Consider the following 72089-nt stretch of genomic DNA (forward strand, 5'->3'; position numbering starts at 1 on the left):
TAGAAAACTTTGGCTCACGTTAGCCGCTTTTGGATATACTCAGAGGACAAAACCTCAACCCCCAGTCAAAGTCCGGCTACTTACAAAAAGTTTAAAATTTAGAAAACTTTGGCTCACGTTAGCCGATGTGGAACATACCCAAAGGAAAAAGGCTCAAGCCCTGGCCGAAGGCCGGCTACTTACAAGAAGTCTAAAGTTTAGAAAACTTTGGTTAGCGACAGCAATGTGCAAAACTTTTCATCTTACATCAGAAAATATCAAGAAGATCTTTTATCTGTGGAAAACCTGAAGAAAGTCTTCCATCCATAGAAAAGCTGAGAAAGTCTTCTATACGTTGAAGAGCTGAAGAAGGTCTTCTATCCGTAGAAGAGCTGAAGAAGGTCCTCTATCCGTAGGAGAGATAAGAAGACTTTCTATCCGCAAAAGAGCTGCAGAAGGTCTCCTATCAGTAGAAGAGCTGCAGAAGGTCTTCTATCCGTAGGAGAGCTGAAGAAGGTCCTCTATCCGTTGAAGAGCTGCATAAGGTCTTCTATCAGTGAAAGAGATGTAGAATCTTACATCAGATAGTATGGTTACGGCAAAATGGTTCACTTAATATGCAGGGCAATGATGTTTTCCTTTCATTGGAAAATAAATGTGAAAAGGCAGTAGTCGGTTATACCAAGACCGTGGGCATTATTGGGTTGTTATTGCGAAGGGTGTACCAAAATGTGTACTGTTAACAAAATGTTATTAAAACATGCCAAATACCACAACTCTGAACTTATTTTTCTATGGATGCTGTACCATATCGTTAACATATGGGGCCCCTTCCAATAAATATAATTCTAACAAGTAAAAAAGCTGTAAGTTCGACCGGGCGGAACTTTGAATACCATGCACCATTTGAAACAAATTTGCCAATTTTCAAAAAAATTAAATCCGTTAAAAATTCTGTTAAAATCTTAAAAATACCGAATGTACACGATGACGTGCACCTGCATAGGTAATTTTTGTCACAAGCCTTTACAATATTCAAATGCGAAATTCGAAACAAATCGGTAAATAATGTAGCTAAATTCATCAAAATATCGAATATCGGGAGATACCTTTATATTGGTGCTATACGAAGGCGTGGACCTGCATCATTAAAATGTATGGAAGATACTAATGTAGGGATATACTATTATATGGGGGCTATACCAAAACGTGGACCTGCATAGACAATTTTCTGTCATAGTCTGTAGTATACATTACGAACTTCAAATACCGAATTTGAAGCAATTCCGGTGAATAATGTCGCTAAAATCATCAAAATACCAAATATCGGGAGGTACCGTTATATGGGGCTATACAATGACCTGGACCTGCATAGACAATTTTCTGCCTTAGGCTGTAGTATCAATTACGAACTTCGAATACCAAATTTAAAACAATTCGGGTGAATAATGTCGTTAAAATCATCAAAATACCGAATGTGGGGAGGTACCGTTATATACTAAACGTGGGCTATACCAAAACGTGGACATGGCTCATTTTTAATACCAAAAGTCCTGCAGACATAATATGCATTTGGGTAAAATTTTATCAACCTACTTCATTTCGTTCAGAAGTTGGAGTAAGTCCACAGACGGATATCGCTAAATCGACATAGAATTTTATGCTGATCAAGAATATATATACTTTGTGGGGTCTAAAATGTATATTTCGAGGTGTTACAAACGGAATGACAAACTTAATATAACCTCCATACTTCAGTGGAGGGTATAAAAACTTCAAATACATTTGAGTTAAATTTTGTTAACCTGCTTCAATTAGAACGAATAAATTTCGATTCACCTCGGAATTACGGTAAGGTATGATAACAAATAAACCAGCCTTATAACATGTCCTTAGTGGAACGAAATAACAATCTAATATAAAGTATTATTAAGGAAGAAAATAGATAATTCCTGGCACCCTGTTGTTAAGCCATTTGCTGGAAACTCCAAACCACACACCATTATTTATAATATTTCTCCTCTCTCCTTTCACCTTTTATTAATTAGCTAATAAAATGTTCAAAAGAATTCTTGCACCTCCGTTTGTCTCACTTCCTGGAAATTCGAAATAAAAAGCAAATTGCCCGATCTTTTATTTTCTTTTAATGTTATCGATATTTTAGCACCTTTATTTTCTTCTCAATCCATCTGTTTTATATTCCAACGCTCAACATGTTCCAGCTTACTTTTTTTTCTCTCCTTTCAACAATCACAATGGAAGGCAAATCAAAGGAAAGAAAGTGAAAATTATGCCATAATACTTTATGAAATTTTCATAATTTTCCTTTTCCCCCACATTTGAAGGCATTTTTTTCCTTGAAATGCCACGTTTTGAATATTTTCATCAGGCTGTAAGGCCGTCGTTAAGGGAAAGACAAAAAAGATATAAACAACAACAAAAAAAGTGGGAGTGTTGAGTTGTGACTTTCCTTTGATTTTCTGCAAATATTTCTTCCTTTTGTGTCTCTCGCCCGGACTTCTGCTGCTGCTGCCTCGGTTGTTGTTGTTGAATTTCATTTTGTGTTTGTTTCCAGAACATAAATCATATTTTTTTCTTTGGTTCTTGGATTTTGTAAATATTGGTGTGCTTCGCACATTGTCTATCCCCTCGCTACTGTGGTTTAATGGAAGAGTTTGCTTGCCGCTTGTTATTGTTGTCGGTTTCTTGGTTGTTTTACGTTCATGGCACATACACGAAGAAAGCCATTAGAAGAAGTTCAATTGTCCGCATTTCTTGCTGAAGTAGTGCCAACAGAGTCCGTCCGTCCATCCGTCCGTCCGTTAGTCGGTGGCTATGGCATTGGCATTTGTAGTGCCATCAACAACACAAACAATGCCAGTTTCATTACTCCACTGTTGTTTGTAATCATAATCCTTGGGGGTATTGTTTTTCGCCATAACCACTGCCCGTGGCAATTGCAGTAGGAGCAGCCAGAGCCGGGTGTTGAACCAACAGTCTTTAGTGTTTGGAGTTGTTTTTTTTTTCTTGTTTTTCTGTTGGGATGGTTAAGTGTCATATTTCATGCAATACATTTGGAAAATGTTTAACAATTCACAGCAATGAAGCAGAAGATCAGCCGAAATATACAGCCCAGCGAATGTTTGGAGAAACACTCTATGTTTTTTCCTGGAAGGTGAGTGGAGATGGTCTTCTATCCATACAGAAAAACAGAAGAAAAGCTGAAGCACGTCTTCCATCCATAGATGATGAAGGTTTTTTCCCGAAGAAGAGCTGAAGAAGGTCTTCTATCCTCAGAAAAGCTGCATAAGGTCTTCTATCCATAGAATATCTGAAGAAGGTCTTCTATACGTAGAAGAGCGGAAGAATGTTTTCTATCCATAGAAGAGATAAAGTAGGCCTTATACCTAGAGAAAATATGAAGAAGGTCTTCTATCTACAGAAGACCTGATGAAGGTCTTCTATCCGTAGAATAGCTGAAGAAGGTCTTTTATACGTAGAAGAGCTGAAAAAGGTCTTCTATCTATAAAAAACCTGAAGAAGGTCTTATATTCATGGAAGATCTGAAGAAGCTCTTCCATCCACAAAAGACCTGAAGAAGGGTTTTTTCCACAGAAGAGCTGAAGAAGGTCTTCCATCCGTAGAAGACCTGAAGAAGGTCTTATATCCATGGAAAACTTGAGGAAGGTGTTCTATCTACGGAAGGCCTGAATAATCTCTTCTAGTCCTTCTATCTACGGAAGACCTGAAGAATCACTTCTAGCCATAGAAGAGAGCTGAAGAAGCTCTTCTAGCCATAGAAGAGAGCTGAAGAAGCTCTTCTAGCTATAGAAGAGCTGAAGAAGCTCTTCTAGCTATAGAAGAGAGCTGCAGAAGCTCTTCTGGCCATAGAAGAGAGCTGAAGAAGCTCTTCTAGCCATAGAAGATAGCTGAAGAAGCTCTTCTAGCCATAGAAGAGCTGAAGAAGCTCTTCTAGCCATAGAAGAGCTGAAGAAGGTGTTCTATCCGTAGAAAAGCTGAAGGAGGTCTTCTATCCATGGAAGGCCTAAAGAAGGGCTTCTATCCATAGAAGGCCTAAAGAAGGTCTTCTATCCATAGAAGACCAGAAGAAGGTCTTCCATCCATAGAAGACATAAAGAAGGGTTTTCAATAGAAGAGCTGAAGAAGCTCTTCTAGCCATAGAAGAGCCGAAGAAGCTCTTTTAGTCATAAAAGAGCTGAAGAAGCTCTTCTAGCCATAGATGAGCTGAAGAAGGTCTTCTAACCATAGAAGAGAGCTGAAGAAGCTCTTCTAGCCATAGAAGAGAGCTGAAGAAGCTCTTCTAGCCATAGAAGAGAGCTGAAGAAGCTCTTCTAGCCATAGATGAGCTGAAGAAGGTCTTCTAACCATAGAAGAGAGCTGAAGAAGCTCTTCTAGCCATAGAAGAGAGCTGCAGAAGCTCTTCTAGCCATAGAAGAGAGCTGAAGAAGCTCTTCTAGCCATAGAAGAGAGATGAATAAGCTCTTCTAGCCATAGAAGACCTAAAGAAGGGCTTCTTTCCATAGAAGACCAGAAGAAGTCTTCTTTCCATAGAAGACCAGAGGAAGGTCTTCTAGCCATAGAAGAGCTGAAGAAGCTATTCTAGCCATAAAAGAGCTGAAGAAGCTCTTCTAGCCATAGAACAGTTAAAGTCCCTCGTCTATCCATAGAAGACCTGAAGAAGGTCTTCTACCCATAGAAGACCAAAATTAGGTCTTCTATCCATGGAAGACCTAAATAAGTTATTTTATCCATAGAAGAACTTATGTAGGTTTTCCATCCATAGAAAACATGAAGAAGGTCTGCTCCCATTCAAATTTCAAAGATTCACTGGGTTATATGTGCAAATTAAATGCTCCCTCCTCCCCCCTTCACCCGACTCCTCCTCCTGCCGCAAAAGCTTGTAAAAACTGTGTGATTGCAACAAAGCTTATCTCATCGACATGCTTTCTTGACTAGCAAAAATAATTGCAAGAATTATGTTGTTCACAATGTTTTTATTACCCCCCTTCGAAAAATATTCATGCCGGGCTCATAATCTTGTTTTCGGTGGGTTTAATGGCATTTTCTGCTGTTTCTGTTCGTTTTTATTTCGAGACTGGCTAAGAAGTGTTGAAATGATTTATATCTTAAGGAACATTATAATGGCGGAAAAATATATTTTTAATAAATACTAAATGGTCTCAACCATTTGCTGGTTATTAACGTTTGTTGTCTGTTCGTTTGGGTCTTTAACATTTCCTCAGATTTAATAGGCTCCGGGAAGGGGCTAAACCTTTTCAAGTCTCCGGAGAGTGATTAATATTTGGTGTGCTAATGTCTTTTAAGTAATGGCCATCATGGACTGTGGGGACCATAAAAATCAAAAAATATTTTCACAAAACTTAATGATTTTTTTGGTAATTTTTGTTATGTTTGTTGTTGTTGCTCTAGGACTACGTAGGTGGCAAAACTTTGAGAGAAGGAAATTTATGAGATTTTAATAGACTTATGTCTTTGCTTTTTTTGCTGGTTTTTGGAAACAAAAGTTTTTAAATTAATGCCGAGCACATCAAAAGATTTCGAAATATCGGAAAGAAATGAATTATCTCTTTACCTTTGGTATGGAAATGTTACCTAGGCAGGCCATTTCGTTAATCAAAACTTGCTAATTAGCATAAAAAGAAAAGAAATTGAAGAAATATTTCACATTAAAAGTTTGTTATTATTTTGTTAATTTCTGAACGTTGATGACCTTTCTATATTTATTGCATATATTGTATAATAATATTATAATTATCTTAACGTCGAAACATGAGTAACAATATTTTCCGGGGTTAAGAGTCAGTGGTAAGGGTTTTTATTAAAAGTTAAAAAAAAGACCAGTAAAAAAGTCTTAAAGTCGGGCGGGGCTGACTTTATAATACTCTACACCACTTTGCTAATTTAGTAGAGCTGCGCATAATAATTAATAGTTTTTATTGGAGAATACAATCATACACGCTATGATTATAATTATAATTTAAAGTTCAAAGGACTAAATATGCCGAAGCATTTGCATTTTTTTAATTCGGACTTGTATTGCCCATTTGATACACAATTAATTTGAAATCGGATTAAAATATATATGGGAGCTATATCCAAATCGGAACTGATTTCGATAAAATTGGGCAAAGATATTTCTGAGCTGTATTTCATATATTTCCCTGAATATCGTTGTTACGGAGTGCATATTAAGGCTGTGGGTAACAAATATGACAAATTGGATGAAGAGTATATATGGGAGCTATAGCTATATCTGAACCGATCTTCACCAAATTTGACATACTAGCTTCTAGACTCAATTCGGACGTAAGTGCCAAATTTCATCCAATTTGGGCAAGTATTAGACGTTTGGTACACAATAAAAGGTAAATCGGACGAAGTTATATATGGGAGCTATATCCAAATCTGAGCCGATCTCGATAAAATTTAGCAAATGTATTTCTGAGCTGAATTTGATATATTTCCCCAAATATTGTTGTTACAGAGTGCATATTACGGCTACGGAGGACAAAAATAACAAATCGGATGAACAATATATATGGGAGCTATAGCTATATCTGAACCGATTTATATCAAATTTGGCATACTTATTTTCAGATCCAATCTAATCGTACGCTAAAACTCCATACAATTCGGGCTGATATTACACGTTTGGCGCACAATAAAAGCCAAATCGGACGAAGATATATATGGGAGTTATATCTAATTTTTTACCGACTATCTCCAATTTCAATAGGGATCGTCCTTGGGCCAAACAAATGTTGTTTGGAAAATTTCATCTCAATCGGATAATAAATGCGACCTGCATTTTGTTCACAAGAATACATGGACAGACGGACGGACTTACATGCATAAATCTACTCAGAATGTGATTCTATGCAGTTCATCAAAAGGAACTATGGGTCTATCTCGTTTCCTTTTGCCTGTTAGAAACAAATGCACAAAGACGTAATACCCTGACCACCTTGTGGTGTAGGGTATAGTAAATAGCAGCAATCTATATACCCTAGCTCGAATGCCACATTCCCTAGATATGTAGTCTTTGTCCAACATTTTTGGAGGAGGTAAAGTGTCTATTTTATTTTTACCCTCAGCGTGGTCAAAACGTGCTCAGTCGAATAACGATTTTAGACCCTAGGTCTCTTTGGCCCAAATACGTTTCTGGACATTTGGAGTTGATCCAGCGACGTCAATTCATCCGTCCGTCTGTCAGTCTGGTTGGTTGGTGCCCACGATAACTCTCGAAAGTAGTATCCGATTTGGTCCAAACTTGGTACGTCGTAATATTTTTGTCAAACTTATATCGAGTTCGGAGATGGGCAATATCGGTCCACTCCTTCTAATACCTCTCCCACAAAATATCGAAATTTTCAAAAAATTAAGGTTCAAAATTTTAAATAATTACAACTCTCATAAAATGTGATGTTAGAGTCCGATTGTCTTCAAATTTCACACATCCCAATATTTATATTAACCCAAGGTCTGGTGTTAAGATGGAATATATGGGTCCAATCCTTCTGTACCTCCCACACAAATGATCGAAATTTTCAAGAAAATATATATTTTCTGCACGGAAAGAGAATCGATAATCCGATTTTGTTCTAACTTTGCAAATCCTGATATTTACGTCAGTTCTAGGTCAGGTGCAAAAATGAATAATATCAGTCCACTCCATCAAGTACCTTACCCACAAAGGTCGAAATTTTGAATAACCATCAAGCTCTTAAAACACTAAATTAACATCCGATTCCATTCAGACTTGGCACATCTCAATATCTTCATTAACGCAAGATCTTTTATGTAGATGGTAGAGAACGGACCAATCGTTCCACACAAAGGACCTAAGTTTTGAATAATCAAAACGAGCAAAGAATCCGAAACAAACATCCGGTTCTCTTCATATTACACACGTCCCATTATTTCTACTAACTCAAGATTTGGTGAGAAGATCTGATATATCTGTCAACTCTTTCTGGTACCTCCCCCACAAAAGGTCAACATTTTGAGTATCCATGAAGCTCATAAAACGCAAAATTAACATCCGACATAATAACCAAAATGATCATAAAATCTGAAATAAGCATCCTGTTGTCTTCATATTTCACACATCCCATTATTTAAACTGTAAAGATGGTATATATCGGTCCACTATTTTTGGTACAGCCCCTACAAGGGATCAAAAATGTGAATAACGAGAAATTAACAATTGATTCCACACAGGCTTGGTACATCTCAATACTTTCATCAACACAAGATCTGTTATAAAGATGGCAGAGATCGGACCATTTCCTATTCCACATAGGATTCAAGATTTTGAAAAAGAAAACGCCCAAAGAAAGCGAAATAAGCATGCAACTTTCTTCAAACTTCACACATACAAACATTTTTGCTAACACAAGATCTGTTGTGATGATGATATATATCCGCGAATCAAGTTTGGTATCTTGGTACCCCCAAAGGGCCACAATTTTCAATATTTTTATCAGCCATAGTTTGCGAAACCAGTCAGCGATTCTTTACAACTTGCTGTATCTAAATATTGCTCTTGACCAGAAACTTGAGTTAAATACGGAATTTTTGATTTTGCATAAAATTGGATATAAATGTTCGATTTTCTTGTAATTTTGCCCATACCTATATATATACCCTACAACACTATGTGTTGGGGGTATTATAAGTTTGCTTGGGCCAAAAATTATGTAACACCACGAAATATTGGTTTCCCACATAGGAAAGTATATATGGATCTTCCTATCTCGCCGAGCTGAGTCGATCTAGCTATGTATGTCCGTCCGTCCATCTGTCCATGTTAATTTGTAATCACTCTACAGGTCGCAATTATGGCCCGATCTTCACGAAATTTAGAATGAGGTGGGGCTAGGGTCAGAATAGAACCCTATTTCTTTTGGAGATGATCGCATAATATTTAGGGATTGAAATGGACCAAAAACTGAAAAAAATTCCTGATTTTGCAGTTGCTCTACAGCTCGCAATTATAGGCCAATCAAAGCGGAAGTTATCATGGGACTAGTGCTTAGGGTTGGGCAGAAGCCTTCCAATTTTGAATGTCATCGGTTAATATTTAGTGGATGAAATAGGCCACAGCATTTGTGTTAAATAAAAGTCAAATTTTCCATTAAACCGCGAATAGTCTTAATCACGGCGAAATCACAAATGAACGAAGAGGTCAATTCGGACCGTAACGTCGATGCCGATAGTAAATATATCGGATATGTATAACGAAATATATACAATGTGTGTATAAAAGGAAGGGGATGTTAGTTAGAATGCTTATATCTCAAGAATGGTTTTGATTTTGACAAATTTTGCCAATTCAGAATGCCCTCTTGACATAAAGCATAAAAAGATGTCAATAATGATGTTAATATAGATTTTGTAGTATTTTGTTAATTTTTTTTTATTTTTTCATATATTTTATCGCATGCGATTTTTTGAATTTGACTTATAATATTTTTTAATATTTTTTACCTTACAACACAGGTTGGGGATATTATATAAATATTGCAAATATCGTCCGATCCTCACGAAAATTTTCACAAGGGTAGGGTTGGGCTCAGAAGGGCTAGGCCTAATGTTTTCAAAGATGTCCGGGTTGAAATGGACCAACAACTAAAAATTTTCCTGATTTGACCGTTATAAAAGTCACAAAAGAAACCAAAGGACACGAAATCTCACATAAAGTTAGAGTTAGGACAGCGGGTACAATGGACCACTAATTTTGTGTGAAAAATACCATCTACAGGCGATATCTGAAATACACAAAGGCGAATTTCTGGCCTTTTATGCTGATTTCGTTGACGAATATAGCCAAATATCGTAAATAAAAGTAAATCATATAGATGAGTAAATTTGGAGATACAGAGGGGCTTCTTGCTTTTGGAGATGATTGCGAAATACTTAGGGGTTCAAATTAACCAAAAACAGAAATGTTTTTCCGATTACACAATTGAAGCCAATCGACACGCCTGTGAAGAAAGTTAAGGACAAGGACGAATTCTGGCATTTTGGATGACCATTGGATTATATTTAGCTGTAAAATGGACAACAACAACTAACAGCCCGACGGAGAGCATAAATATTGGCAAATGTTCCTAATCCTAATTTCAAAAGCAAAATCTTCCAATATGGATTTGGGCATAAGGGGGCTTCTAACATATTATAGTGTTGTAGGGTATAAAATAGTCGGCCCCGCACGACTGCTTACTTGTTTTATCTGAAAATGGAATACTTTGGTCGAACATATCAGGTAGCTCACACGTATTTCAAAATTTTCTAAGAATTATCACATACTCGTACCCCATATAAAGTGAAGTGAAGGAAGCATAAATATTATATCGTACATTCTTAGATCTGATACGAAGTGGTCCATTCCTTTGGAACCTACTCCAAAGAGGGTCAATAATTTGAATTATCATAACAGAGGTTAAAATATTTTTAAATAATCCAACATTTGCAGAGGGTATACATCTGTCGGCTGAAACCGACTGATACTTTCTCAGTTATTAAGATTGAGACCATCTGCTAACTCCCACAACGCCAAAGGCCAATATTAATATTAATTGTTACAATTCTGCAATTAATAATTTTCCAAAAACAAAAGCGACGAAAAGATAATTTGAATCAGATAGCATAATTGAATCTGAACAAATATAATTGCTTAAATATTAATTTCCTTTTAATAACTTTGCACCAAATATTGTCAAACAATAGAACAATTGTATTATCGCAACGCATTACAATTGAATGAGGTATTAATATTAATAATATTTACATATATATAGGTGTGTGTGTATGTGTTTGTGTGAAAATCAAAGCGTGGAAAAAATATGTTCGGCATGATATTAAAATTAAATTAAACACTGCGGTGTCGGTCGCACAGTCGGTTTGCCGCCGCTGAATTTAGTTCTGTGGTCTCACACAAAACGATTATGTATTAATTATTCGTTTTAATCACAAAGTAATCGAAAATGCACACAAGCAAATAATAATTAAACAATTGCTTCAGAATACTGCACGAGCACACGCTCACAATTGTGTGCAAGAGTGTATGCTATGAAATGAATTCTCATTGTTTAAACAAATAACGCTTAAGCAAACGAAATAATTAACTAATGAAATTCCATTGTGTAGAGTCGGAACCAACTAATGCCCGAGCAAATAAAATGGTCTTTGTTAAGGCTCCATGACTGCGGGGGACAGCGCAACGGAAGTCTGTGTAATCCAAACAATTTGCTTCAATAAATTGCCAAAAGGACCTTTTTAAACTAAGACCCAAGTTGCACAAGGATTTGCACAACAAATCCCAGAGAATAAACGAGGCGAACTTGTATCATGTTTACTCACACTTCTACTGGTCTCTTTCAACCTTCCCTCTCTCGCCCCCCTCTCTCTCTCTCTCTTCCATTGCTTAATACTTTTAACAACCCACAGCTGTATTTATTTGTAATTTAAAAAAATTGAAATCTTTCCGCAATCACTTAATGTATTATCCTTGCCATCGGTATGTATTTGGGTGTTGAGCGTCTATGTGTGTGAGAGAGAGAGAGAGGGGGGGGGGGGATTAGTGGTGTGTCGCATTTTAGTGCAATGACGAAATTGAATTTACAGCTTAACTATGACAAAGTGTGTAGCCACAAGAATGTCATTTGGTGGCACTGACAACACCACCACAGGATGTACAGACAGCCACAATGTATCAAAGGACGAAGAAATTATTGAGGTTGAAAATGAATTTCGGAAAGAATATCAAAATGGTTTATGGGATCAAATCTCTAGAGGGTACTAATAAAACAATAATCTTGATCTTATTATGGACAACATATGAAACAACAGTCAATTCGAACATTGGTTACTATCTTCGAAAGTTATCGTGCGCACAAGCTAGACAGACAGATGGACATCCTTAGATCGACTCCAAACATCCTCAAACCTATTAAAGAATTAAAAGTCCACGACCAAAGCTGCGATTCCTGGCCAAAAATATTTAAAACAAGTAAAAAAGCTATAAGTTCGGCCGGGCCGAACTTTGAATACCCTCCACCATTTGGAACGAATTTGGCAATTCTCAAAAACAATAAAATCCGTTAAAAATTCTGTTAAAATCTTATAAATACCGAATGTAGCCATTATATTAGGGTCTACGTTGTGTAGTCGTATGAACCTGCGTAGGTAACTTTTGTCATAAGGAATTACAATATTCAAATGCGAAGCTTAAAAAAATCGTTTATAATGTCGATAAAATCAAAATATCGAATATCGGAAGGTAACGTTATATGGGGGCTATACGAAGACGTGGACCTGCACAGACAATTTTTATCTTAGGCTGTAGTATAGATTATGAACTTCAAGTACCGAATTTGACAAAAATCGTCAAAATACCAAATATAGGGAGGTACCGTTATATGGGGGCTATACCAAAACGTGGACCTACATGGCCCATTTTCAATACCAAAAGTCCTGAAAACATAACATACATTTGAGTAAAATTTTTTCAATCTACTTCAATTCGTTCGGAAGCTAGAGTGATTTCCACAGACGGACGGACATCGCTAAATCGACATAGAATTTTATGCTGATCGAGAATATATATACTTTGTGGGGTCTAAAATTTGTATTTAGAGGTTTTACAAACGGAATGACAAACTTAATATACCCTCCATACTATGGTGGAGGGTATAAAAATAGTTTTGAAAAGTCTCAGATTTATGGCCAGGTAATATTGAAAAATAGTCTTAGAAACCCGACTGACTCACGATGTATGGAGGGTATATTAAGTTTGTCATTCCGTTTGTAACACCTCGAAATATACATTGTGGAATTCACTGTAGGTTCCGAAAGAAATTAAGAATTTGATAAAAGTTTACACAAAAATATATATTATGTCTGCAGGACTTTTGGTATTGAAAACGGGAAATGTATGTCCACGCCTTCGTATAGGCCCCATGTAGCTCCCTATATTCGATATTTTGATGATATTAGCTACATTATTCACCATTTTTTTTAGTTTCGCGTTTGAATATTGTAATGGCTTATGACAAAAGTTGCCTATGCATGTCCACATCGTCGTATAGACCCTAATATAACGACTACATTCGGAATTTTTAAGATTTTAACAGAATTTTTAACGTTTTTTTTTTTTTTTTTTTTTTTTTTTTTTTTTGGGGGTGGTATTCATAGTTTGGCCCGGCCTAACTTACAGCTTTTTTACTTGTGTTTTTTTTTAGTTAAAGTTCGATGATAGATATGACAGGAATCTATGATTCTATGACCGGAAGTTTTAATATTCCTTTTTAAAATAAAAAACTCTTGCAAGTAAGCAAAGGCCATAGTCTTGCGGGGCCGACCATGTGACACCCTACAACACTAAAACTATTGGAAGCCCCCTTACGTCCAAACCAATTTGAAAGATTTCATCTAATACACAATAGGCTTTTATTCTGACCCTAACCCTACCCGATGCAAAATTTAGTGAGCATCCCGCGATAATTACGACCTGTATATAATATCGTCAACACATGGTGTTCAATTCAAAATTGTAAGCAAATATAAAAAAATTCCATAAAAAATGTGAATAAAATAAAAAAAAAGTAACAAAAAATATTCACTTTTTTATTGTCATATTTTTAAGCGATTTTCTTAGATTTTATCCTTTTCTGGCAAAAGATCATTCAGAAAGCCTTAAACTCGAATTGTGTGCAAAATTCCGCAATAGCAAAATAATTTAATTTTTCTGTTTTAGATCCATTTCAACCCTAAAATATTTTGCAATCATCTAAAAAACAATAGGCTTCTATTCTGGCCCTAACGCAAGATCTATTTTCAATTTCGTGAAGATCGGGTCTTAATTGCGACCTGTAGAGTAATTACGAAAACACATGGACAGACGGACGGACATACATAGCTAGATCGACTATGCTCTGCGAGATAGGAAGATCCAAATATAGTATCCTATGTCGGGGACCAATATTTCGGGGTGTTATTTAATGTTTGGCACAATTAATCTTATAATACCCCCAACATATACTGTTGTACGGTATAAAAAGTCGTCCGTTCTACGACAGGGAAAGTATTTTTAAAAAGACTACGATTCTTTGCCAAGAAAAAATATTTTAAAAAGTCAAAATGTTTATTGTGCCAATGAGGTAAATAAATGTATAAATCGGTTCAAATATAGTTATAGTTTCCATATATATTGTTCATCCGATTTGTTATTTTGGTCCTCCACAGCCATAATATGCACTGTGTAACAACGACATTTGGGGAAATATATCAAATACAGCTCAGAAATACCTTCACTAAATTTTATCGAAATCGGTTCAGATTTGGATATAGCTCTCATATATACCTTCGTCCGATTTGCCTTTTATTGTGCTCCAAACGTGTAATATTAGCCCAAATGGATTGGTATGTCAAATTTGGTGAAAATCGGTTCAGATATAGCTATAGCTTCCATATGTATTGTTCATCCGATTTGTTGAATTCGTTCTGCACAGCCGTAATATGCAGTCGGTAGTAACGATATTCGGGTAAATATAGCAAGTACAGCTCCGAAATACCTTTGCCAAATTTTATCGAGATCGGTTCAAATTTGAATATAGCTCCTATATATATCTTTATCCGATTTCAAGTTAATTGTGCACCAAATGATTAATATAAGCCCGAATTGAAAAATCACAAATGCTTCGGCAAATTTAGGAGAAATCGATTTAGAGAAAGATATTCCTCTCATATAGTTGGTATGATGTAATTCTCACAAATTCCCCATAAAAACTTTTATTTGTTATGTAAAGCTTTACTTAATATGCAAGGGCTTTCTGAGCTATTGACATAGCTTTTTTATAAATATTTCTTAAAGAACTACCCATCTACAACTTGTTTATAAGAATAGTTTTCCATATACTTTTTTTAATAATTTTTAAAGGACATTCAAGCCATTGCTTGAAGTATTAACTGGTGGATTTTTTTTCAATTTTCTCAAAGTCCTTTAGGAAGGCAAATAAATAAAAGTATGTTTCGGAAATACTGTTGTGGATTTTTTATTGAATATTTATTCAAGGACCTTTCTAGCAACTTGCTTGAATTTTTATATTTTTTTTCAATGATTTTCTGAGCTACACCCCTGGATATTTAGAAATATTTTTTCAAGGACTTTTTGAACGATTGGATTTATAGAAATATTTGTTAAATCTTTGCTGAGACAATGTCGTAGACTTTGAGAAATATTTTTCCAGGGACTCCCTGAGCTACTGCCGTGGATTTTTAGAAATGTTTTTTCCAAGGACTTTCAGAGCTACAGGCGTAACTCTTTTTTTCCTAGGACTCATTTACAAATTAATTTTATGAGAATATTTGTCCATATACTTTGAATTGTATTTACATACTTTGAAATCCATAGTTTTCCATATACTTTTTTTAATAATTTTTAAAGGACATTCAAGCCATTGCTTGAAGTATTAACTGGTGGATTTTTTTTTCAATTTTCTCAAAGTCCTTTAGGAAGGCAAATAAATAAAAGTATGTTTCGGAAATACTGTTGTGGATTTTTATTGAATATTTATTCAAGGACCTTTCTAGCAACTTGCTTGAATTTTTATATTTTTTTTCAATGATTTTCTGAGCTACAGACCTGGATATTTAGAAATATTTTTTCAAGGACTTTTTGAACGATTGGATTTATAGAAATATTTGTTAAATCTTTGCTGAGACAATGTCGTAGACTTTGAGAAATATTTTTCCAGGGACTCCCTGAGCTACTGCCGTGGATTTTTAGAAATGTTTTTTCCAAGGACTTTCAGAGCTACAGGCGTAACTCTTTTTTTCCTAGGACTCATTTACAAATTAATTTTATGAGAATATTTGTCCATATACTTTGAATTGTATTTACATACTTTGAAATCCACTTTACATTGTATTTTGAATATTTTTTTTCCAGTACCTTCCTATTAACTATTGGGATTTTTTCTATTTTCCCAAGGACCTTCATAACAGCAAGGGCATAAAAATATTTTTTGAGAAGCTTTTGAAATACAGGAGTTGATTTTTTATTGAATATTTATTCAAGGACCTTTCTATTAAGTGGCTTTAGTTTTTATATTTTGTTCAATGATTTTCTGAGCTACGAACCTAGATTTTTAGAAATATTTTTCCAAGAACTTTCTGAGAGGCAGGTTTTTTAGAAATATTTGTTAAATTTTTGCTGAGACACTGATGTAAATTTTTGGAAATATTTTTCCAAGGACTTCCTGAGCTACTGCCGTGGATTTTTAGAAATATTTTTCCAAGGACTTTTTGAGCTATAGACATAGCTTTTTTAGAAATATTTCTTAAGGAACTACCCATCTACAATTTTTTATAAGAATCGTTTTCTATATACTTTTTTTAAATATTTTTCCAGGACCTTCCTATTGGTATCATTAAAATCGTACCTTAGATCTAGTCTTCTTTCTTTTGTGTACCCATATTATTTCCCCCCACTGTAAACGGCTAACGAACTAACAGCTTATTACACTCCTGCAAAGTGTATCTATCTGGCTAAAGAAAACAAATCCTTGACTGCACAGCTAACTACGTTCACTTCGAATCGAAATCACTTTGAGGCAAATAAAGTTCAGATTGTTTATGACGGCAACTTAGAGCAGAAGTTGAAAGCAAATACACTTTGCAGTTGAATTAGTCGCAAATGGATTGCGCGTAGAGGATTTGATGTCAACGAAGGTTCACATCGCGTCTTGAGTTAAGTGTTTAAATAAATAATTCGATTTTAACACAATTTCGTTGTAAATAAAAACGTATCACAAAACACCCACAAATTTGAGATTGGAATCTTTCAGACATTTGTCTCGTTGCGGGGTTGGCGTTATTGTCACATCTTTACATCATTTATTCGGTAATTGTTAAAATGCCATTAAGTAGATTAAATTTCAAATAAAATGTGGCTTTGGCAGTGGGGATGATGTTAATTTAAAGGCGTGCAATTGTATTTGTTTCTTTTTTTATCTCACTGGCAATTTTTTATTGGTTGTGTATGAGTGTGGGATTTTATAAATATGTGATTTTATGCTGCGATTAATTGAAATGTTGCGATTTTCCATTGAATGTATTGTGCTGAATTGTGTGCGATTTTTTTTTCATTAAGGCAAATTGTTTAATTGTGAAGTTATGTTTGTTCATTATGGAGACATTGTGTATTCGTTTCGTATTATAAGTTTGTTTGGGCCAACAATTGTGTAACACCTCGAAATATTGGTTTCCCACATAGGAAAGTATGTATGGATCTTTCTATCTCGCCGAACTGAGTCGATCTAACTATGTATGTCCGTCTGTCAAAGTTAATTTGTAATCACGCTACAGGTCGAAATTATTGCCCGATCGAAATTGAAAATGGCGGTGGGGATAGGCTCAGAATAGAAGCTTGGCGAGAATCGCATAATATTTAGGGGTTCAAATGGACCAAAAAATTAAAAAATCCTGATTTTGCATTTGCTCAATTATAGACTAATCGACGCGGAAGTTAGCATGGGGCTAGAGCTTAGGGCTGGGCAGAACTCTTCCAATTTTGATGGTCATCGGGCAATATTTAGTGGGTCAAATAGACCATAACATTTATGTCAAATAAAAGTTTTTCCATTAAACTGCGAAGATTTTTAGTCCCGGCGAAATCACAAATAGACGAACAGGCCAATTCTGACCGTTACCTAGACGCCGATTGTAAATATATCGGATGCATATAGCGAAATATATACAATGTGTAATATAAAAAGGAAGGGGATGTTGGCTAGAATGCTTATATCTCAAGAATGGCTGGACCGATTTTGTTAAATTTTGTCAATGCCCTCTTGGCATAAAAAAATAAAATCTAAAGAAAATAGCATAAAAAGCTGCCAATATTGTTGTTAATATAGATTTTGTAGTAGTTTGTGAATTTTTTTTTATTTTTTTCATATTTTTTATCGCATGCGATTTTTTTAATTTGACTTATAATATTGAAGGGTATATTTTTTAATATTTTTTCCAGTTGAAACGCAGGCTGGGGTTATTATATACAGCTTGTAATTATCGTCCGATCCCCACCAAAATTCTCACACGGGTAGGGTTAGGTTCAGAAAGGATAGGTTTTGTTTTCTAGGGGTTCAAATGAACTAAAAACAGAAAATGTTCCTGATTACACAATGGAAACCAATCGACGCGGAATTTTGCCTGGGAAGGACAGGGGAGAAGTCTTGCATTTTGGATGACCATTGGATTTTACCGTCGTGCAGTAAAATCCACTGATGTAAATATTGAGCAATTTAGATTATATTTAGCTCAACGGAGTACGTAAAAATTGGGCAAATGCCCCCCGACAACAAGCTAAGGGTAACATCTGAGAAGGGCTCTATGACATCATTTCAATCACGAAATCTTCCAAAACGGATTGGACATAAGGGGGCTTCTAATATATTGTAGTGTTGTAGGATTTTCTATAATGAGATATTGGGGTTATTAAAATCTTGATAATTAGAGCAGGAAACTTTGGGACTGAATTCGGTAGACAGTCAAGCTCTAAAAACAATGCAAAGAAAATTTGGAAAAAATGACTGGAACAAAAGGCAAAATCGTACTAGGGGGACCACTACTCTTAGAACAGAAAAGCTAAAGTTTGACCTTATCTTAACAAGAAAATAGATTCAGATAAGATCCAAATAAATACAGACCCGTCTGTAAAAACCAAGAGCATCGGATTTAGTCCGGTATTCAATCAATAATTGAAAATATAACTGAAGACAAAAAGAATTAAAAAAGAAGTTGAGGATACCTCATCATGAAATACTAGCAAGTCTACGCAAGGTAGACCAGACCAGATTGTATCCGTTCTGAAGACAAACAGATCTTCGTATAGAAGACATGAAGAACTTCGTTTAGGAGACCAGAAATTCCAGTTTGTATTCGTACAGAAGACAAAAAGATCTTCGTATAGAAGACGAGAAAATCTTCGTTTAGGAGACAATAACATTTTCGTTTAGAAGACCAGAATATATTTGTTTGGATGACCAGATGGTCTTCGTTTAAAAGACCAAAAAGTCTTTGTTTATATGACCATAAGGTATTTATAAGGTATTCGAACGTCTTCTGATAGAAGACCAGAAGGTCTTCTCATAGAGGAACGGAAGACCTTAGCTTAAAAATAAAAACAAGATGTACTTCTCCTAGAAGAGCTGAATGTCTTCTCCTAGAAGAGCTGAAGGTCTTCTCCTAGAAGAGCTGAAGGTCTTCTCCTAGAAGAGCTGAAGGTCTTCTCCTAGAAGAGCTGAAGGTCTTCTCCTAGAAGAGCTGAAGATCTTCTCCTAGGAGAGCTGAAGGTCTTCTCCTAGAAGAGCTGAAGGTCTTCTCCTAGAAGAGCTGAAGGTCTTCTCCTAGAAGAGCTGAAGGTCTTCTCCTAGAAGAGCTGAAGGTCTTCTCCTAGAAGAGCTGAAGGTCTTTTCCTAGAAGAGCTGAAGGTCTTCTCCTAGAAGAGCTGAAGGTCTTCTCCTAGAAGAGCTGAAGGTCTTCTCCTAGAAGAGCTGAAGGTCTTCTCCTAGAAGAGCTGAAGGTCTTCTCCTAGAAGAGCTGAAGGTCTTCTCCTAGAAGAGCTGAAGGTCTTCTCATAGAAGAGCTGAAGGTAGAGAAGAAAGAGCAGAAATTTTGTATTAGAAGAACATTAGAAGAGTAGGAGGTCTTCTCTTAAAAGACCAGAAGGTATTTCATAGAATAGCAGAAGGTCTTCTCATAGACGACTAAGACGTCTTCTCATAAAAGGCCAAAAGGCTTTCTCAAAAGCCGAAAAGTCTTCTCATAGAAGACCAAATCGTCTTCTCATAGAAGGCCAACAGGTCTTCTAATAAGGCCAAAAGGTCTTCTCATAGAAGACCAAAAGGTCTTCTCATAAAAGACCAAGAAGTCTTCTCATAGAGATATTCTGCAATTGTACTCACCCGAAATGGCTGTTGTTTGTCTTAGCTCTTGCTTTCTCATTTCTTTGTGGAGAGTATTCAAGGTAAAGGGGAGCGTATACGTTACAATAATGCCTTACTAAAATATATCATACGACATCGAGTCCAATTACAATTAATCCTTAAATATATCAAACAAAAAACTTAAACATGGCATTCAATGATAATTCCTTGTCAATCAAAAAATATATTAATAATAAATGGATTAAAGGAAAACAAAACTTAACGACATGATATCTAAACATCCGAGATAAAAAACATATCTCCTTAAAACAACAACAACATGTATGCTTATTAAACCTGTAAAGACTAATGATATGCCATGTATCTTATAAAACAAATATGTATGTTATCTCCTCCCATTGATGCATGTGCATGTGTAGGTATGTATATTGGTAGCCTGCGGTTATTCTTTTTTGGTCGCATACATACATATATTTGTCTCATAACATGAGGGGATTATATTATTCGGTTATGATGACACAAAACTCATTACAATAACGCATATATCAGCCTACAGGTATATCATGTCGTACAAGGGTGACATTGTATTTGGAAATAAAAAAGAGAGGATGTAGGTAGGGGGTTTAGCTTAGGTTTGGTTAAAGATGGAGGGAAGTTAAAGAGTGGAAATGGTGTCTTGTAGTTTGTTTTTTTAGATTTGGGTCATTATCATAAGATTTGTTGAATAAGGATGTTTATAGTGATTAGCAGTCAGAGATGTAATAGATATTCGAAAGAGCGACACCTAGATGACTTAGGTGTTCTTCTTGAAAATTTAGCGATGAATAGTAGAATGAGTGATAGCGCTTTAGCGATATATTAAGTGAAGAAATATTTTTTATACTCTCAGCTATATGGCTAGAGATACAGTCAAAACGTGCCTAGTCGAAATAACGTTATTAGACGCTAGGTTTCTTTGGACCAAATCCGTTTCAGAATATTTGGAGTCGATTTAGCGATGTCCGTCCGTCCGTCCGTCAGGCTGGTGCGCACGATAACTCTCTAAGGGAGTATCCGATTTGATCTAAACTTATTACGTCGTAATATTTTTTTCAAGGTTAGGTCGAGTTCGTAGATGGGCAATATCGGTCCACACCCCACGAAATTTTACAAAAAAAAAAAAAAAGAAATCAGCACAGAAAGAACAGGAATGATGCGATTTTGCGCCAACTTTGAAAATCTTAATATTTGCATCAGTGCTGGGTCAGGTGCGAAAATAAACAATATCGTTCCACTCCATCAAGTATCTCCCCCACAAAGTTCCAGCATTTTAAAATGTGATTTAAGAGTATGATTGCCTTCAAATTTCACACATCCCAATAGTTTTATTAACCCAAGGTCTGGTGTGAAGATTGAATATTTCGGTGCACTCCTTTTGGTAACTCCCAAAGTCGAAATATTCAAAAAAAAAAAAAATTCCTGCACAAAACGAGAAAGGATAATCCGATTTTGCTCCAACTTTGCAAATTCTAATATTTGCATCAGTGCTAGGTCAGGTGCGAAAATAGAGAATATCGGTCCACTCCATCAAGTACCTTTCCCACAACGAGTCAAAATATTAAATAATTCTAACTCTTATAAAATGTGATGTAAGAGTTCGATTGCCTTCAAATTACAACCCATGGTCTGCTGTGAAGATGTAATATGTCGTCCACCCTTCTGGTACTTTCCCCCACAAAGGTTAAAATTTTGCAAAACCAAAACGATTACAAAATCCGATATATATTTTACACATTTTTATACCCTCCACCATACTATGGAGGGTATATTAACTTTGTCATTACGTTTGTATCTCCTCAAAATACTCACGTCAGACCCAACAAAGTATATATATTCCTGATCAGCGTAAAATTCTAAGTCGATTTAGCCTTGTCCGCCTGTCTTTCTGTTCTTCTGTTGTAATCACGCTATCTTTCGAACGAATTGAGATAGACGGCTAAAATTTTGCACACATGTTTATTTTTCCAGTGGGCAGGTTAAGTTCGTAAATGGGCCATGTAGGTCCACGTTTTCATATAGCCCCCATATATAAGTACCTCCCGATATTCGGTATTTTGATGATTTCAGCGATATTATTCAAAGGAAGGGTCCCCGTCTAGGTATATCCCCCATACGACGGTACCTCCCGATATTCGGTATTTCGATGATTTTAGCGACAATATTCATCGGAATTGTTTCAAATTTGATATTTGAAGTTCGAAATAGATACTACAGCCTATGACAAAAAATTGTCTGTGCAGGTTCACGTCTTCGTATAGCCCCCATATAACGGTACCTGCCAAAATTCGGTATTTTGATGATTTTAGCGTCATTATTTAACGGAATTGTTTCAAATTACGTATTTAGAGTTCGTAATGGAAACTACAGTCTGTGACAGAAAATTGTATATGCAAGTACAGGCCCTTGTATAGGCTCCATATATCAGTTCCTCCCTGTATTCGGTAGGTACAATACCCACCGAAATTTTTTGCGATGTCGTATTTGACGTTCGTAATGGATGCCATAGCCTGTGACAACAAATTGTCTATGCTGGTCCAGGTCTTCGCACAGCTCCGATATAACCGTACCTCCCTATATACGATATTTTGATGATTTTAGCTACATTATTCACCATTTATTTCAAGTTTCGAATTTCAATATTGTAATGGCTTATGACAAACAATGCCTATGTAGGTCCATGTCGTATAGACCCCAATATAACGGCTATATTTGGTATTTTTAAAATATTAACCGAATTTTTTAAGGACTTTATTTTTTGAAAATTTCCAAATTCGTTCCAAATGGTGGAGGGTATTCAAAGTTCGGCCCGGCCGAACTTACTGCTTGTTACCTTCTTTCTACTAACACTAGATCTGATGCGAAGGTGGAATGTATCGGTCTACTCCTTCTGGTACCTCCCCCACAAAGGGTTAGAATTTTAAATATCCATGAGCTTCATGAAAGCTCTCATTATTTCCAGTAAAGCAAGACTTGTTATAAAGATTGTAGAGACCGGACCATTTCTTCTGGCACGTCCCGCACAAAAATTTCAAGATTTTAAAAAGCAAAACGCTCAAAGAACGCGAAATAAACATCCAACATTTTTGCTAACACATATTATGTTCCTCACCCATAAAGGGTCAACATTTCCAATACTTTTGTCAGTCATAACTTGGGAAATATGTCAGCGAATTATTACAACTTGATATACCTAAATATTTCTCTCAACCAGAAACCTGAGATGAATATGGCTGGTAGTCCCAAACTCGACACACCGCAATATTTATATCAAATTTATTTAGATCCGATGCGAAATAGACAATTTTGGCCCATTCTGTCGGAGCCTACTTCATTTGAATGAACATAGCAAGAGTCAACTAATGTTTAAATAATCGAACATTGGCTGATGTTATACATCTGTCGGCAAAACCGACTGATACTTTTTAACTTGTTTTTCCTCTATTTCTGTATCAGTCATATACCACTCATCAAACATCCTTTCTGAACTTTTCTCAAAATCACGAAAAAAATATCCATTAATCTTATTACTATTCCACTTTTTACTCTTTTGTTGCAAAATTTCAATATTTATACCATTAAACATTCGCCTAGATAATACCTAGCTACGTAAAATAACAACACCATCCGCAAAAACACAGCTCATCAATTTTCGATATGTATATATCCCCATTCCCATCATTAAAAAAACTTTTGTTCGCCGTGCTGAGAATTTTGAAAGAATCCTCCAAATAGATTCAATGATGCATTACAAAAAGTTTTATTTTGTTATTCTTCTCTTCTTTTTTGCAAAGACTGAAAAAAAAAAACAGAAATATGTCGTAAAGGATAGAAAGAAAAAAAAAACAGAAAATTCTTCATTAGTTTAATCTAAGGACATTAATGATGATTGAGCATTGGCGCAAAAGAAATTCGAAAGATAGAAAAAGTTGTCAAATTTGTGTTACCATGTCTGATGGCATTAAGAGATTTTCTCATCGTCGCAAAGATAATTGCATTTAACACCCTTGGCAACAGTTTAATTTAACGAAAAGTAATTTGGCGTTTTTTTATATAATTTCATAGATCAATCTTGTTAAAAGTTTTTTGTTTTTAAATTTTCGATTACAGTTGGCGCATTACAATGTTATGGATTACAATTATTTTGAAATGCTTGGTTTATATAACTTATATCGCTGTCTCAAGTTTAACCAATGAATAATTAAAGTAAAATTTAATTTTTCGCAGCTCCTATTAAATTAGGAATGAGATATGTAGAAGCCATTTTACAAAAAAAAAAAAAATAAATAAATAAATAAAAGTGCGAAAATCCCTTAACTTATGACTGTTGTATACTCTGCAAAATACGTGGATAAGGAAAATATCGAAAGACTTAACATACAGATTCTGGGACTAACATTTACGATTGCAGGGCTTTACTTGTCCACTACAAATTTCAAATGCCAAATTGGCTAAAATCGGAAGGTAAATTTGTTTGGCGGCTATATGATACGTCCCATCTTTGGCTTTGATTTACCTGCAAACAAATGAGACACACAAAATTCCAGCTCTTGCACAATTTGTTCTAAAGATAGAGGGAAGGACATTGACCGATCATCTTAGCTTTTATATCGTCTATCTTTACGGCGGCCTTAAGGTATTTTAGTTTATTGAGTCACAATTTTAGCCAAAATTTACTTCCTTCCTTCCTCCCCTCCTATCCACTTGGGTTTCAGTTTTGGTATAATCTCTATAGTTTTGATATGGTGTCTCCAGATATTCGAAATTTTATTGATTTGTGTCACACTTTTCACCCGAAAACACAACTATACCTTTGTATAGCTATCCATATAGCGATACCGGTCAATATTATATTGGCAGTAGAGGTGGAGATGGGTGCACCAAATCTTTAATATAAGCTAAAAACTATGGTTTTTAACGCATACTACCGAATTTGGCTACAGCTCCCATAAATATGTTTCTCCGATTCAAATTTATGACATACTCTTTTTAAAGAGTGCTTACACAATTAACGACTTAAACCCAGAAAATAAAAGACAAACGTATTTAAAATTTTAGGTATACAAAATTTTAATTTAAAATTTATGCCTCCGAATACATTTTCGATTTCTGAAAATATAAGTCAATAAAATTAACATCAATATTAGTGTCAGAAGTAAATATTGCTTTGCTCAAAATTTCGTGGCACAGTTATTTAAAATGTTGATTTTTTTCGGATAATTAAAATAAGAGAGAATATTAGAATTCTTTGCATACACCGAATTATTGTCTATCGACCCTATGTCTCCTAGGACCAAATCTTTGGACATTTGCAGTCGATCTGTCTGTCTAGCTCGTGGGTATAATAACTATCTGAGGGAGTATCCGATTTCGTCCAAACTTTGTACATCGTAATATTATTATGAAACTTAAATCGCGGTCGGAGATGAGATTTCAAGATTTCGAAAAACAAAACGCTCAAAGAATGCGAATTAAGCATACAACTCTCTTCAAATTGTAAACTTACAAACATATTTGCTAATACAAGATCTGTTGTGAAGATAATAAATATCTGCGAACCCCTTCTGGTACAACTTGCTATATCTAAATATTTTTCTCAACCAGAAACCTGAGATGAATTTGGAATTTATCATTTCACAGAAAAATCGATTTTCTTGCAAAATTGTCCAAATCCATTTTGGAAGATTGCGCTTTTGAAATTAGGATTTTGACTTTTTGACTTTGCCCAACATTTATGCACTCCGTCGGGCTGTTAGTTGTTGTAGTCCATTTTACAGCTAAATATAATCCAATAGTCATCCAAAATGCTAGAATTCTTCCCTGTCCTTAACTCTCTTCAATTGTGTGATCGGAAAAACATTTCTGTTTTTGGTTAATTCGAACCCCTACATATTTTGCAATCATCTCTAAAAGCAAGAAGCCCCTCTGTATCTTCAAATTTAGTCTTATCTATATGATTTGCTTGTCTACGATATTTGGCTATATTCGTCAACGAAATCAGCATAAAAAAGCCTTCATGCGAGATTTCGTGTCCTTTGGTTTCTATTTGTTACCTTTATAACGGCTGCAAAATCAGGAAAATTTTTAGTTGTTGGTCCATTTCAACCCTAGCCTTCTGAAAATTTTCGTGAGGATCGGACGATATTTGCAATACATATATAATATCCCCAACCTGTGTTGTAAGGTGAAAAAATATTACAAAATATTATATGTCAAATTGAAAAAATTGCATGCGATAAAAAAAAATGAAAAAATAAAAATATGTCACAAAATACTACAAAATCTATATTAACATCTTTATTAGCATATTTTTCTGCGATTTTTTCAGATTTTATACTTTAATGTCAAGAGGGCATTCTCAATTGACAAAATTTGTCAAAACCGGTCCACCCATTTTTGTGATATAAGCATTCTTACTAACATCCCCTTCCTTTGTATACATACATTGTATATATTTCGCTATATATAACCGATATATTTACTATCGGCATCTATGTAACGGTCAGAATTGACCTGTTCGTCTATTTGCGATTTCGCCGGGATTAAAAATATTCGCGGTTTAATGGAAAATTTGACTTTTATTTAACACAAATGTTGTGGCCTATTTTACCCACTAAATATTACCCGACAACCATCAAAATTGGAAGGCTTCTGCCCAGCACTAAGGTCTAGCACCATAATTGCAACCTGTAGAGCAACTGCAAAATCAGGAAAATTTTTTTTGGTCCATTTCAACCTCTAAATATTATGCGATCATCTCCGAAAACAATGGGCTTCCATTCTGGCCCTAGTCCCACCTCCATGTTCAATTTCGTGAAGATGGGGATATAGTTACGACCTGTAGCGTGATTACAAATTAACATGGACAGATGGATACACACAGCTCCTCGGGATAGGAAGATCCATATATTCTTTATTATATTTGGGAAACCAATATTTCGAGGTGTTACATAATTTTTGGACTAATCAAACTTATAATACCCCCAACACATAGTGTTGTATGGTGTAATAATTTAACATTGGCTGAGGATTTACTTCTGAGGGGAAAATCGACTGATACTTTTTAACTTGTTATCATTAAATTTTCCCAACACATAGAACCTTAGACATTTTGGCAATTTAGCCATAAATTGTTCCAATACAGTTGTATAAGTTCGATACTTTGGTTACGCCAAGGTATATGTTCGATATATTTTCCTCCCTTTCCCAACATTCCAAATAATTATATTAATTGGCCTTTCAGTCGATATCAATGGAAAAGTCTTCTCTGCCTCTCTTTTAGGAGTCACATTCGCCTAGTTCGAAATGGGGGGAGCTTACGCTTTCTTCTGCACTTTCTCCAAAAAGTCATATTCGCTCAGTTCGGATGCAGAGTGGCACTTCCCAATGCTGCGGTCGTCGGTGCTGGTCACGACCTTGTTCCGCTATTGTGCTCATCTGCAACGACACTTGTTCTCTCGCTTTCGTTGTGATCACACGCATAAGGTAAAGTCTCGTTTCGTTTGAAACTCACTACTTTACAGAAAAAAAACAATTTGAAAATACATATAAACTAAATAATCCTTGTTTTTTATTTTCTTTACTTTTGGGTTTATTTGTCTCGGTATCACGCCATTGGTATCACGCCAACACAGTTATAGTACTCAAAAATAACGACCTCTGTTTTAATCTAAATAATTCACCAAAAATTTCATATAAAGATATCTCCTAATTTTCCATAACTTGAACATATGTGCCACAATTTTCAACTAAATGAGATAAAACTATTTCGATATTTTGATGGTTTCAGTTTATTTCGAATAGAATTAGCTGCTATTTAAATTTCTCCTCCTGAAAATATTTTTGTTTGTGTTCGATATTTTTTAAGATCCATATAACGAGTTCAAATAATTTTCGGAACTTTAACTAACAGTCCATTATTATGTTTATTTAGGATGCTGGCCACTTTTTTTAATTTTATATTCGAATAAAATTTAGTATTTTTGGCATCTATAATGTTTTGATGTTCAAATCCCCAAATTTATTCATAGTATTTTTTTTTACTTTTTAAAAATTATTAAATAATTTCCATTATTATGACAAGCCTTTTGTTATTTTTTCATTCGTGTTTATTTATTTTCATTTTTCTGTTACTAATAATACCACATAATACACTTTTTGTCCACCCGCACATATTCAGATGTCTATCGTTTATGGCCAATTATTTATTTGTTTTAACTACATTTTAATTATTTGAAAATTAAAATCAACATTGTCTACGGCTTTGGCTTATGGTTATTAAAAACATTTACTGCACAGCATCCTATTCTCATGAGAAGGGACCGGAGAGTTGCAATATTCTAATGCGGTTACATTGTTCGGAAAATGAAACTTTTGCAAATTGTTGTTGAGGTTTACACTTGACCAGAAAATGTGGTTGCAGTGGTTGTGAAGCGCTTTCACAGCTAACACTCTTCTAAATGGCTTACACTTTGGCAAGGGACACATAACTTTAGATAAATTTATAATTAATACACTTTTGAACATTTAAATGAGGAGCAGAAGTTTAAACAAGTAATAGGTTGTGCACGTTTTTGGTACACTTTAAATTGTTCAAATATAGGGGAGAATATTATATATTTAAGGGTTTCAACATATGGAATATTAAAGCAGTAAAGAATATCTTAAAGCCGGGCGTGGCCGGCTTTATGATGCCCTACACCACCTTGCTAATTTAGTAGAGCTCCGCATAACAATTAAAAGTTTTTATGGGAGAATTCATTCATACACGCTATAATTATAATTTAGAGTACAAAAGACTAAATAGGCCGAAGCATTTGTATTTTTTAAATTCGGACTTGTATTGCCCATTTGATATATATATGGGAGCTATATCCAAATCTGAACGGATCTTGATAAAATTTGGCAAAGATATTTCTGAGCTGTATTACATATATATATATCCCTGAATATCGTTGTTACGGAGTGCATATAACGGCTGTGGGTAACAAATAGAGGGTTGCCCATATTCGACGGACCCATGTTTTTTTTTTTTTTTTTGGGCCCATTCCAATCGACGAGGCTTGTCCGCAGGCAACATTCTTTGCGTCAATTGAATTTTGTACGGGAACAAATGCAAATCAATGCGAATAATCCGTTGTAAAGTGGACGGAGCCATGCCCAACTGCAGAGAACGGCGTTTCTGGGATGTTCTTGGGGACCTCTCAACACTGGCTCGTACGGCAGCGATATTCTAGGCCGATCGCCTTGGGCGACTTTTATATGGCCTCTTCGGATTAGAAAGAGCCTTACCAGTCGAAAATTTTTCGTATAAACGCTTAATGGGGTTCTTAGAAGGCGCACTTCTCACATTTTTTAATGTTTTAAAAGCACGTTGAGTTTTCACAATTGACTTCTTCTGTTGAATGTAAATTTCAACTATTTCAGAGCGCTCGCGTGGCGTGTATTGGTTCATGGTAAAAATCTGCTTGGACTGACGCTTCAAACGCGGTATGTCATTAAGCGATGTGACATCTCTGTCATAAGTTATGGCGTTGCCAGATGGATCCGTCGAATATGGGCAACCCTGTATAACAAATCGGATGAACAATATATATGGGAGCTATAGCTTTATCTGAACCGATCTTCACCAAATTTGACATACTAGCTTCTAGACTAAACTCGGTCGTAAGTGCCAAATTTCATACCATTTGGGCACAATAAAAGGTAAATCGGACGAAGTTATATATCGGAGGTAAATCCAAATCCGAACCGATCTCGATAAAATTTAGCAAACGTATTTCTGAGCTATATTTGATATATTTCCCCAAATATTTTTGTTACAGAGTGCATATTGCGGTTGCGGAGGACTAAAATAACAAATCGGTTGAACAATATATATTGGAGCTATAGCTATGTATGAACCGGCATACTTATTTTCAGGCCTAATTTGGTTGTATGGGCAAATTCCATACTATTCGGGCTGATATTACACGTTTGGTTCACAATCAAAGGAAAATCGGACTAAGTTATATACCGGAGATATATCCAAATCCGAACCGATCTAGATAAAATTTAGCAAAGTTTTTTCTGTGCTATATTTTATATATTTCCCCAAATATTACTATTACAGAGTGCATGTTACGGCTGGGGAGGACTAAAATAACAAATTGGATGAACAATATATTTTGGAGCTCTAGCTATATCTGAACCGGCATACTTATTTTCAGACCTAATTTGGTTGTATGTGCAAAATTCCATACTATTCGGGCTGATATTACACGTTTGGTGCACAATAAAAGGCAAATCGAAAGAAGATATATGTGGGAGCTAAATCTATTTTTTTACCGAATATCTCCAATTTCAATAGGGTTCGTCCTTGGGCCAAACAAATTATTTGTGCAAAATTTCATCTGGATCGGGGAATAAATGCTTTGTTTACAAAAATACATGGACAGACGGACGGACATACATAAATCAACTCAGAAAGTGATTCTATGCAGATCATCAAAATGAACTATGGGTCTATCTCGTTTCCTTTTGCCTGTTACAAACAAATGCACAAAGACATAATACACTGACCACTATGTGGTGTAGGGTAAAAAAATTTGGCGATAACTGAGGAAATTTCTACCAAACCAGTTCAAATTGTATTCTACTAACTACTTCAATATTTTACTGATGTTAAAATCAAAAATTAAAGACAACAAAATACTAAATTTTAAATTCAAAATTCTTAAATTTATTCTATGAAAATCCCAGTTTATTTAAAGAAGCATTCCCAGCCACACATCATCCTCTCTCATTCCCACAGAAAAATAAGTGGTCATAACATTATTCATGAGCAGGCAATGAGCCGTAAATACCTTGGAGAGTATCTAAAGCTTAAAATCAAGCATTGCATGGTTCGCTTCGAAACATTATTGATGACTCATCGAATGTATGAGTCGGCAAAAGAGGCAACATCAATCTGATACAAAAGGCTAAACATGTTCGTTTGCAGACAGACAGGAAAGTAACCATTGTGCATACCGAAACATACAAAATACATATATATGTGTGTATGTGTGTGTTTTGTATGCGAATACCATAAATGCCAAAGCTCCCAGCTAAAGTAAGAAAAAAAGCAGAATGCCAAAGAAAACGTGAGAAATGATTAAGTGATGTGGTTAAAGCCTAAAGGCCAATAACTTAAATATTTTAAGGCTATAAGAATGATGTAGTGCTTTATCCGGCAAAGGGTGGAGATGATGATGAAGACGAAGTTGATAAATGGTGGCATATTAAAGAGGTTATGTTTAAATGGAAATATTTTTTGGGGAAAAACCTATTTAAATAAAATAATTTCAGGTTTGAAAATTTGAAAATTTTAATATTTTGGAAAACTGAATAGGAAATGTTAAAAACGCATAAAATATAAAAAATAATCTGACAATGAAACATGCAAAAATAACACCAAAAAATCAATATTTAAGGATTTAAGATTAAAACCTAGAAAACTATGGAAAAAGCCAACACTTGTGTTATTTGAACTTTCAAATATAAATTGTGTCATGCATTAAAACTTAAAGGTAAAAACTAAATTTTATAACTAATATTTAAAGATTAATCCAATGTTTAAACCTCAGAGATTCGCCCGTGCCTCATTAGAACCTATGTCTTATGACCAAATCCGTTTCAGCACATTTGGAGTCGATCTAGAGATGTCCGTTGATAAATCTCGTAGAGAGTATCCGTATTGGTCCGAAATTTATACATCGTTATATTTTTTATCAAGCCTTGATACAGTTCGGAGATGGTCAATGCCTTCCAAGGCAAAAAGGTTAACATTTTCGAAATTTAAAATTTTGTTCAAAATTGGAAATTCGTAATATTTTCATCTTTGCTGGGTTGGCTGGGAAAACAGGCAATATCGGCTTACTCCAGGAGTACCTCCCCCATAAAGCATCAAAATTTTGAAAAATCGTAGCCAATATGTGAAATACAGGGTGAGATAAAAAAACTACAACAAAGTCAAATGCCATAATTTTTACATTTTTTTTTAATTTTATTGCATGAAACCAAAAAATGTCGGGAATAGCATCAAAATTTTGAATAAGTTTAGATTTGTTCGAATTCGTCACCTTTTGCACGAATTACGACATTCAAACGGCCAATTAAACCGTCACAAGCTGCCTGAATGTTGTTCTGCGTTATTTTGGCCCATTCCCGGCGGAGCGCTTGTCTGAGGTAGTCGACACGTTGGTATTTTTTATTGCCAACCTTGCTATTCCAAAATACTCCAGACACAATAGTTTAACTGATTGGTATCCGAAGATTTTGGTGGCCATTGTGCGCTGGAATTGAAGCGACGAAACTCATTTTGTAACCATTCTTGGGTAGCTCGTGCTGAGTGCGATGGCGCTGAGTCCTGTTGGAATGTCCAAGGTCTGCTGCCAAAATGTTTGTGTGCCCAAATCTGTAATACACCCTCCGCGATAATATACGGCATTTATTCCAATGCCACGGTCGATTAATATGAGTGGAGAGCGACCATCGGCTGTTATGGCGGCCCACACCATCACCATGGCCGGCGCTTGACTTCTGGTAGCCAACCGCAGGTGCACATTTTCGGCTGACCTCATTGGCAAGTAAACACGATAATTTTGTTTGTTTATAAACTGCTGGACAATGAAGGTTTTTTCATCGGAGAAAACCAAATTCGGCAGTTCACCACTTTATTGCGATATGTTCAGCTCATGAGCCATTTTCGGCCACTGCGACGCGGGTTTAGATCAAGTCGCTTCTTTACTTTTCTAACCATTTCTGCTGATGTTGCTGTTTTCTTCCGTTTACTTCCTTCATGTCGGACTACGCTACCAGTATCACGGTAACGAGAGATGGTGCGTGACATGAGAGATTCATTCACATTTAAATGCTGGAGTGCTCTAACGATTGCCACTTGTGGTTTTCCAGCCAAATATAAAGAAATCATATTATCACGCTTGCATTCCACAATGAATAACTTTTTTTCTGGAAAATTCTCACCAAAATGCTTTTGTACGCTTGTAAACAATATATTGAGTTATCACAGAAATAATTTTAACAGATGTCGGACGATTGGCTTAGAAATGACGGCAGTCTGAAGTTGGTTGCAGCTTTTCATCTCACCCTGTAATTTAAAAAAAAAAAAATTTTTTCGGACCTTCAGACATCTTATTATAGATGTATATAATTTTTGGCACGATGTTTATTTTATTAGTTATTATGACCCGCTTCTTCAAATATCGTTGTTTTTTCAACAAAAAGTCCGAGTCCATTTGGCCTTAGTCATGAGTTTTTAGATGTATTTCATTGCTGGCCATTTGCATTATAGTCCTAGATTTTTCAATATTGTTTTGAGGCCATTTTTAAGATTATCGTTTTAGGGTCCATCAGACCCTTTATCACGAATTTTACCATCGATTTTTTTGTGTCATCAGTTATTTACTCGTTTTTTGAATATTTTTCAGGGACTTCCTCTTAAAAAAATTGTTAAGCATATCATTTAAGGATATACAATTTAGATGTTTGATAGATTTTTTTTGTTATATAGCCTTCTTAGTGATGGCTTTTTATATAGCGAGCCTTGTGATGAAGGAACAAATATTTTTTTTGGGACCTTCAGACATCTAATTGTAGATGTATACAATTTTTGGCGCAATTTTTATTTTTTTAGTTGTTATGACCGCTTTTTAAATATTATTGTTTTTTCAACAAAAGGTCCGAGTCCATCTGACCTTAGTTATGAGTTTTTATGGGTATTTTATTAATGATAATTTGCATTATAGTCCTAGATTTTTCAATATTATTTTATTGTTTATTAGGAGTTGAACTTTCGAATTATTTCGGTACCAATGGTTCTTTATTTGTTTATGAATATTCTCTACAAATTTCCCCTTATAAAAAGAATTTCTTAAAATATTATTTAAGGATAGAGAAGTCAAATGTAAGCCCATATATTTCCAAAAATACCTAATTTATCTAATATAATCGCCACTTGTGCGAGCCTTTTTATACCCTACAACAATATGTGTTGGGGGTATTATAAGTTTGATTGGGTCAAAAATTATGTAACACCTCGAAATATTGGTTTCCCACATAAGAAAGTATATCGATCTTCCTAGCTCGCCGAGCTGAGTCGATCTAGCTATGTATGTCCGTCTGTCCATGTCCCTACAACACTTTGTGTTGGGGGTATTATAAGTTTGATTGGGCCAAAAATTATGTAACACCACGAAATATTGGTTTCCCACATAGTAAAGTATATATGGATCTAGCTATGTATGTCCGTCCGTCCGTCTGTCCATGTTTATTTGTAATCACGCTACAGGTCGCAATTATGGTCCGATCATCTCGAAATTGAAAATGGAATTGGGGATAGGGTCAGAATAGAACCCCACTGTTTTTGGGGATGATCGTAAAATATTTAGGGGTTAAAATGGACCAAAAACAGAAAAATTTCCTGATTTTGCAGTTGCTCTACAGGTCGCAATTATGGACCAATCGACGCGGAAAATAGCATGGGGCTAGAGCTTTGGGCTGGGCAGAAGCCTTCTAATTTTGATGGTCATCGGGTAATATTTAGTGGTTGAAATAAATAAAAGTCAAATTTTCTATTAAACCGCGAATATTTTTAATGCGGCTAAATCCCAAATAGACGAACAGGGTAATTCTGACCATTACGTAGATATCGAGAGTAAATATATCGTATATATAGCGAAATATATACAATGTGTATAAACAAAGGAAGGGGATGTAAGCTAAAATGGTTATATCTCAAGAATGGCTGGATCGATTTTGACAAATGTTATCAATTCTGAATGTCATCCTGGCATAAAAGAATAAAATCTAAAAAAATCGCATAAAAAGATGTCAATAATAATGCTAACATAGATTTTGTAGTGTTTTGTGAATTTTTTTTATTTTTTCATATTTTTTATCGCATGCGATTTTTTCAATTTGACTTATAATATTGAGGTGTACATTTTGCAATATTTTTTCACCTTACAACACAGGTTGGGGCTATTATACACATATTGCAATTATCATCCGATCCTCACGAAAAAGGGTAGAGTTAGCCTGAGAAGGGCTAGGCCTATTGTTTTCAAAGATGTCCGCAATATATTTAGGGGTTAAAATGGGCCAAAAACAGAAAAATTTCCTGATTTTGCACTTGCTCTATAGGCCACAATTATGAACCAATCGACGCGAAAATGTACATGGAGTAGGAGTTTTGGAGTGAGCAGAAACCTACCAATTTGGGCGACACTACATTTTATGTAAGAAAATAGGAAAATTTACACTAAACTGCGAATATTTTCAATCCCAGCCAAATCACAAATACATTAAAAGAGCACTTCTGACCATTACAGAGATGCTAATAGACAAGAAATAGGATATATAGCAAAATAGGTACAATATATATGTAAAAGAATTGATCTTATTTATTCTGCATATAAATCAAGAACCGCTGGGCCGATTTTTACAATTCCAATAAATTCGGAATGGTCCCTAGTCAGAAAACAATAAAATCTAAGAAATTCGCGGAAAAATATACCAATAAAAAAGTGAATATCTTTTGTCGAATTTTTTCAATTTTGTCACAGTTTTTATCGCATGGGATTTTTTCAATTTGAATTACAATTTTGAACACCCCCCAACACTACGTTTTGAGGGTTTTGTATGCATGTCGCAATTATCGTCCGATCCTCACGAAATTTTTCATGGGGTCAAAATTAAAGCCTCTTGTTCTTAAGATGGACATTTAGAGGTGCAAATTGACTAAAAAAAGAATTTTTTCTAATTTTGTATAATAGGCCACAATTGAAAACTTATCGACACGGAAATTAAGAGCAGGGACATTTTTTTTTTTTCAAAACCGAAATTTTGGACAATAGTGGCTTTGATTTGGACAAAAGTGACTTCGAACATTTTGTAGTGTTGTAGGGTATCACATGGTCCGCCCCGCACGACTATAGCCTTTGCTTACTTATTTAGAATATTCTAGACATTTATCCCTTAAAAAAAAATTGTTGGAATATTATTTAATAATACAAAATACAAAGTCTCCTGCTGTGCACAAAAACATCAACAATAATTTCCCCCTAAATATAAGCCCATATATTCCCAAAGGTACCCAATTTATCTAATATAATCGCCTCTTGTGCGAGGCTTTTTATAAATAACGAAGTTCATATAAAAATTATTTTTCCAACAATTCAACATTTTGTTAAATTTCTTATTTTAAAGAGTTAAACAAATATATTTTGCAAAAATATTTCAAGTATTGTTAAATGATTTTTTACTTGGCCTGATTAAATTCCAAAGAATTTTTTCAACAATTATTTAAAAAACGTTAAATCATATTCATCACATCTGTGTGTGTGTTCCTGTGGTTTTTCGTCACACATACTCCTACAATGATTGACATTTAAACATTGATACATTTAAAAACAATTTTCATATTAACAGGAATCTCGCGAAAAAATGTTGCAAATGATGCACTCCAAATGGTTTTTATTCACACTTGATATTATTCATATGTATTCAATTATGGCCACATGTATATACATACACACACACATTCATACAAATAAAGTTACACATGAAGTACACAATTATGAATGTTTTACGCGGTGTTGACGAGAAACAAATTTATTAATGTTTTCGCGTTTTTTTTTTTTCTTTTTTGTGTTTTCTTTTTTTCAATCAATGATGTTTTTAAATGTATGTCATTTGTTTTTTATTTCTTTTTTTGCCAGACAATTGGTTCCATTTTTGCCCAGTTTTGGTTTGTTACAACTGACCCATCGAATTTGTTTGCATTTAAAATGTAAACGATTGATTCATTTAAAATGTGAATAAAAGTCACTTTTTCGCAGAAAAATTCTATTGATCAGAGCTTAAAAGGGAAAATAATGCTGAATTACAATTTAAATTCAATAATTAAATGTGAGGTGAAACACATTTAAAAATAGACTTTAATTACTGGTTACAAAAACAATTTAAAAAAAATAAATGTATACCCTACACCACAAGGCGGTCAGGGTATTATTTCTTTGTGCATTTGTTTGTAACAGGCAAAAGGAAATGAGATAAACCCATAGTTACTTTTGAGGATCTGCATAGAATCACATTCTGAGTCGATTTATGCATGTCGGTCCGTCCGTCCGTCTGTCCATGTATTTTTGTAAACAAAGTACAGATCGCATTTTTTGCCCTATCCAGATGAAATTTTGCAGAAATCATTTGTTTGGCCCAAGGACGAAACCTATTGAAATTGGAGATAATCGGTAAAAATTTAGATATAGCTCCCATATATATCTTCGTCCGATTTGCCTTTTATTGTGCACCAAAGGTGTAATATCAGCCCCAATAGTATGAAATTTTTCATGTACGATCAGATTGGGCCTGAAAATAAGTATGCCAAATTTGATCAGATATAGCTATAGCTCCCATATATATTGTTCATCCGATTTGTTATTTTTTCCTCCGCAGCCGTTATATGCACTATGCAACAACAATATTTGGGGAAATATATCACATACAGCTGAGAAATACCTTTGCTAAATTTTATCGAGATCGGTTCAGATTTGGATATAGCTCCCATACATAACTTCGTGAGATTTACCTTTTATTGTGAACCAAACGTCTAATATTTGTCCAAATGTGATGGCACTTACGACCGAATTGACTCTAGAAGCTAGTGTGTTAAATTTGGTGAAGATCGGTTCAGATATAGCTATAGCGCCCATATATACTGTTCATCCGATTTGTCATATTTGTTACCCACAGCCGTAATATACACTCCGTAACAACGATATTCAGGGAAATACATCAAATACAGCTCAGAAATATCTTTGCCAAATTTTATTGAGATCAGATTAGTTTTGAATATAACTCCCATATAATACCTTTATACGATTTCAAATTAATTGTGTACCAAATGGGCAATACAAGTCCGAATTTAAAAGATACAAATGCTTCGGCATATTTAGTCTTTTGAACTTTAAATTATAATTATAATCATAGCGTGTATGATTGAATTCTCCCATAAAAACTTTTAATTGTTATGTGCAGCTCTACTAAATTAGCAAAGTGATGTAGGGTATCATAAGGTCGGCCCCGCCCGACTTTAAAACTTTATTTTCTGGTTTAAAAATAATTTAGAACCCTTCAACAAAATAAACCGAACATTCATGTATCGTGACGGACGATAATGACCACTGAAGGTCTATTCATAGCATTTAAAACGGCTCCAAAGTGCCTCATCGTAATAATGGTTTAGCTACCGTGTTTTTATATCCTACATCACATAGTGGTAAGGGTATTATGTCTTTGTGCATTTGTTTGTAACATGGAGAAGAAAGCGATTACTTTTGAGGATCTTTATAGAATCACTTTCTGAGTCGATTAATGCATGTCAGTTCGTCCGACCATGTATTGTGAACAGAATGCAGGTCGCATTTATTATCCGATTTAGATGAAATTTTGCAAACGATATACATTTGGCCCAAGGACGAACCCTATTGAAATTGCTAATAATCGGATCAGATTTAGATATAGCTCCCATATATCTTCATCCGATTTCAGGTTATTTCTGCGTTAAAATTCCAATATAAGTCCAAATTACCTGTATTTGGGGTTTTAAGTCTCTAACAAGCGTAATATGCACTCCACTCCAAAATGATATTTGGTGCCCGCCATCAGATACTGCTCGAAAATATATATGTCAAATCTTATGGTGATCGGTTCAGATTAGGATATAGCTCCCATATATATCTTTATCCGATATCCGGTTTATTTTGCACCAAATTGCAAATATCTCTCGAAAAGTTCTGAATTTTGGCAACTACGACTGAATTCATCCTAGAAACCAGTACTTTAAATTTGGTATAAATCGGTTCAGATATAGCTAATGCTCCCATACATATTTTTTATCCAATTTGGGGTTTAAAGTCCCTCACAAGCGAAATATGCACTTTGGTATATATATATATATATATATATATATATATATATATATATATATATATATATATATATATATATATATATATATCTTCAAACTTAATTGTGCATCAAAGAGCCAATATCAGTCCAAATGACATGATTTTTTCATATCTGACCGAATTCAGTATAGAAGCGAGTATATTAACTTTGGTGTAAATCGGTTCAGATATGGCTATAGCTCCCATATATATATATTTCATTCGATTTTGATTTGAAAGTCCCTCACAAGTGCAATATGCATTCCACAACAATGATCTTTGGTACCAGATATCAGATACAGCTCTGAAATAAGTGTATCAAATTTTGTCAAATCGGTTCAGATTTGGATACAGGTCAGTCAAGAAGGAAGTACATCAAATTTGGAAAAAATCGGTTTAGATATAGCTCCCATATATATGTTTCATCCGATTTGGTGTTTAAGTTCCTGACATTTGTAATATGCATTCGACAACAATAATATTTGGAGCCAGATATCTTATAGAGCTCGGAAATACCTCTGCAAATTTTTTTCGAAAACGGCTAAGATTTGGATATAGCTTCCATAAATATACTTCATCCGATTTCAGGTTTATTGTGTACAAAATGACCAATATCAGCTCAAAAGGAATGAATTTCGGGACGTACGTTTCCATTTCGTGCAACTCGGCGCCGATATATGTTTCTGTAGTATAATAATTTTCCAAGTGATATCATGCATTCTATAGCAAACTATAACTGATCTAAAGCCAAATGTTAATAGGGTGTATAATCTACTTGAAATAAATTCTTATTGCGGAAGCACTACTAAATGTGCATAGTGGTGTGGGGTATCATACATATAGTAGGCTCCGCCCGACTTTTGACTTTTCCTCATTTGTTTTTTGTGCAATCCGTTTCAGAATATTTTGAGTCTGGTTTTAAGGAGGGTTTAAAGATATATACAGCCAAACTATACGATTTTGTTAAAATTTGAAAAAAAAATCACATAGGCAACTTTATTTCTACGGAAAAATTTAAAAATTTGTTCCCATTAAATACGACACACCTCCTTTTATAAACAAATAAAAAAAAAACGAAAGCTAAAACGACTTGAATGAAAAACCATGATTTGTAAATCAAAATATATAACAAAGTATAAGAGGGCGTTACTAATATAATATTTCCGTTTTGCCCTTCCTTAACAGAAGAAATGGCTTTTCCTCTGTTAACTCAAGTGAATTGAATGTACGAGTGTGTGTACATGCGTGTGTGCGTAGGTTAAGATATCTCACCATATCCGTAAATGGTATTGAAAGTCAATAAAGCAATAACTTAACAAATAAAGGAATGTATAACACACGCACACACACCAACATACGCACGCTCAAATATTATCACACGTTACAATGTGAAATTCTTTTGTACATTAGGGTGGATAATCAGTGATCGTATTAGAAATATATTGTAATTATTATTGCAATAAATGTTAATCTATATACTTATATACGCTTACAACTCAAGAACCGCTGGTATGATTTTAACGATTCAGAAAAATTTACTTGAGTCAAACTGGGACTCATTCAGTCGGAATTTTTGGCCGAAACGAGAAAAAATTACGAATATTAGAAAGTATCGTGGTACCGAACATTTGTTTAATCGTCATTAAATTATAATATGATGAAAAATATGGATTTTATGGGGTCTCCAACCCAAATTTAAATGACAAAAAAATTAATTCCCACCTTACGGTTATGAGTGTAAAAGAGTAATTATCTTTGACTAACGAAAAAATGCCACGCAGCAAACGTTTCTAAACGTTGTAAACACAAATTCCAAATTGCAGCTCTACCATTCGGAAGGAACATGAAAATTTTCAAAAAAAAAATAAAAAAATCCGAAAAGTACCACTTAATTAAAAACCGTTATATGGGGGATATACGAAAACGTGAACGTGCATACGAAATATGCCATAGGCTGTGGTGAATAACTTAGAAATATAATGACAATACCGAAAAATATTAGACATCGTTATATGGGTACTATACTAAGACGTGGGTCTGTATACGATTTTTTCCCATAGGTTGTAGTACCCGTTAAGATCTTCCAATATGAAATTTGAAACGATTCCGTTGAATAATGTTGCTGAAATCATCAAAATACCGACTATCGGGAGGTACCGTTATATGGGGGCTATACGAAGACGTGGACCTGCATACACAAATTTTTGTCATAGACTGTAGTACCCATTACGAACTTCAAATATGAAATTTAATATAATTTCGGTAAATAATGTCGCTAAAATCATGCAAATATTGACTATCGGGAGGTAGCGTTACCTCAGAAAGACGGACAGACGGACATCGCTGATCCAGATTATATATACTCTAAAGTTCTGGTTTCTGGAATGAGAAATTGAAGTCAAACAGAACAACTTTAAGTAAAGCCAAGATAGAAGTTTGAGTTCGAAATGAGTTAATAATGACCATCCCCAGAGCTAGCCTACCTCCTCAGTTGTCCACAAAAATCTATTCCATCAAACTTTCTCCTTTTCACTTCGTCAGGTATTGACAAATCATAACCAAAAATGTAAATTTTTTTTGAAGCAAAACTTGTGTCAAACACTTGTCTGTCTATTTAGCAATGGCTTCGAGCTTCTGTTGCTTCCATTCCCCCACCAAAAAACGGAAATGCTGAATCTGCTGTGAAAACCTTAACTTCCACGTTTGTTCGCGTTCGGAGGCTATATACTCTGTAGGGTCAAAAATTCAAGGATTTACAAACGGAATAACAAAACCAATATACCCTCCATGAAATGGTGGAGGGTATAAGAATTGAGCTGAGTTTTCACATGTTCTTTATCCCCATAGGTTTTTAACCCTCAAATTAAAGCCTATGGCTCAAGATGAAATGTCCAACACTGACGGTAGGTGAACATCTATTATAATTTCTCCCCTGTATACAGGGTGAGATAAAAAAAACTGCAATAAAGTTAAACGCCATAACTTTTACACTTTCTTTAACATTTTATTGAATGATACCAAAAAAATTTCGGAAATAGCATCAAATTTTAGAATAAGTTTAGATTTGTTCGAATTGGTCACCTTTGCCAAGAATTATGGCCTTCAAACGGCCAATGAAACCGTCACACGCTACCCCAATGTTGCTCAGCGATATTTTGGCCCATTCCCGGCGAAGCGCTTGCTTGAGGTGATCGACACTATTTGGTATTTTTTAGTGCCAACTTAATTTTTATTGCCAAAATACTCCAGACACAATAGTCCAACGGATTGGTATCCGGAGATTTTGGTGGCCATTGTGCGCTGGAAATGAAGCAAGGAACCTCATTCGTAATCATTCTTGGGTGGCGCGTGCTGAGTGCGATGGTGCTGAGTCCTGTTGGAATGTCCAAGGTCTGCGACCAAAATGTTTACGCCCCAAGGCTTTATGCACCCTCCAGAATATTTTCGCGATAATATTCGGCATTTATTCTGATCGACCACGGTCGATTAATACGAGCGGAGAGCGACCATCGGCTGTAATGGCGGCCCACACCATCACCATGGCCGGCGCTTAAGTTATGGTGGCCAACCGAAGGTGCACATTTTCAGCTGCTGAACAACGGATGTTTTCTCATCGGTGAAAACCAAATTCGGCAGTTCACCACTTTCGGCCAAGCGAAGCAACTCTTTAGCTCTTTTGAGTCTATTTTTTTCTGTTGCGGTGTAAGTTCTTGCACTTTTTGGAATATCAATGGCTTTACCTAAAGCTCATTTTTCAATATTTGACGAATGGAATATAGCGATATGTTCAGCTCGCGGGCCATTTTTTCGGCCACTGCGACGAGGGTTTCGATCAAGTCGCTTCTTTACATTTCGAACCATTTCTGCTGATGTTGCTGTTTTCGTCCGTCCACTTCCTTGACGTCGGGCTAGGCTACCAGTATCACGGTAACGAGCGATGGTACGAGACACAAAAGATTTATTTACACTTAAATGCCGGTGTGCTCTAACGATAGCCAATTGTGGTTTTCCACCAAATATAAAGAAATCACACTATCACGCTTGAATTCCATCACGAATAACTTTTTTTCTGGAAAATTCCCACGAAAATGTTCCTCTACGCTTGTAAACAATATAATGAGCTATCACTGGAATAATTTTACAAGCTGTCGGACGAGTGGCTTAGAAATGACAGCAGTCGGACGTTGGTAGCTGTTTTTCATCTAACCCTGGTTATTTATATGTATTAGTATTAATCTCCTTGATATTATCTTTGAAAAATAATATACTCCTCTTTCACCTCAACCCACCCCAATGTGTACGTTTGTTTATGCGTTCCAGTATGATGTGAAAGAAAAACGTGTATGTTGTCCGGCATTTATGTGCCATATGAAGAAATACTTTATTATTGATGAAAGGCTATTACACCAAAAGGACTGCAAGTCGTTTTCGTTATGAACGAGCCAACGAGGAAGACGAGACGTCCTGTTCAAGGCGTATAACGTCGAAATGTTAATAAATGGGTGTGTTCTTGTCGTAAATATTATGACATTTACTATTGAAAGAATGAAGAAATAAACGAAGAAATCGATACGTCCCAAAAGAACGAAAAAAAAAACCAAACTGCTAGAAATGTTGGTAAAGGAAATGGATTTAATATTTCGTGGTTTCCTTTTCAGCAGAGGTTAAAATCATTTTGGCTTTAAAGCATTTCTAGGAAAACAAAGGAAAGTAAATTAAGGACCATTAGTGGCAAATATTTGGTGTGAATTTATGATGAGTATTTATGGTTTACTTGCATGATTATCAGTTTTCAACGCAGATATTTTCTAGGCAAATATCGCATGCGAGGAAAGTATATCAGACTTTCTAATGATCTCGTAAAATCGAATGTGCGAATATTTGAAAATAATAGAATGAGATAAGATAATCAAATAATCTGGTGATATTAACCACATACGAAGCATATGAAAAATTTTGATTAGTGCTTAGATTTTAATGATCAATAAACCTCGTATTATGAGGATGAATAAAAGGGTTGCGTTCTCGAAATATTGGATATAATTAATTACTCTTTTATATGGAATTTATTCATTTCTATTCATAAATTACGTTCTTCCGTAAATGTAAATATTTTTATACCCTCCACCTTGAAAAGGAGACCCCATAAAGTACATATATTCATAATCAGCATAAAATTCTAAGTCGATTTAACGTCTGTCTGTTGTCCGTCTGTCTGTTGAAATCACGATACAGCCCACATTATTTGACGTAGAGCGCCAATATTTAGCAGAGCAATTGGTATTGTGTCTAGGATGGTTGGTATTGAAAATGAGATATATAGGTTCACGTTCTGGTATAATCCCCATATAACGGTACCTCCCGATATTCGGTATTTTGATTATTTATGCCACATTTTTTCACGGATTTGTCTGAAAATTGGTACTTGTAGGTCATAATGGGTCCCTGTGGGTGTGGCAAAACATTGCATGTATGGGTACACGTTAGCCCCCATATAAAGGTCTCTCCCGATATTTGGTTTTTTCCACGGATTTGTCTGAAAATTGGTATTTGTTGGTCATAATGGGATACAGCTTCGGTGGCGAAACATTGCATGGGTCCATGAATTGGTATTGCCCCCATATAACGGTACCTCCCAATATTAGGTATTTTGATGATTTTTGACACATTTTTTCAAGAATTACTCTGAAAATTGGTAGTTGTAGATCATAATGGGTCCCAGTTCGTAAGGCGAGTTATTGTAATTATAGGTCCACGTTTTGGTATAGCCCCATATTACGGTACCACCCGACATTCGGTAATTTGATGATTTTTGCCATATTTTTTCACGAATTTGTCTGAAAATTGCTATTTGTAGTCATAATGGGTTCTAGCTCCGTTGGCGTATAGGTCCATGACTTGATATAGCCCCCATATAACGGTACCTCCCGATTTTCGGTATTTTTATGGTTTTTGACACATTTCTTCTAATTTTTTCCCCCTAAGGTGGAGCTTATTAAAAGTTTGACCCGGCCGAACTTAATGTTTTTTTTTTACTTGTTTTCATATAATTAACTTAACTTCCAAGGGTATTTTGATTTATTTCTTCCCTTTAATAACGACATTCATGTACTCTTAGTCCCGAAATAGGTAAAACCTAATAATGGTATTACTACTTGTTATGCACCACATTCCTTGGAAATTCATAATTTAGAGTTGGTCCTTATAAAAGGTTCCTTGAAAATACAAAATTTCCCTGACATGCAATCTTTGAAAAAATCCGGAAAATTTAGGATATCTTAGGATAGGGTACTTTAAAAGAGATTTAGTTGAATATTGACCTTAAACATTCGGAAAAAATATTCTTAATCGAAGATTGCTCTGGATTTCTTATACCCTCCAACAAACATAGTATGGGGGTATATTTAAATTTTATCATTTTGTTTGTAACACCTCGAAATATAAATTTTAGACCCAACAAAGTATATGCAAGGTGATGTGAAAAAACTGCAGCCAACTTCAGACTGCTGTCATTCCTAAGCCACTGGTCCGACAGCTGTTAAAATTATTCCAATGACAACTCATTATATTGTTTACAAGCGAACAAAAGCACTTTTGGTGAGAATTTTCAAAAAAAAAAAAAATATTCGTGGTGGTATTCAAGCGTGATAGTGTGATTTCTTTATATTTGGCTGAAAAACCACAAGTGCCTATCGATAGAGCACTTCAGCATTTAAATGTGAATAAATCTTTTGTGTCTCGTACCATCGCTCGTTACCGTGGTACTGGTAGCGTAGCCCAACGTCAAGGAAGTGGACGGGAGAAAACAGCAACATCAGCAGAAATGGTTCGAAAAGTAAAGACGCGACTTGTTCCAAACCCGCATCGCAGTGGCCGAAAAAAGGCTGAACATATAGCAATATTCCATTCGACAAATATTGAAAAATGATCTCGGGGTAAAGTCTTTTGAAATTCCAAAAAGTGCAAGACCTTACACCGCAACAGAAAGAAAATATACTCAAAAGAGCTAAAGAGTTGCTTGGCCGAAAGTGGTGAACTGCCGTTTTTTTTTTTTTTTTTTTCAATGAGAAAACATTTGTTGTCCAGCTGTTTGTTAACAAATAAAATGATCGTGTTTTCTTGCAAAAGAGGTCAGCTGAAAATGTACACTTTCGGTTGGCCACCAGAACTCAAGCGCCGGCCATGGTGATGGTGTGGGCCGCCATAACAGAATAAATGCCGAATATTATCGCGAAAATATTCTGGAGGGTGTATTAAAGCCTTAGGCACACAAACATTTTGGCCGCAGACCTTGGACTTTCCAACAGGACTCACCACAATCGCACTCAGCACGCGCCACCCAAGAATGGTTACAAACTGGGGTTCCTCGCTCCATTTCCAGTGCACAATGGCCATCTAAATCTACGGATACCAATCCGTTGGACTATTGTGTCTGGAGTATTTTGGAAAGCAAGGTTGGCACTAAAAATTACCAAAGTGTCGATCACCTTAAGCAAGCGTTTCGCCGAGAATGGACCAAAATACCGCAGAGCCACATTCGGGCAGCTTGTGACCGTTTCGTTGGCCGTGTGAAGGCCATCATTCGTGCCAAAGGTGATCAGATCGAGCTATTTCCGACATTTTTTGCTTTCACTAAAATTTAGAATAAAAATGTAAAAATTATTGCGTTTGACTTTGTTGCAGTTTTTATTTTATCTAACCCTGTAATTTACATACAAATTAGGCGAAGTCTACAATTAAGTCTAAAATTTTTAAATAGGTAAAAATATATAAAGATAAGTATTTCTCTGTAAACGACTTTTTATAAAAACAAGTAAAACCAGTAAAGAAAGTCTTAAAGTCGGGCGGGGCCGACTTTATAATACCCTACACCACTTTGCTGATGTAGTAGAGCTCCGCATAACAATTAAAAGTTTTTATATGAGAATTCAATCATACACGCTATGATTGTAATTATAATTTAAAGTTCAAAGGACTAATTATGCCGATGCATTTGTATCTTTTAAATTCGGACTAGTTTTGCCCAATTGGTGCACAATTAATTTGAAATCGGATAAAAATATATATGGGAGCTATATCCAAATTGCAACCGATCTCGAAAAAATTTGGCAAAGATATTTCTGAGCTGTATTTGATATATTTCCCTGAATATCGTTGTTACGGAGTACATATTACGGCTGTGGGTAACAAATATGACAAATCGGATGAACAGTATATATGGGAGCTATAGCTATATCTGAACCGATCTTCACCAAATTTGACATGCTAGCTTCTAGACTCAGTTGTCGTAAGTGCCAAATTTCATCCAATTTGGGCAAATATTAGACGTGCACAATCAAAGGTAAATCGGACGAAGTTATATATGGGAGCTATATCCAAATCTGAACCGATCTGGATAAATTTTAGCAAATGTATTTCTGAGCTGTTGTTTCCTTTTGCCTGTTACAAACAAATGCACAAAGACATAATACCCTGACCACCTTGTGGTTTAGGGTATAAAAACATAAGGTTCGGCTGGGCCAAACTTTTAATACCCTCAACCTTAAGGCAAAGGAATCATTAGAGCCCATTATGACCAACTTTTAGACAAATTCATGGGAAAATGTGCCAAAAATCATCAAAATACCGAATATCGGGAAATACGGCTATAAGGGGCTATACAAAAACGTGGATCTATACATACAGTGTTTCTCCAAAAGAGCTAGAATCCATTAAGACCAACAAATACCAATTTCTAGACAAATCCGTGAAAAATGTGACAAAAACCATCAAAATACCGAATATCGGGAGGTACCGTTATATGGGGGCTATACCAAATCGTAGACCTCTATATGCAATCTTTCGCCAAAGAAGCTTGAACCCATTATGACCTGCAAATACCAATTTTTAGACAAATCAGTGAAAAAATGTGGAAAAAACCATCAAAATACCGAATATCGGGAGGTACCTTTATATGGGGGCTATACCACATCGTGGACCTATACATGCAATGTTTTGCCACACGCCAGGGACCCGTTATGACCTACAAATACCAATTTCCAGACAAATCCGTGAAAAAATGTGGCATAAATCATCAAAATACCGAATATCCGGAGGTACCGTTATATGGGGACTATACCAGAACGTGGACCGATGTATTTCACTTTCAATACCAACCATCCTAGACACAATACAAATTGCTCTGCTAAATTTTGGCGCTCTACGTTAAATAATGTGGGCTGTATCGTGATTCCAACAGACAGACAGACGGACAGACAGACGGACATCGTTAAATCGACTTAGACTTTTATGCTGATTATGAATATATATACTTTATGGAGTCTACGACGAAAATATAAGGATGTTACAAATGGAATGACAAAGTTAATATACCCTCCTTTCCAAGGTGGAGGGTATAAATATTGTACGATTCCAGAATTAACCGGTAATTGTGAACATATTATTCCTTCTTACTCACACCAAACATAATCATCATATTCTATCAGCTCCAATCATTTACGGTGCAACGTTATTTGTGTTCGGCGGCGTATACTTGGTGAAATGGTTGAGCTGTTATCCATACGCCCGAATGGACTTTTGATAGTTTTTAAAGTTCCTTTTATAAAGCTAAAGATTAAAATGGAATCTCAAACCTCCTTTTCTCTGCTTAAGTTTCCATCTACTGCCGAACCGTACATATAATTTTATTTAAAACCAAGTAATCAAAGGCTATAGACGTGCGGGGCCGACCATGTGATACCCTACAACACTACAATATATTAGAAGCTCCATTATGTCCAAATACCTTTCGCTTTTGAAATTGTGTCACGGAGCACTGCGCAGATATAACCCTTAGAAATTTGACTAGGGACATTTGCCCAATATTTACGCACTCTGTCGTATTGTTAGTTGCTTTAATCCATCTTACAGCTAAATATAATCCAATGGTCATCCAGAATGCTAGACTTCTTCGCTGTCCTTAACTCTCTTCTCAGGAGTGTCGAGTGGCTTAAATGGCGTGATGAGGAACTTTTTTCTGTTTTTGGTTCATTAAACCCCTTACTATTTTGCGATCATCTCAAAAAGCCCAATCTGGCACATCTGTATCTCAAAATTAATTTTATTTATATGATTTGCTTATCTACAATATTTGGTTCTATTCGCCAACGAAATCAGCATAAAAAAGTCAGAAGTTCGCCTGTTGTGTATTTCAGAAGAAATCGCCTTGGCTTGGTTTCTATTTATGACCTTTATAACGGCTACAAAATCAGAAACATTTTTAGTTGTTGATCCATTTCAACCCCTAAATATATTGCGGACATCTTTGAAAACAATAGGCCCAGCACTTCTGAGCCTAACCCTACCCTCGTGAAAATTTTCGTGAGGATCGGACGATAATTGCAATCTGTATATAATAATAACCCCAACCTGTGTTGTAAGCTGAAAAAATATTACAAAATATACTCTTCAATATTATAAGTCAAATTAAAAAAAAATCGCATGCGATAAACAACATGAAAAATATGAAATATGAAAAAAAATGTCACAAAATACTATCTATAATCTATATTAACACCATTATTGGCATCTTTTTATGCGATTTTTTTAGATTTATTTCTTTTATGCCAAGAGGGCATTCTGAATTGACAAAATTTGTCAAAATCGGTCCAGCCATTCTTGAGATATAAGCATTCTAACTAACATCCCCTTCCTTCGTAGATACACATTGTATATATTTCGCTATATATAACAGATATATTTACTATCGGCATCGACGTAACGGTCAGAATTGACCTATTCGTCTATTTGTGATTTCGCCGGGATTAAAAATATTCGCGGTTTAATGGAAAATTTTACTTTAATTTAAGACAAGTGTTGTGGCCTATTTCACCCACTAAATATTACCCGATGACCATCAAAATTGGAAGGCTTCTGTCCAGCCCTAAGCTCCAGCCCCATGCTAACTTGGTCTATAATTGCGACCTGTGGAGCAACTGCAAAATCAGGATTTTTAGTTTTTGGTCCATTTCAACCCCTAAATATCATGCAATCATCTCCAAAAGAAATAGGGTTCTATTCTGACCCTAGCCCCACCTTCATTCTAAATTTCGTGAAGATTGGACCTGTAAAGTGATTACAAATTAACATGGACAGACGGACGGACGGACATACATAGCTAGATCGACTCAGCTCGGCGAGCTAGAAAGATCCATATATACTTTCCTATATGGGAAACCAATATTTCGTGGTGTTACATAATTTTTGGCCCAATCAAACTTATAATACCCCCAACACATAGTATTGTAGGGTATAATTAACAGTTTTAAATTGAGCATAATAAATTTGTATGCCATTACTTCCTCATAATTTACTTCAACAAACGAAAAACCCATCAGTTTTAATAACATATCATTCAAACATAAACTCAATTTACACAATCTAATTTTCAATTTCCCATTAAATGTTACAATTCTAAACAAACGATTCCCCCAAAAACTGTCCTCGCTTTCTAATGCAAAACCACATTAAATCGTAACAATCATTTGCCATTGAAATTACCAACAAATCCACAACCGTGTCCACGCAATTACTACAACTACACATAGACTGAGTGAATGAGGTTCAGCCATTACTGGCATTGGGGATATGAACTGGCCAGGCATGACCTTAGTAAGTGTTATAGCGTACACACTCCTCCATTACCCTGGCCACATTTGCTGTGTCCAGTAATTAATATTAATGTAATTGCATGGCACGAATTAATTTTATGCCTGATTAAAGTGTCAAATGTTAAACGGCTGGAAAATGGTCCAGACGGACGTAGCATGCGGAACCGAACGTGAGCGTAGTGCTAGTTCAACTCAGCCATTCAGTTGACCGTGATAAATAATGAATGTGAAAGTGAAGCCATGAAAACGTAAACGAAATAAACGACTAAATGAATGGGTTGGGAGAGAGAGAGAGAGAGAGAGAGAGAGAGAGAGTGGGTGGAAGTTTACAAATGAATGCTAAATTCGATTTGGAATTGTTGTCGTTACAAGGTTTTAATTACCAATTGTAATTCTATTAGAAAATAACAATGAATATGAAAAAAAATATATAAGAGCAAGAGCAGGTCGCAAAATATAGGATTATCTAGCTATGTATGTTCGTCCGTCCGTCTGTCCATGTTAATTTGTAATCACTCTACAGGTCGCCATTATGGTCCGATCACGAATGAAATCGGCCGAAATATATATGTTAGCTATATCCAAACCTGAACTGATTTCAATATAATTTGGCAATTTTTTCTGGTGCCAGATTTTGTCTCTCTCGCTTTGGGTGCATCAAATATGTGAAATCGGCTGAGTATATATATGGGAGCTATAATCACATCTGAGCGTATTTGAATATAATTTGTCAAATTTATTTTTGTACCAAATTTAGCCACTCATGCCGAATTTCATTGGAATCGGAAATACGTATCGTGTGAAAATATATATGGGAGCTATATCCAAATCTGAACCGATTTTAATATAATTCGACTAATTTATTTTCTAATCAAAATCCCGTTACATATTCCAAATTTCTTTGGAATCGAACACACATATCGTGTATGGTGCATAAAATACATGAAATCGGTCGAAAATATATATGAGAGCTATATCCAAATCTGAACCGATTTGAATATAATTTGACAAATGTATATTTGTTTTAATTTCCGCTACACATTCCAAATTTCATTGAAATTAGAGATACATATCGTGTTTGGTGCATCAAATACATGAAATCGGTCGAAAATATATATGGGAGCTATATCCAAATCTGAACCGATTTCAATTTAATTTGACAAATTCATTTTGGCTCCCAATTCCGTTACTTATTTTAAATTTCATTACAATTGGAAAGACATGTCGTGTTTGGTCCACCAAATACATGAAATCGGCCGAAAATGTATATGGGAGCTATATCCAAATCTGAACCGATTTCAATATAATTTGGGAAATCAATTTTTTAGATAAAATCTATCACACGTTTCAAATTTCATTGAAATTGGGGATACATAGCGTGTTTGGTGCATCAAATGCTTGAAATCGGCCGAAAATATATATGGGAGCTATATCCAAATCTGAACCGATTTCAATATAATTTGACAAATTTATTTTCGGATTAAATCCCGTCACACATTCCAAATTTCATTGGAATCGAACATTCATATTGTGTTTGAGGCATCAAATGAACGAAATCGGTCGAAAATATATATGGGAGCTATATCCAAATCTGAACCGATTACAATATAATTTGGCAAACTTATTTTTGTTCCAAATTCCGTTACGTATTCCAAATTTGGAGACTGTATCTTCAACCAATCAATAGATATGTGCATATAAAATCTAAATTTTTGGGAGGTACCTCCGATTCTGATGCTATATCTCCAGTTCCAAGTGGAAATTCAAAAATGTATATAGCCTATGTTACTTTCATGCGATGTTGCAGTATATATGGAAATTTTCAGGAAAATCTATTCAGCGGTTTTCGAGTCCATAAATTACAAACAAACAAACAAACAAACAAACAAACAAACATACAAACATTTTCCTCTTTCATAGATATAGATTGCAAATATCGTCGGATCCTCACGAAGATTTTCACAAGGGTAGGGTTGGGTTCAGAAGGGCTAGCCCTATTGTTTTAAAAGATGTGCGTAATATTTAGGGTTGAAATGGACCAACAACTAAAAATTTTCCTGATTTTGCATCCGTTATAAAGGTCACAAATAGAAACCAAAGGACACGAAATGTCGCATAAAATTAGAGTTTAGGACAGTGGGTACAATAGATCACCAATTTTATGTGAAAAAATACCAGCATTACTTACAGGCGATATCCGAAATACACAAAAGGCGAACTTCTGTCTTTTTCATGCTGATTTCTTTGACGAGTATAGTCAAATATCGTAGACAAGCAAATCATATAGATGAGTCTAAATTTGGAGATACAGAGGGACTTCTTGCTTTGGAGATGATTGCAAAATATTTAGGGGTTCAAATTAACCAAAAACAGAAATGTTTTTCCGTTCACACAACTGAAGCCAATTAGAGTTAAGGACAGGGAAGAATTCTAGCATTTTGGATGACCGACGGAGTGCATAAATATTGGCAAATGTCCCTAGTCAAAATCCTAATTTCAAAGGCGAAATGTTCCAATATGGATTTGGACATAAGGGGGCTTCTAAAATATTATAGTGTTGTAGGGTATAACATAGTCGGCCCCGCACGACTATAGCCTTTGCTTACTTGTCTTATTATTGTATTAAATAAGTGCTATATGTATTCACTTTTTGGTGCAGTTTTAGTATTGAATATACAGGTTACCATTTTAATACAGTTTAAATAAATAAAAAAAGCTGTAAGCTCAGCCTGGTCGAATTTTAAATACCCTCCATCAAAAAAAAAAAAAAATCTGTTAAAAATTCTGTTAAAATCATAAACATGCCAAATGTAGCCATTATATTATGGTCTATACGAAGACCTAGTCCTGCATAGCAAACTTTTGTCATAAGCCATTACAATATTCAAATGCAAAACTTGAAAAAAATCGGTGAATAAACTCGTCAAAATACGAATATAGAAGGGTATACCAAAACGTGGACCTGCACAAACAATTTATAGGATGTCATAGGCTGTAGTATTCATTACAAACTTCAAATACCAAATTTAAAAAAAAAAAAAAATACCGGTGAATAATGTTGCTAAAATCATCAAAGTACCGAATATCGGGAGCTACAGTTATATGGGGGCTATATGAAGACATAGACCTTCACAGACAATATTCTGTCTTAGGCTGTAGTATCCATTTTGAGCTTTATATACCAAATTTGAAATATTTCGGTGAATAATGTCGCTTAAATCAACAAAATATAATACATGACCCATTCTCAATACCAAAAGTCCTGCAGACATAATATGCATTTGAGTACAATTTTATCAACCTACTTCATTTCGTTCGGAAGCTAGAGTGATTTCCACAGAAGGGCGGACATCGCTAAATCGACATAGAATTTTTCACTGATCAAGAATATATATACTTTGTTGGTTTAAAATGTATATATATATATATATATAGGTTTTAAAACAGAATGTATACTCGTATACTTCAAATTTTGTGCCAAAGTTTTTGAATTCTTTGGATATTCAATATATAACCCTGTTTTTCTAAAGCTTCTATAAGTGCTATATCGCTCCACTTTGCAGTACAATTTTACAGACTTTTTTTAAAACTAAAATATGTTCATATTTGGTAAAAAAAAAGAGAGCATTCGGTTAAATAAGAAAGCCTTTTCCAAAGTTTGCCTTCTCCATTGTGCAGATCTGCGTGATTGAGAGTAATGGAAAGTAGACGTCCTATTTTCCTTTTAAATTTTGCCTTTACAAAAAGTTTTCTATGAGCTAAAGCACGTATTTGATATTTTAAATACGAATCTGTATGTGCGAATGTTGTCGATGTCAATAAAAGTGTGAAAATGCCACTTACACACTAACACATACACAATTCTTTATATTAAGGAATATATTTCATGTTTTAGAATTTGGACTTGGCAATCATGTGTAGATTTCAGCACACATTTTTGTGCACATTTAACATTTGTACGTATGACCATGTAATTTGTATTGACATAATAACAAGAACAGCAGTATTTGAAAATATTTAAGCACTTTACGGTATTCAAACTATACACATTCAAATATGTAAGTGGCAAATGTAGTCCCAATTTACGAGGGTTGCCATGCGATTTGTAATTAAAGATAAGAATGAATGGAGTCATAGATAGAAATCTGTGTTTTCCATGAGTTCCGAATTCAAATTGCAATATTAATTCTTATAATTGATTTAAAAGTTATTCATTTTTTTCTATTTATCTAATGGTCACTGTCGTAAAGATTTGCATTCTGAAAAAGTTTAATTTAATGTTATAACAGAATCTGTCCATAAATTGCTCTTTGTAGCTGGGCCTTTAAAAATGTTTTTAAAAAATCTACGTCTATAGCTGGGCCTTTAAAAAATATTTTTAAAAAATCTACGTCTATATTTGGGCTAAAAAAAAATGTTTTTTAAAAATCTACGTCTATAGCTGGGCCTTTAAAAAATATTTTTAAAAAATCTACGTCTATAGTTGGGCTAAAAAAAATGTTTTTTAAAAATCTACGTCTATAGCTGGGCCTTTAAAAAATGTTTTTAAAAAATCTACGTCTATAGCTGGGCCTTTAAAAAATGTTTTTAAAAAATCTACGTCTATAGCTGGGCCTTTAAAAAATGTTTTTAAAAAATCTACGTCTATAGCTGGGCCTTCAAAAAATGTTTTTAAAAAATCTACGTCTATAGTTGGGCTTAAAAAAAATGTTTTTAAAAAATCTACGTCTATAGATGGGCCTTTAAAAAATGTTTTTAAAAAATCTACGTCTATAGCTGGGCCTTCAAAAAATGTTTTTAAAAAATCTACGTCTATAGTTGGGCTACAAAAAATGTTTTTTTAAAAATCCACGTCTATAGCTGGGCTAAAAAAAAATGTTTTTAAAAAATCTACGTCTATAGTAGGGCTAAAAAAAATGTTTTTTTAAAAATCCACGTCTATAGCTGGGCTAAAAAAAAATGTTTTTAAAAAATCTACGTCTATAGTTGGGCTAAAAAAAATGTTTTTTAAAAATCCACGTCTATAGCTGGGCCTTAAAAAATATTTTTTAAAAATCTACGTCTATAGTTGGGCTAAAAAAAATGTTTTTTAAAAATCCACGTCTATAGTTGGGCTAAAAAAAATGTTTTTTAAAAATCCACGTCTATAGCTGGGCCTTAAAAAATATTTTTTAAAAATCCACGTCTATAGCTGGGCTTTTAAAAAGGGATTTTAAAAAATTCACGTCTATAGCTGGGCCTTAAAAAATATTTTTTAAAAATCCACGTCTATAGCTGGGCCTCTAAAAACTATTTTTAAAAAAATCCACGTCTATAGCTGGGCCTTAAAAATATTTATAAAAAATCCACGTCCATAGCTGGACTTCTAAAGACTATTTTTAAAAAAATCCACGTCTATAGCTGGGCCTTTGAAAAATATTTTTAAAAAATTCACGTCTATAGCTGGGCCTTTGCAAAATATTTGTAAAAATTCACGTCTATATCTAGCTTGTGGACTTACAATTTGACTTTCATTTAACACAAATGTTATTGTCTATTTCACCCACGAAATATTACCCGATAACCATCATAATTTAGAAGGCTTCAGCCCAGCCCTAAGCTCTAGCACGATGCTAACTTCCGCCATGATTGGTCTATAATTGCGACTTGTAGATTAACTGCAAAATCGGGAAATGGGTGTAGGGTATAAAAATCATGAAATTTTATTAGGTTATGTATGGAACAAGATATCGTGCAGATGGCTTTGCTGGCGGACACGCGGTCTCTCAATTAAATTCTAAATGACTGCTTTGCATAAATGCGCGTAAACTCTAGACTTCTAAAATTCCCAAAGAATATATATTCTAAGTGTGACTAGTTCTGGTCTCCTAAATAACACTACTTGGCAGATGCATCAATTGGGTTGTTTCTCTGGATGTATGACACCATTGCGTTTGACCTGCCGCATTTTAATTAAAAAAGTCCAATGATTCCTCTAGCCCAAAAACCATAACAAAGATGCATTTCCTTTTCGTGAATCACTTGAGGATTTTCCTCACCCCAAGTGCGACAATTCTGCCTATTGACGAAGCCATCAAGATGGAAATGGGCCTCAACATTGAAAATGGTCGTTCAAATGTGAAAGTGGCGCCAATTTTACCAAGTAAAAAAACAGCTATGTTCGACCAGGCCGAACTTTTTATACCCTTCACCATTTGCAAGGAACTGGAAAGTTTTCAAAAAAAAAAAAAATCCGAAAACTTCCAATTAAATGAAAACTTTACGAAGACGTGGACCTTACGAACTTTAAATACGAAATTTGGTGATTAATGAAAATACCGAATATCGGGGAGTACCGTTATATGGGAACTATACGAAGACGTGGACCTGCATACGAAATTTTTAGGCACAGGCTGTAGTACCCATTACGAACTTTAAATATGAAATAATGAATAATGTAAATAATGTCGCTAAAATCATGAAAATACGGAATATCGGAAGGTACCGTCATATGGGGACTATACGAAAACGTGGACCGACATTGCCCATTTACGAACTTAACCTGCCTACTTTTAAACTATGCATGTATGCAAAAGTCTAGCCTTCTATCTTAATTCGTTCGAAAGATAGCATGATTACAACAGACAGACGGCCATCGCTAAATCGTCCTAGAATTTTACGCTGATCCAGAATATATATACCTTGTAGGGTCTATTATGAATATTTCGAGGAGTTACAAACTGAATGACAAAGCTAATATACCTTCCATAGAGTTGTGGAGGGTACACAAATTTTTTTATTAATTGATGTCAGATAGGAATATATGTATAACAAAACCATCCTTACAACATTACTGTCCAACCTGATGACGCCTCTTTTCCACGATTCTTCGTACACATTTTAAATTGTAAAATTGGTAAAATCTTATATCTCGTCCAATTAATTATTTTTTGTGGTAACTCTGATTTTCAGCCGAAAACAATAAAAAACAAAATCAGCAGGAACACATCACACTACCATGTACGAGAATAATCTCTTTACCTTACATGCGAGTGACACACAGACAAAGAAGCTGTGAGCTGCAGCTATGGACATGCATTCGATAAGACAATACTGCAAATTGCAGCTATGAAACTACAACGTCTATTATAAATTCAGCCAAACGATGTTGGACATAGGTGGTGGAGAATGTGTAAAAGGCATAAAAATAGTTCAAATGATTTGTATTCTATGCAAGTGTGTGGATGGGAGTGTGGGTGTTGCTCTTAACTGTCCTAAACACTTTACATACTTGCAGTGTCAAATGCATTTTTCGAATCTCTGGTAAAGGTGAAGTACGCACGCAGTCCGTCGGTAAGTATATGTATGTATGTGTGTTTGTATGCATTTGTATGGTGTTAAAGTCAGCAAGACATGATGTGATGGCGTGTAAGAGTCACGCACAAAATATATACACGTGTATGACAATTGTTTGTCCGTTTATAGCTCTGTGTGCCTGTCTGTCCCAGAATTGTATCTCTCTCTCTCTCTCTCTCATACACCACTACAATAACATTAAATCAATTTAAAATGCAACGTGTTAAGCAAAGTTGTCCAAATGCCAGAAACATTTATCACAGTTTTTACGAAGAGCGTTGCTGGAGTTCGAAGAGTGTGCGTGTGTGTGCGTGCTAGACTTACATCTTCACTTTTCGAACATCAACATGTATGTACACAAACATTTATAACACCCTGTCTTATGCAGCCGACCAATGCCTGGACTTCAAATGCTTTGCTGTTTGGCACACCTACATGATAAGTGTTGTATTTTTCAGAATTTACAAGAAAACATCATCAGTAGAACACGTTTGAAAAAATGAAAAATCGAAATTCGAACGAGTTTTTGCAGGAAATACTAAAAGAAATTTAAAGAGGTTTTCAGCACTGATATGGTTCGAGGCAGTTTTTGTGGAAGAAAGGTTACGAATAATATTGAAAAAATTAATTATTATGAAATATTAAATAGTAAGTTTTCCGTGAATAAGAGTTCAGATTACACCACGATCTGCCGTGAATGTGGACTGTTAACGCAGGAACCGTACCAAGATTTAGTAGACCCCACTACTCACAGTCACCTTCTTCTGCTACCAACAAGGAGACTGTATTCTCACGATAACTTGATATACGATAATCGAAGACAGTCTGAGCTATAGTGAAAATCATGGTACAATAAGGAGGCAGAACAGCTTCGTAAAACTACAGAAATACAGCCCTGGGGCTATGCCAACTTTTTGTCAGACTCGTTCAAAATTATATACAAGTTGTTTTACTTTTCCTCATTTTTTTTAAAATGAGTTAAATAGCGCGGAAAATGAATAAAATTCCTGGGTTTTCTCTCAAAAATATGATCCAAGCTGTTCAATCTTTCAATTTCACGTCTAAAGTGGCTAATAGCCTTAATGCGCGAGCCGCAATGTACGTGTACTCCAATAGTTGGTTTTGAAAATATTTTGTTTTCATTTTTCAAAACAATAAATACATACACACAATTGGCAGAAGTCGGGCACACTTAGAAAAAAATTGTAATCAGCTGGTAGCTCTAACTTACCCTTATATTGTGCTATGGTAAAAATGCTCCCAACAAATGGAGTAACTCTAATATATCGGACACTCAACCCCTCAATCTCCAGATTGGAACTTACTGCAAGTCAGCTCAAGTTCGAAGAATCGTGACTTATCATAAATGCTGTGGACCTCGAGGAAGGAAGCTGTTTTTACACACAGGAGTAGGGGTATTATGTATTTGTGAATTTGTTTGCAATATGGAGAAGGAAGCCAGATAGACCCATAACTACTTTTGAGGATCTTCAAAGAATCACTTTTTGAGTCGAGTGCGTCGGTCGGTCCGTCTGTCCAAGTATTTCTGTGAAGCAAATAGATGTCGCATTAGTTTTCCGATTGAGACATTTCTTGGCAAGGATGCACCCTATTGAAATTATTGAGAATCGGTCCAAATTTAGATATAGCTCCCCTATATATTTTTAACCGATTTCGGGGTAATTGTGCACCAAATAGCCAATATCAGTCCAAATGACCTGAATTTTTAGCACATTCAAATTAATTTGAAGCATTTACATTAAATTTGAGAAAATCGGTTCAGACACAGAATTAGCTCCCATATATACGCTTCATCCAATTTGGGGTATAAATTCCCTTGCACACATAATATGTACTCCACAAAAATTATATTTGGTACCAGACATCGAATACAGCTCGGAAATAAATATTTAAATTTTTATCAAGATCGATTCAGATTTGGGTATATCTCCCACATATATCTTGATCCGATTTCAGACCTATTGCTCACCAAATGACTAATATCAGCTCAAATGGACTGAATTTTGGCACTTGCGACGAAATTAAGCCTAGAAGCAAGAACTTCAAATTCTGGGGAAAATCGCTTCAGTTATATGTAGAGCTCCCATATACAGGGGGAGCTAAAAAAACTGTAACAAAGTCAAATGCCATAATTTTTACATATAGTTATAAATTGTTTTTGAATGAAGGCAAAAAATTTCGGGAATAGCATCTAATTTTAGAAGATTAGATTTGTTCGAATTGGTCACCTTTGGCACGAATTATGGCCTTCAAACGGCCAATGACGTCACACGCTGCCCGAATTTTGCTCTGCGGTATTTTGACCCATTCTCGGGGAGGTGATCGACTTGAGGTGAGTGACACTTTGGTATTTTTTAGTGCCAACCTTGCTTTCCAAAATACTACAGTCACAATAGTCTAACGGATTGGTATCCGGAGACTTTGGTGGCCATTGTGCGCTGGAAACGAAGCGAGGAACCTCATTTTTTAACCATTCTACAGTGGAGCGTGCTGAGTACGATGGTGCTGAGTTCTATTGGAATGTTCAAGGTCTGCGGCCAAAATATTTGCGTGCCCAAGGCTTTAGCCTTCCACCATCCAGAATATTTTCGCGATAATATTCGGCATTTATTCTGATGCCACGGTCGATTATTACGAGCCCAGAGCGACCATCGGCTGTTATGGCGGCCCACACCATCACCATGGCCGGCGCTAGAGTTCTGGTGGCCAACCGAAGGTGCACATTTTCAGCTGACCTCTTTGGCAAGCAAACACGATCATTTTGTTAGTTTACAAACTGCTGGACAAGGAATGAATGCAGTTCACCACTTTCGGCCAAGCGAAGCAACTCTTTAGCTCTTTTGAGTATATTTTCTTTTTATGCGGTGTAAGTACTTGCACTTTTTAAAATTTCAATGGCTTTAAGCCATTTGGCAGCTCACGAGCCATTTTTCGGCCACTGCGACGCGGGTTTCGAGCAAGTTGTTCCATTACTTTTCGAACCATTTCTGCTGTTTTCTTCCGCCTACTTCCTTGTCGTCGGACTACGATACCAGCATCATGGTAACGAGCGATGGCACGAGACACAAAAGATTTATTCACATTTAAATGTTGGAGTGCTCTGGCGATAGCCACTTGTGGTTTTCAAGCCAAATATAAAGAAACCACTCTATCACGCTTAAGTTCCATCACCAATAACTTTTTTTTTCTGAAAAAATTCTCACCAAAGTGGTTTTGTACGTTTTTAAACAATATAATGCGCTGTCACTGGAATAATTTTAACAGCTGTCGGATGAGTGGCTTAGAAACGACAGCAGTCTGATTATGGTTGCAGTTTTTTCATCTCACACTGTATATGTTTCACCCGATTTTGGTTAAGGTCCCTAACATGCATAATATGCACCCCACACATTGATATTTGATACTGGAAATAAGATGCAGCTCGAAAATACCTGTGCCAAATTGTATGGAGATTGATTCAGATTTTTTTGTAGCCTCGATATACATCTTCATCCGATTTATGGTTATTGTTCTCAATATATATATATATATATAACATCGGCCCAAATTTGATGGATTTTTGGATGTTCAACCGAATTTTTGTTACGGGGCCTCTACTAAATATGCATAGTGCTGTGGGGTATTATATAGTCGGCCCCGGCCGACTTTGGCTTTTCCTTACTGTCTTTTTTGTTTTTGTAATTGATAACCTGCCTGATTGCATAATTAAAATTTATTTATTGCTAGTTTAATGTTAATTCAGTTTGTACATGCTATATCAATAAATCAACATCTAGTCACTCACTCAATCTCCTTTCAAAATATATTCGACTTTATACTACTTTTAACATAAAATAATTTTATTTTAACTTAACTTTGACATCATGTCAAAATTAATGTGTTTTTGTCACACTGATATCCTCTGCGGGTGAACATCAACTATTTATCTTAACAAAATACTAATATTTGAAAATGATTGTCAACATTAATAATATCAAAATCATATTACACTTTACACACTTTAGCACTGATTTGACTTAAGGAACTTCGTCGGCATGTCATTCCGTGATAAACAAACACCAACACACACTCGCATAAATGTGAATCCATTGTCACCATCAACGTCATCAGCAGGAAAAGGAATATTCTCGACAAAAGCCTGACATCAGCTGCAATGTGTTTTCCTTTCCCGTTCTAGTCACAGTGACGCTCGTAGTTGGTGTTGAAACAACAGCTGCATTTGTGTGGGAGGTGGTGGAAGTGATGGCTGCGGTTTCGGGATTGAATGTTTTAACAATTGCTGTGATGTTGTCGTGTGTGTGTTAATATCTGTCAAAAATAACTACAACTAACAAATGACAGATGATGGACAAGTGAAAGATTATTTGTGTTAACCTCAAATCAAATAAAATGTTTTGTGAAAATTAACACAGACATCACTGTCAGTTGGGAAGAGAGTGAGAGAAAAATGGAAGGAGAAAACGAATCATTTATAAAATTATTATTGGTAGACCACAAATGTCAAACAGTGCTTGTGACAGCAAATCGAGGAATATGGTGTGAAACAAGAAATTGTTGGAAATGCAAAAATAGTATTTAAATTTAATTGTGGCAAAATGGTTAGGCTCAATCCCACAATTATTGTTTTTATAAAAAGAAATTGAACCATCGATGAAAGATTTTAATTTAATTGGAGTAAAAATCTTCCTTATTTGACGACCAATTCATCTCAGAGAGGATATTATATGGGTATGCATAGACAAATGAAAATATAGACAACGAAATGCTCTCACCGTTCATCTTCGAAAAAAATCGGATCAGCAGATGTCGTTAATGTCGTTTCAGGGTTTTGAGTGGGAATTTTGAAGTCACTCAATTCAAAAATGTTAAAAATAACAAAAACTGTAGGATATTTGTCAGTTGAAAATTATTTCATAATAAAAGAAATGTAAAAAGTACGTGATGGCATCGAAAAGTATGGGAATAATCCAGTAAAATTCCTGAAAAGCGTTAAAATGTGTTTTCGAAGTCGAGTGGCTTGAACGCGTAAATCAGCATGTTGACTATGCAAAACATGAAGAGAGCCACCTGGATAAAAAGATAAAACTAACTTTTCGATTTTATTAATCTAAAAAGTCAAATACTTGTAATTTATTGAATATCACCCGAATACGCATCAGGTATGAAAAATAAACTTGACTTTCACAGTGCGTGTATGGGTTCTTTTAATTGAACTATTCAAATATGAAAATAAAAATATATATTAAAATAATTCTTAATGCAATTGAATATTTATACCCTACAACACTATGTGTTAGGGGGTATTATAAGTTTGATTGGGCCAAAAATTATGTAACACCACGAAATATTGGTTTCCCACATAGGAAAGTATATATGGATCTTCCTATCTCGCCGAGCTGAGTCGATCTAGCTATGTATGTCCGTCCGTCTGTCCGTCTGTCCATGTTAATTTGTAATCACTCTACAGGTCGCAATTATGATCCGATCTTCACGAAATTTAGAATGGATGTGGGACTGGGGTCAGAGTAGAACCATATTTCTTTTGGAGATGATCGAATAAATGAAATGGACCAAAAACTGAAAAATTTTCCGATTTTGCAGATGCTCTACACCTCGCAATTATAGACCAATCAAAGCGGAAGTTAGCATGGGGCTAGAGGATAGGGCTGAGCAAAAGCCTTCCACTTTTGATGGTCATCGGGTAATATTTAGAGGGTGAAATAGGCCACAACATTTGTGTTAAATAAAAGTCAAATTTTCTATTAAACCGCGAATATTTTTAATCCCGGAAATCACAAATAGACGATCAGGTCAATTCTGACAGTTACGTAGATCCCGATAGTAAATATATCGGTTATATATAGCGAAATATATACAATGTTTATATACAAAGGAAGGAGATGTTAGTTAGAATGCTTATATCTCAAGAATGGCTGTATCGATTTTGACAAAATATGTCAAGATTGCCCTCTTGGCATAAAAGTATAAAATCTAGAAAAATCGCTTAAAAATACGCCAATAATGATGTTTATTTAGATTTTATAGTATTTTGTGACATTTTTTTATATTTTCATATTTTTTATCGCATGCGATTTCTACAATTTGACTTATAATATTTTGTAATATTTTTTCACCTTAAACACAGGTTGGGGATATTATATAAGTATTGCAAATATCGTCCGATCCTCACGAAAATTTTCACAAGGGTAGGGTTAGGCTCAGAAGGGCTAGGCCTATTGTTTTCAAAAATGTCCGCAATATATTAGATCACAAATAAAAACCAAAGGACACGAAATCTCGTATAAAGTTAGAGTTAAGGACAGCGGGCACAATGGGCCACTAATTTTGTGTAAAAAAAATACCAACATTATTTACAGGCGATATCCGAAATACACAAAAGGCCAACTTCTGGCTTTTTTATGCTGATTTCGTTGACGTATAGATGAGTCTAAATTTGGAGATACTTGCTTCTTTTTTTTGGAGATGATTGCAAAATATTTAGTGGTTTAAATTAACCAAAAACAGAAATGTTTCTCCGATCACACAATTGAATCCAATCGACACGCCTGTGAAAAGGGTTAAGGACAAGGAAGAATTCTGGCATTTTGGATGACCATTGGCTTATATTTAGCTGTAAAATGGACAACAACATCTTACAGCCCGACTGAGTGTAGAAATATATCAAAATCGAAATCTTCCAATATGGATTTGGACATAAGGGGGCATCTAACATCTTGTAGTGTTGTAGGGTATAACATAGTCGGCCCCGCACGGCTATAGCCTTTGCTTACTTTTTTCTTTTATAAACTTGGAGATATACGAATGGGGATATCGTCCCGGAGAATTTGGGCACACAATCGCAATTATTATGGTACGGAGCTGAAGAGCGAGATTATCAAACTGTTTTATAGGAAATCCATAAACAAAACTTCCTTAAAGGGCTATCAGGGCACATGGGTAGAATTTTAAGAATATTTTTCATGGACTATGGGGAAAAAATCGAAGATTATTTACAAATTTTTAAAAAACATTAACACTAGAAGCACATTTCCTAAATTAAATCTTAAATGAAAAATAAATCCTGATAAAAAAATTGGTATTTTGATAAATATTTAAAGTACTATGCCTATTTTCATTGAAAATATATTCGAATCGAATATAAAAAATTTGAAAGAAATATTTAGAAGAATAAGGAATCAGGAATTTTGTAGGGAAACATTTTCAGCACCATAGCACTCAGCAGATATTTAAAAACCCCGAAATGTCAATGTTATGAGCGTATTAAAATAGGCTATTTTTCCTCTTTAAATATCTGCAATCAAAACGATGCTAAAAAACCCGAAATGTCAATATTTAAGGAGTTATGAGCGTTTTAAAACAGGCTATAAAGAAACTGCAATCAAAACGGTGCTTAAAACCCCGAAATGTCAATATTTAAGGAGTTATGAGCGTTTTAAAATAGGCTATTTTTCCTCTTTAAATATTACAAAATGAGGTTCCTTGCTTCATTTCCAGCGCACAATGGCCACCAAAGTCTGCGGATATCAATCCGTTGAACTATTGTGTCTGAAGTATTTTGGAAGTATTTTAGGTTGACACTAAAAAATACCAAAGTTTCGTTCACCTCAAGCAAGCGCTTCGCCTGAAATGGGCGAAAAATACCGCAGAGCAACATTCGGGCAACGTGTGACGGTTTCATTGGCCGTTTGAAGGCCATAATTCGTGCCAAAGATGACCAATTCGAACAAATCTAAACTAATTCTAAAATTTAATGCTATTTCCAATATTTTTTCTTTCATTCAATAAAATTAAAAAAAAAATTAAAAATTATGGCGTTTGACTTTGTTCCATTTTTTTATCTCACCCTGTATATTTTAATTTTATATGATTAAGACATCAATTCAATTAAAGTTTTTCACTTCACAAAATTTTGCAATAAAAACAAATCAGCCGCCGTCAGCCATCATCACGGACACATGGATGGACCGAAAGACAATCATAGACAAAACTGTGAATTGTGGCTAAAGAGTAAAGTCAAAAGTTTTATGAGAAAATGACGACGCACCCAAAATTCCTTTGTGCGGCACTTATTCTTTTGTTAGCCGGTCCTGATGGTCAGGACGCCAATGTAGTTGGGTGCTACTGCACCAACACAATGAATGTTACAAATTTGATATTTGAAGAATCCATAACAATAACATGGTAGTGCTGCCGCTGCTGGTGGTGGGCTCTACTAACTAGTCTGCCAGCCACTCAGCCAACTCGTGGCGTTGGTGGCCTTTTGTTTGCCTGCCATCGTCATTTGTTACTGTGTTTGTGGTGGCCGCTCTGGTTCGGTCATCAGACATGCATCCATTCTCATATTTTGTATTGTGCTATGGAATATTCACACGCAAAAAGTATTACAAATCCAATTATGAAAATTTAATAATAACAATACAACACAAATCAACGACTCACACCAACACACACACACATAGACACTCACACAAGAATGGCTATGAAAGCCAAAATGCACATATATCACGAAGCCATAGCCGTCGTCATCGTCATCATCATAGTGAAGACTTTAAGTTTTCGTTTGCATGGTGCATGGCAGTCTTGTTACAAATGAATGGATAGTATTTTCGAACAGCATGAAAATATTGAGCCATAAAGTAGCTAAGAATTAATTACATTTAATTGTTTCTGGGGGGCTTTTAATTTGATTAAATTATGGCATTCCTTGGGTGTTGTTTTTTTATTTCATCGATTCATGGTGGAAAATTAAATAGAAAATATGACAGTAATAAATTTCATAAAATCAATAAATGGAATAATACACCTGGGAACAGAGTGGCGTATGAAATTGGCTAATTAGTAAATTTAGTATGACTCATACGCCAGAATGTCAAAATAATAGAATTCTTTGATTTGGAGAGCAACTTGCTTATAAAGGCTATTAAATTTGACATTATCCACTTAAACGAGAAACAAGTAAAAAAGCTGTAAGTTCGGCCGGGCCGAACTTTGTATACCCTCCACCATTTGGTACAAATTTTGCAATTTTCAAAAAATAAAATCCGTTAAAAATCCTGTTAAAATCTTAAAAATACCTACTGTAGCCGTAGCCTGTAGCCTATACGTCGACGTGGACCTGCATAGGCAACTTTTGTAATAAGCAACTACAATGTTCAAATGCAAAACTTGAAAAAAATCTGTTTTAAATGTAGCTAAAATCATCGAAATACCGAATATAGGGAGGAACCATGGGGGTTATAAAACGTGGACCTGCACAGAAAATTTTCTGGCATAGGCTGTAGTATCCATTACGAATTTAAAATACAAAATTTGAAATAATTCCGGTACATAATGTCGCTAAAATCATCAAAATACCGAATATCAAGGGTGCCGTTATATGGGGGCTATGCGAAGACTTGGACCTGCACAGACAATTTTCAGTCATAGACTGTAGTATCTATTACGAAGTTCAAATGCTGAATTTGAAATAGTTCCGGTAAATAATGTCGCCAAAATCATCGAAATACCGAATATCGGGGGTACCGTTATATGAGGGTTATACGAAGACGTGGACCTGCACAGACAATTTTCTGTCACAGGCTGTAGTATTCACTATGAACTTCAAATACCAAATTCGAATCAATTTCGGTAAATAATGTCGCTAAAATCATCAAAATACCGAATATATACTTCGAGGCGTAACAAACGGAATGTCAAACTTAATATGCCCTCCATACTATGGTGGAAGGTATAAAAAAATTAAGGAACTAATTTCCTCCTCCTCTGTCCAAAGTATATCTGAATAATTATATTATACCTTCAGTCATATGGCTACAGAGGTAATATAACATTTGATATGGCCTAAACGTGCCGTTTCAGGACATTTGGATTTGATATAGCGATGTCCGTCTGTCTGTCTGCTGGCTCACACTCTCGAAGGGAGTATCCGATTTGGTCCAAACTTGGTACATCGTAGCATTATAATCAAACTTAGATTGATTTCGGAGATGGACAATAGCCGTCCACTCCTTTTGGTACCTTCCCCAAAAAAGGCTGAAATTTTCAAAGAAAAAATTTGATTGCACATACAAAGAAAAAGGATCACCTGGTTTTCTCCAATTTAGCAAATCCTTATATTTTTTTCAACTCTAGATTAGGTGCGAACATGGACAACATCGGTCTACTCCATTAAGTGCCTCCCCCACAAAGGGTCATATTGTTGAATAATTATAACCCTAATGAAATATGACATAAGAGTCCGGTTGTCTTCAAATTTTATACGTAACAATTTTTTTTTATTAAGATCTGGTGTGAACTTGGGACATATCGATCCACTCATTCGGAAACCTCCCCCACAAAGGGTCAACATTTTGAATAGCCATGAATCTCATAAAACGAGAAATTAATATCCGGCACCATTCAAACTTAGCACATATCAATATTTCTATCAAATTTCAAACTTCACACAACCAAATATTTTTGCTAACACATGTTCTGTGAAGATGATAGATATTTGCCAACTCCTTCTAGTACCTCACCTACAATTTTCAATAAATATGTCTGTTTTTAAAACTTCCTATATCTAAATATTTCTCACAACCAAAAATTGAAATATGAAATTTATCGGAATTTAGGATGTCGAAATTGGATATGAATATTGAATTTATCGAAGTTTATGAATTCACATAAAATTGGATTCAAATTTTTTAATTTTGCATATGCCAATATTCATTTCATATTTATTAAGGTCCGATACGAAATGGACAATATTGGCCCATTCCTTCGAAACCTACTCTATAGAGAGTGAACAATACGAATAATCAAAACATATCAGAATAATCAAACATTGGCTAAGGGTATACATCTTGTAACACTATATACGTTTACAAAACCCAAAGCCACAAAATTTCAAAAAAAAAAACAGTAAAGAAAGTCTTAAAGTCGGGCGGGGCCGACTTTATGATACCCTACACCACTTTGCTAATTTAGTAGAGCTACGCATAACAATTTTTATGGGAGAATTCAATCATACACGCTATGATTATAATTATAATTTAAAGTTCAAAGGACTAAATATGCCGAAGCATTTGTGTCTTTTAAATTCGGACTTGTATTGCCCATTTGGTGCACAATTAATTTGAAATCGGATAAAATATATATAGGAACTATATCCAAATCGGAACCGATCTCGATAAAATTTGGCAAAGATATTTCTGAGCTGTATTTGATATATGTCCCTGAATATCGTTGTTACGGAGTGCATATTACGGCCGTGGGTAACAAATATGACAAATCGGATGAACAGTATATATGGGAGCTATAGCTATATCTGAACCGATCTTCACCAAATTTAACATACTAGCTTCTAGACTCTATTCGGTCGTAAGTGCCAAATTTCATCCAATTTGGGTAAATATTAGACGTTTGGTGCACAATCCAATGTAAATCGGACGAAGTTATATATGGGAGCTATATCCAAATCTGAACCGATCTCGATAAAATTTAGCAAATGTATTTCTGAGCTGTATTTCATATATTTCCCCAAATATTGTTGTTACAGAGTGCATATTACGGCTGCGGAAGACAAAAACAACAAATCTGATGAGCATTATATATGGGAGCTATAGCTATATCTGAACCGATTTCCATCAAACTTGGCATACTTCAATCTGATTCAATCCAATCTGATCGTACGTGGAAAAATTCCTTACTATTCGGATTGATATTACACGTTTGGTGCACAATAAAAGGCAAATCGGACGAAGATATATATGGGAGCTATATCTAAATTTTGACCGATTATCTCCAATTTCAATAGGGTCCGTCCTTGGACCAAACAAATGATTTTTGCAAAATTTCATCTGGATAGGGCAATAAATGTGAACTGTACTTTGTTTACAAAAATACATGGATAAATCGGATAAATAAAGGAACTATGGGTCTATCTCGTTTCCTTTTGCCTGTTACAAACAAATGCACAAAGACATAATACCCTGACCACCTAGTGGTGTAGGGTATAAAAATAACAACGCCCGATTTAAAAAAAAGCTCAAGTTGGAAATTTTTTTTTTTTTTTTTTTATTTATTTATTTTTTTTTTTTTTTTTTGTTTTTTTTTTTTTAAAAAAAATTTTTTTTTACAAAATTTTAATTTTGTATAAAATAATATAAACTTAATTTCAAATTCAATTTTTATGTACTCTTTTCACATTTGTTTGTTTTCTTTTCTAAACACCATCGATTCCAATAAACCATTTTTGTGGAATTCCCATAAATATCAAAATACCCTCACATTGTGAAAAGATTGAAGGTAACATAAGCCGCAATAAATCATGATCAAATACTTGAGAAAATAAAGCAGCCTGCGGTATACGACCGGCAACCGTTAAGTCAACCAATCATGTTATCTGTTTCAATATATTTCATATTATTTTATGTTGTACAGAGCACATAACTCAGAGCGACAACAGGGTGGTTGTAAAGTACGAGATAAGGTGCAGTAATAGTGAATGCAATTTCAGCTAAAAGTAGTACTGAAAAAAATCTGATTATGGGGCATGACTACGACGAACTAAAGTAAGATTTTGGAGGTTGAATGGAGAGAGTCTTTATAGATCTTTTATTAAATATTTGTATTAAAGGCTGTGATGAACTGGAAACATACTGAAAGAGCCCAGATACGAACTTAAAGCCAATATTAAATAATTAGTAATATTTAGAAAGAAAAAAAGAATGTCATAAATTTTAAAGATATAGAGGGTGATATAAAAACTGCAAACAACTTAAGACTGCTGTCATTTCTATGACACTTGTCCAACAGCTCATTATATTGTTTACAAGTGTACAATAGCTTTTTGGTGAGAATTTTCCAGAAAAAAGTTATTCGTCATGGAATTGAGGCGAGATAGTTTGATTTCTTTATATTTGCGGCTATCGTTAGAGCACTCCAGCATTTAAATGTGAATAAATATTTTGTGCACCGTACGATCGCTCATTACCGTGATACTGGTAGCGTAGCCCGATGTCATGGAAATGGACGGAGAAAACAGCAACATCAGCAGAAATGGTTAGAAAAGTAAAGAAGTGACTTGTCCGACATACCATTCGGCATATTCCATTCGGCAAATATTTAAAAATGAGCTCGGGGTAAAACCATTGAAATTCCAAAAAGTGCAAGAACTTACACCGCAACAGAAAGAAAATAGACCCAAAAGATCTAAAGAGTTGCTTCGCTTGGCCGAAAGTGGTGAACTGCCGTATTTGGTTTTCTCCGATGAGGAAACATTCGTTGTCCAGGTGTTTGTAAAAAAAAAAAAACAAAATGATCGTGTTTACTTGCCAAAGAGGTCAACTGAAAATGTGCACCTTCGGTTAGCCACCAGAACTCAAGCGCCGGCCATGGTGATGATGTGGGCCGCTCTCCGCTCGTATTAATAGAACGTGGCATCAGAATAACTGCGAATATTAAAGCGAAAATATTCTGGAGGGTGTATTAAAGCCTTGGGCATGCAAACATTTTTGCCGCAGACGATGGACATTCCAACAGGACTCAGCACCATTGCACTCAGCACGCCCTTCCCAAGAATTGTTACAAAATGAGGTTCCTCGCTTCATTTCCAGAGCACAATGGCCACCAAAATCTCCGGATACCAATCTGTTGGACTATTGTGTCTTGATTATTTTAGAAAGCAAGGTTGGCACTAAAAAATACCAAAGTGTCGATCACCTCAAGCAAGAGCTTCGCCAGGAATGGGCCAAAATACTGCAGAGCAACATTCGGGCAGCGTGTGACGGTTTCATTGGCCGTTTGAAGGCCATAATTCGAGCCAAAGATGACCAATTCGAACAAATCTAAGCTTGTTCTAAAATTTAATGCTATTTCGGACCTTTTTTGCTTTCATTCAATAAAATTAAAAAAAAAAATGTAAAAAATATGACGTTTGACTTTGTTGCAGTTTTTTATGTTACCCTGTATATGCGTTGAAATATCCTTTCTGGTAGATGTGGAAAACCTTCATCATGCTCATGAAGACACAGATCCCATTTTAACTATAACCTCGCAAAGAGGTTACATTAACTGTCGTACGG

The sequence above is a fragment of the Musca domestica genome, unplaced genomic scaffold, assembly GCF_030504385.1.
Source record: "Musca domestica strain aabys unplaced genomic scaffold, Musca_domestica.polishedcontigs.V.1.1 2, whole genome shotgun sequence".
NCBI classification, from domain to species: Eukaryota; Metazoa; Arthropoda; class Insecta; order Diptera; family Muscidae; genus Musca; species Musca domestica.